At 36.4% G+C, this 61,486-nt stretch overlaps 4 protein-coding genes across 6 annotated transcripts; 2 read left to right on the top strand and 2 right to left on the bottom strand.

Moving 5' to 3' along the window:
- Positions 1–28,101: 28,101 nt before the first annotated feature.
- LOC103342437 (cytokinin dehydrogenase 1) lies at positions 28,102–30,781 on the top strand. Its single transcript, XM_008246065.3, has 5 exons — positions 28,102–28,849; positions 29,241–29,368; positions 29,464–29,724; positions 29,833–30,095; positions 30,179–30,781. Exons 1-5 carry the CDS (start codon positions 28,186–28,188, stop codon positions 30,498–30,500), a joined length of 1,638 nt encoding a protein of 545 aa, XP_008244287.2. The 5' UTR covers positions 28,102–28,185; the 3' UTR covers positions 30,501–30,781.
- Positions 30,782–30,826: 45 nt separating this feature from the next.
- On the bottom strand, positions 30,827–34,340 carry LOC103342438 (uncharacterized). The gene is made up of 3 exons (XM_008246066.3): positions 34,091–34,340; positions 33,229–33,340; positions 30,827–31,378 (listed from the first exon to the last, which is right to left on the bottom strand). The coding sequence occupies exons 2-3, from the start codon at positions 33,257–33,259 to the stop codon at positions 30,984–30,986; spliced, it is 426 nt and encodes a 141-aa protein (XP_008244288.1). The 5' UTR covers positions 33,260–33,340; positions 34,091–34,340; the 3' UTR covers positions 30,827–30,983.
- Positions 34,341–46,352: 12,012 nt separating this feature from the next.
- Positions 46,353–56,226, top strand: TPR15 (Heat shock protein DnaJ with tetratricopeptide repeat-containing protein). Of its 3 annotated transcripts, XR_016122694.1 has the most exons (12): positions 46,353–49,271; positions 49,403–49,642; positions 50,525–50,654; positions 51,205–51,357; positions 51,611–51,804; positions 51,916–51,985; positions 52,755–52,961; positions 53,719–53,954; positions 54,581–54,659; positions 54,762–54,902; positions 55,502–55,823; positions 55,933–56,071. XR_016122694.1 is itself a non-coding variant. In XM_089042829.1 (11 exons), the coding sequence occupies exons 1-11, from the start codon at positions 46,498–46,500 to the stop codon at positions 55,715–55,717; spliced, it is 4,440 nt and encodes a 1,479-aa protein (XP_088898955.1). In that variant the 5' UTR covers positions 46,353–46,497; the 3' UTR covers positions 55,718–56,226. The 3 variants fall into 3 exon arrangements, 1 of the variants encoding a protein (XP_088898955.1); XR_016122695.1 differs by having other exon boundaries at positions 53,723–53,954; positions 55,502–56,226; XM_089042829.1 differs by having other exon boundaries at positions 55,502–56,226.
- A 955-nt stretch (positions 56,227–57,181) lies between these two features.
- EIF3E (eukaryotic translation initiation factor 3E) lies at positions 57,182–60,942 on the bottom strand. The gene is made up of 8 exons (XM_089042341.1): positions 60,609–60,942; positions 60,340–60,494; positions 59,832–60,059; positions 59,581–59,702; positions 58,644–58,863; positions 58,382–58,524; positions 57,680–57,817; positions 57,182–57,527 (listed from the first exon to the last, which is right to left on the bottom strand). Exons 1-8 carry the CDS (start codon positions 60,814–60,816, stop codon positions 57,428–57,430), a joined length of 1,314 nt encoding a protein of 437 aa, XP_088898467.1. The 5' UTR covers positions 60,817–60,942; the 3' UTR covers positions 57,182–57,427.
- Positions 60,943–61,486: the final 544 nt, after the last annotated feature.

Here is a 61,486-nt window from a genome sequence, read left to right as displayed (position 1 = left end):
CTCTTGGGAAGGAATGAGGTATTCTAATTCCAAGAGAGCTAGCCCATCAGGAATTCATCTTTTTTATCCATTATATCTTCACACAAATTTTAAATTTTCAAATTTGTCATCCACTTTTTTTATTCGAAAAAGAGTTCAATTACCAAAAACAAAACAAAACAAAACAAAACAAACAAAAAACACGTGAGCACACAAGCCCGAAAAAGATCGAAATAAAAGGAAGATGAACACACCAGGGGAAGACCATTCTCCCAAATCTTGAACGGCAAGAGATTGTGACCCAAATTAGCAATACCACTAGCTATAAAGTTTGTTTCCATGTTCTGTAAACATGTTTGCAAGATACATCATCACAAAGAGAACAAAGTAGGAGGATGTCCTGGATCAAAAGCTTGATACTATAGGGGGGAGCTGCCATCTGATTAACACAATCAATGATAACCTTTGAATCTCCCCCAAGCATAATTTTATGCCAACCCTAAAAGCAAGTCCAACATTAAGGCCTTGCCCTGACAACAGGCCCCCCCAAGCCCAGTTTCCACCTCCAGACCAAACCCAGCCTAGGCAAGGCATGGGACCCACCAGCCAGCAAGCCCACGAGCAAATCTAGACTGGGCTCTTGCCCGAAGGCGCTAACATCAGCGTGATGTCAGCATTGACCCACCAGCCCACATAGCCCAATGGCTACAAGCCAAGTGGCTTCTCCTAGAGCCTTCGATCAAAAAATCTTACCCAATCCAATGGCTATCCAATTTTTGGCTTAAAAAAATTGAAAAAAAATCAAAAAATTCTGAAATTTTTTTCTATAAATACCTACCAATAGTATTCACTTTCTACACCAAATCTTCATACAAATTCATCTCCTTCCAATATTTTTCACTTTCCACACCAAATTTTCTATTACAAAATTCCATTTGTGCAAAAATACAAATGGCCTCTTTCATCGAAGCTGGAGGGCCATGGACAAACGTTCGAAGATATCAAAATCTTGGCGACGAGGTAAAAAAACAAAATAATTGCCGTTTTATTCAATTTAATGTCAATTATATATATATATTTTTTTTTTCTTGCATTTCTAATTTCATTTTTTTAATAGATTATTCAAGGCAAAACAAAAAAGACGAAAACCATTACACATGGCTCCTCAAGTGAACAATGCATGCAGTTTGTTCCAGTGGTGCGTTCCGTGTCGAAAATAATAGCACTATTAAGTCCTCCAAAGGAAAATACTCCCCCACGTCGTGATCCAGTAGAACCGCCTCCGCCAATGATTGAGTCGTCCTTGTACTCGATTATGTCGGACTATGAGGATCGAGAGTATTTCAATTGTATGATGAATGAGATGTGAATTTTATAATAAATATGGACACATGACAACCGAAAATCTTATATGAAAATTTAATTTGAAAATTTTATCCAAAAATGTTATCTAAATTTTTAGGTGAGAATTTTATAATAAATATTGACATGTGGCAACTGAAAATCTTATCTGAAAAGCTTATCAAAATTAATGATTTAAGTATAAAAAATAGAAAATAAATTAAAGTGAACAGTAATTATCCTTACCTTTACCTTTTGGGGTGGAACCAAAAAAAGTAAGGCTGCCACTATTCATGTGAATAATGACAAACCTTGCCTTGCATTTGCCTTGCACTTGCCCTTTGGGGTGGAGGTGCTCTTATGAACCGTATAAGCCAAACCATCCCTAAGAGCCAGGCATTCTGCAACAATAATGGAAGTTTGTCCAATTTTCTTTACACTAGCAAGCATCACATGCCCATCCAAGTTTCTAATAACAAACCCTGTAGTCGCAACCTCATTGCGAACTAAGCCGTCAAAGTTCAACTTCATCCAACCAGTGGGAGGGGGCTCCCTTTTAATGGAGGCAAGGAGTGATTGTTTTAAGTGGTGGTGAGAATTTTCCTTCTAGTAATTCACCCTAATATGACTTGCCACATTCAACACTCTAGCAGGGTGAGGGAAATATCTTGGAAAATCTTAAGGTTTCTAGCTTCCCAAATTTGCAAACAAAGAAGGAGAATTTTAGAGAGGTTGTCAAGGCCTTGTTGGTGGAAAGTGTTAGGAGTATTTTTTTAGCCAATGTAACATATCCGAAGGTGGGGGAGAGTTTGCTGGAAGAAGGGTCGTGGTGTGCCAAACACTTAAGGCAAACATGCATTCTAGGAAGAGGTGGTTAATGGTTTTAATCTAATTCAAGCACAAAGGGCATTCAGGGTTAAGATGAGGGAGGAATTTGTAGAGATGGCTTCTAACTTGTAATCTTTTACAGATCAACAACCAAGAAAAGAGTTTAACCTTAGAGGGCAAAGTAATCCCTCACATTTTCTTCAACAGGGTAGCTTGGGGGTGGGATAAATTATCCTGCACTTGAACATTGTAAGCACTTTTTATTGAAAACTTTCCATTGGGGTTAGGACCCCAGATTAATTGATCATTCAAAGAGGAGAAAGGAATCAAGATTGTAAGAATTTTTTCAATAATGTCTTCATCAAAAATTTCTTTCAACTTTCCTTTGTTCCAAAGATTGATTAATGATAAAATCTGAAACCAAGATATTAATATCAATATCACCTCTTTGGGTAAAAGGAATCAAGTCGATAAGTGAAGGTTTTTTCTTAAGAGTTAAGAAGCAATCTCTTCTAAGATATTTTTTAACAACAATTTGTGCCCACCAATTAGAGTGGTCAGTTAGATAGATCCAACCCAGCTTTAGCTAGAGCAGCATGATTGAAAAGAGAAGGAGATCTCACACCAAGAACCCCCATGTCTTTAGGAAGGCAAGCATCCTTCCGAGCCACAGTTGGAACCTTAGTGGAAGATCTCCAAAAAAAAAAATCGTTAGCAACTAATGTCCATTTCTTTACTAACTTCCTTAGGACATTTAAAGCAAGATAAGGTATGATTAGGGATTCCATAAACACTAGACTTGATCAAGGTCAGTCGACCAACCCTAGAAAAGGTTTGGGCTTTTCAAATAGGAGAGAAAAACAGCCCTACATTAGACGTAGAAGAAAGAGTTAGACGATTGAACCGTCTAATGTTTGCTATGGCCACTCCTATAGCAATTAGAAATATAATTAATATGTTGGATTCCTTTTCCAAATCCTGAGGACTTCATATCAATCTGCATAAATTTACTGTCTAGGAATGTTCCTACTAATGCGAGAACAAATTTGAGTACTTTGCTTCAAATTCAACCTAAAGCTACCATAGGGTGTTATTTAGGCATCAATAATATTGTTTTTTTGGAAAGACCTTCTCAATTAATGCTAAGCTTATGATTTTGTCACACCAGGTGTGGTAAAAACCAAATTGAATGGTACACCTCAAGGTCATTTTTTTCGCGTCCAGAGGCATTCGACCACAAGAGTCATTCTTACGTTTGAAATCATTGAATAACTTGTGCGCAATTAATGATAGGACCTGCCCCGAAATTCCTCGGAAAATAAGGACGGATCCCGTCGTGTTACTGACATCACCTCGATACTGGGCCCATTTACTAAAAACTGAGACTTTCTACCAAAATTTTAGCAGAGTCTCCCCTGTAAAATGCACAAACCCAACAGAATTCAACCTGCATAATATACATAATAATCCCAACCAGCAGCATGCTTTTAGCATTCAACATTGCACACTAAAATGGCCTCTAGCCTCACAAGTAAAACCTAACATGGGTAGTAACATAGCATCTAATAGATTTTATTTACACAACTAGTTGAGTAGGAAGAAATTACTCAAAGCCTAACTACTGATGTTCCCAATGCAGAGCCTCGAACACAGCTGGCAGCTCTCCTTGAGTAACTACTGTCTGGAGGGCGCAAAACATAAAACATGTGAGTGGAAAAAAAATAAAGTTTACATTTAAAACAACATAATAACCCCACCGTATAATAATAATGCTCAAGACATGCAAATTCATAACATATATATATATATATATATATACAGAGAGCTTCTATTGAGGGATCCCTCAAATAAGCTTATTTGAGGGACACCTCTTGTAGGCCCCACTCTGGATTGTATTTCACTAATCCAAACTGTCTATTTTGTACATACTCATTCAAAGATCATCTCTATAAAAAATTACTTGAATCCGATATCATTTGACCACTCATTTGAGTTATAGAAATTTTAGTACTTTCTTGAAGCATCGTGTTCATTGATTTTGTAAGACACAATTGAATGTCGAAACGGTTTCTGATTTGTCTAATTTTTTGTAAGGATGATCTATGAATGAAGACCTTAAAAATAGATGGTTTGGATCATTAGGAAAAAAATTGTAGGGTACCCTAAAGGGCGTCCCTCAAATAAAATTATTTGAGGGATCCCTCAATAGAAGGGGATTGTATATATATATATATATATATATATATATATATATATATATATACCAAACCATTAATCTCTGAAATCCTTTTAAAACCAAAATCACTCAATCCATAAACCTTAGCCCCAACAATTATACTGCTCTTACCATATCACCCCATATGCTTTAGCGACTTTACTCACCCATACATACACATATATATATATAACTATACATATACATAATACTTATCACACTACTTAGGTACCGGGGAAACAATCCAACTGGGGGATTGTTTGGCTAGCCCGCAGGATTTCCAGGTGCTATCTTGTGTCTAGGGATGAGCAGTCCAACCGGGGGACGAAACTCCATAGCTCACATGCCGGAACTTACAACGCCACCTGTAGCTCTAACACTAAGTCCTACGCGTGCAAACTACATCATCACACACCGGAACTACCAACGCCATGTGTGATGATCTCAAGCAATAAACATACACTTCCTATACGCCGGAAATACCAACGCCACATATGGGAAGTGTCTTACACGCCGGAGCTACCAACGCCACGTGTGAGACTAATAATCACTTGTTCTTCCCACATGCCGAAACTACCAACGCCACGTGTGGGAAGCCTAGTAACAAGGGGATGGTACTTACATAGTGTAATCATGCAACTTCTCTCAACAACCCATCATACTCACTTCCTTCCACAATCTCACCTCAACAACCTAAGTACCCCACACATTGACATTATAGCTAGAATTTCCCAAAATCCATATACACATACTCACGATACTCAAATATGTCCAAACCCAAAATATAGTGCCAAAGCTCATAAGAACATCAAATTCAACAACCGAATATATATTATATCCCATATACATTTAAAACATATGCATAAACCTTTCATCAATAAAACCATGCGTATGATTGAGAACAAAGTCCAGTCACAAATAGTCCCAAGCTGCTCGACCTTGAGAAGGTCCTGCTTGCTGTGTACGATCGATCGAAGCACCTACTTCATTAATATAAAATTACTTCGAAATGGAAATCTCAAATTAAATACCTAAATCCCCAAGTTCCCGGTGTGTGTACGTAGAACAAGATATCCTAAGGTCCGACTACGGGTTAGGAATTACATCTTACAGGTGTGGTCTGAAAGGGACGGTCAAAAACCACACTTCTAATTATTGAATCGAAACATCCGGGGCTCCGATTCACAATCTGTGAAATCCTACACGATCCTAGGAGTACCTAGATCAACATACTTTAATTTGGAAATGATCCAACGGTCAGAACCTATCGAACCCGGATAACGTACAATATGCGAAATCCGTTCGATAGTCAAACGACTTCCGAATTGAAATCTGAGCACACCTACACTAGTGATGCATATAGTTCAACGAAAATTAGAAAGGTGGTCAAGAACGTAGCACATGCAAAATATACTCCAAGCATGACAAGTCAAGCTCACGCCAAAGAAAACACTTAAGCAAATATCAAAGCAGCATGCAATTTATCCATGGAAAGCAAAATTCTCAAGCAATTCCAATGACAAGCAAATTTTCCCTAAAAAATGCAAAAAGATTCAAGCATTGTAGAGCATGCATTCTGTCAGTTTCTATTTCCACAAGATGGGAGAAAAGTCCATATTTAATCAAGCATGTGTTCACAAGAAAAACAAGCCTAGGCCAAGATATCAGTTTATATCTATTCCTACAGAGTTAAAAAGAAGGATTTGAGATTCCAGCAAACGAGCAGAGCTACTTACTAAGAGAGCAAGATGGAAGTCTAAATGCTCAAGTTATGAAGATGCGTTCAAAGCTTCCAACAGCAGGGAATACGACATAGGCTTCCGGCACCTTCCCTGCCTGTGCGAGACGTATACACCTACATAGAAAAACGCATCATGCAAAGTTCAGCTTTTTCACCAGCTCAAAAAAGGGGCACCACATGATAAAAAAAGGGAAGAAAAATGGAGAAGAGAAAAGGATGCAATCCATACCAACGATTTCTTTCACAAAGTTCGCACTCTTCCAGCAGCTTGCCAAAAAGAAAGAAATCAGAAAGGGGATAACCCTAAAAACTGACACAAACCCTTCCTTGCTGACGATTACTCTAACAAAATATGGATGGGTCAAAAGGAGTGAGTGCTTGGCTGCCAAAACAAAGAGCAAAACCCATAGGCATGAAGAACCTAACAATCCCCTCAATAAATTCAAGAAATTGCAACAGAAAAGTGCATACCTTGTTAATCCCCTCAAATGATAGCCTCATATGCACTAAGAAAGAAGGAATTGGGAATTTTGCAAGAAAAGTCTGCACATAAACAATCTCATCCAGCAATAGCAAGTAGTTTTCTTCATGTGAGGAATAACGGAGTCGGGTTTGGCTTGAGCTCCCTTCCAATGGCTGTAGACAGGCGGTTCTTCTTGATCTCACTCACTCTCTCTCGCTCTGAGTTCATTAGAGGAAGAAAAGGAAAAAGAAGATCAAGGTGATGGGGAAAGGGTTACTCTGGTGCGTGTAAGGAGGAATGAGAATAAGGAAGAAATAATAAATATAAAAGAAGAAGGAGGAAGTGGGTATCTGGGAAACCACAGAGGAGCTTATGAAATTGATTTTTGGGTCGGATTTAATTATTCGGCCCATTCTAGAACTTATCCACGGCCCTAATAATTAAGGGGGCTAATGTTGAGGCCCAAAAATTCAAGGTTGGGCCCAAATAAATTCTTGGCCCAGTGCGACACCTTATTAAGAAAAGACCCGGTTCAGAGCACGCTAAATTCGTCATGCACGCTTTCACGAGCTACGACCACGTGCCATGCCAAATAAATATGCAATTTATCACACTAAGAATTAAAATGAGCCTATAAAAGGCATTGGCTCTACAAGCCCGTGCTAATTATTCCGTCAAGCACTATGTCTCTCTTCAAAGCGACAAAATTCAAGCACGCCAAGCAACATGTAATGCCAAGCGAAAAATCATTATTATTACACCTAGCCACGCTACAAGCTTAAGTGGGCCCAAGCCACGCAAATGCTCGGGGCTTGCTTTAGTGGGTTGTGGTATGGATGGTAACGAGCTTTCATAAGGCCCATTGATAAGCCTAGAAATGGAAATTTTGGGCTGCTTGGGAGCCCCAAAACTCAAGCCCATTTCTTGAGCCCAAATATGTGGGTAAGCATAAAAGATAGGAAAAATCTCTAATAACCTAGAAAATTAGCCTGAATACCCTAGAAAATTAGCCCATCACTTAAGGAAATTAGCCCATGTTCTTAATGGGCTAACTCATCACTTTGGCAAGGCCCAAATAGCTTAGAAAATATCCAAAAATCTCCAGCACATGGTTTGAAATGAAACCACGATAGAAAACCATGAGATGTTTTTACGCTCAGGCTACTGGGAGACTCCACCACATGGCCAAAGACAAACCCAATGCAAGCCATCAGAAAAACCAAAGGATATTAGCGCACGTAGGAGAAAAGGCAGCCTTCAGACCAGCCAAAGTTACCTATCTCCTTCCTTTACTAGATCTTACCATGAAATAGGGGAGGAAATGAGGAGAGATAATAGCCAAAAATAAGAAATCACCACTGGAATGGCTGCGAGAAGACTTCTAAATTCCCCAAAATATGGTCTCTATATATTGGGCAGAGGAGAATTTAACAAAATGGGATGGATCGAAGGGAGAAGAGAAAAATGAAAGGGGAGACTTGGCAAAATTGGAGAGAACCCATTAGGGTTTCTTGGGAAGGAGGAGCTTCCAACGACTAGAAAAGGAGGTACCTCCTACCCATTAAACTCAACCAGAGCAGTCGAGCAAGCTTATTCTCTAACTGCTAACATCAAGCCCGAGTGCCTCACCTTCTATCTCCTTCTTCTTTATCCTAAGCAACACACATCTGGGGAGCAAGCTTTATCTCTCCTCCCTGAAGCCTCTGCAATTTTGAGCTCTATTCATCCATCTCCTCCCCTTTTCTCTTATGTTAAAACACTCTAGAGCTTGACAGATTTTTCGTCAAGGTGCCGGAAACTACTCAACACACCTATCATACCCCCATCTCTCTCCATCTTCAATAAACCCTCTTAGAATCCATTCCCCTTTGTCTTAAAACCGTTGTTTCTCATAGAAATTCATAGCCCTCTCTCTATTTATGCTAAACTCATGATGGTTTTGCTCCCATGCTACAAGCTTCTCATGCCAAGCTAAGAATCTACCTGTAAGCTGTTGTTATTTTTATTGGTGAAGGTAACTAAGGTGTTTCCTAAGGTTTCGCTACCCTTTTGAAGCATTCTTGGGGTCTGATCTTTGAACTCAGACTCAAGGGGCAGCTTCACATGTTTCTCTTTTTAGTAACCCAAGCCCATTCGTCATGCTGCTGGAACAAAAAGACCCCTACAAACATAAAATAAAGCTTGAAATAAGAAACTTTGCCAGGCACTGCCTCGGTTATTCCAGACTAGAGACTTCATGGATTGGTTGTTGGTTCAATGGTATTGTTGGGGTCAAAACCCCCAATGATCTCAACACTGGATTCCGACACTTCTTCCATTTCCACATGCTTTTCTCTCTCTTTTTAGGACTCTTAAAAGCAATAACAACATTAGAGGCATTAGAGGCTTGCTAGAATTCAAATGAGTTTGTGCAAGGGATCTAACCTGTTTCTCAACAAGTTGAAAACACAACTCATTGATGAATTTAATACTATTTTGGAGCAAGAATCTATGTTTTTGCAACAAAAAAAAGTCTAGACAGGCTTTAAGAGGGTGACAGAAATACAAGTTCTTTCATATGTCTACTCTAAGAGGAGAAGAAATAGGATTAAGCAGTTGAAAGATGATAAGAGGTGTTGGATAGAGGACGCTAATGGGTTTAAGATTTTGGCTGTTCAGTTATTTTTGGGGTTATTCACTGAAAGTTTTTCTCCTCCTATTAGTTTTTGCATTCCAAATATGTTTCCACATGTGGATTTCGATAGTTTAAATGCTACTCTGATTACTTTGGTGCCAAAGGTTGTTATAACCTTTAGTCTATGGTGCCGTTCAGGCCCATTAGTCTCTGTTGTACTTTGTATAAAGTGATTTATAAAGTGTTGGTGGCTAGGTTAAGACCTATTTTGCCTGACCTCATTAGCCCCAACTAAGTCAGGTTTGTACCTAGGAGGCATATCACCGATAATTTTTTATTGTCCACAAGATTATGCATAAATTCAAGATTTTGAAGGGTAGGAAAGGGTTTTTGGCTAGGAAAATAGAACTGTCCAAAGTTTATGACATGTTAAATGGGGTTTATTGAATTGGTGCTTGGTGAGATAGGGTTTTCTAGTAATATTATTAAGCTTATAATGAGTTGTGTCACAACTATGAGTTACTAAGTTTGTGTGAATGGTGAGTTGATTGTTCCCTTCAAACCAAATAATGGGATCTTCTTTCCCCGTATATTTTTGTTCTTTGTATTGAGAAGTTGTCTCATTTGATTGTTGATGTTGTTAATCACAAGAAATGAAAGCCTATGAAGTCTTCTCAAGCTGAGCTAGCAATTTTTCATTTATTTTTTTTTGTCAATGATCTGGTTCTTTTCTCTTAGGATAGCCCTAAGCAAGCTAGGGTGTTGAAGGCTTGCTAGATATGTTTTGTTGAGCTTCATGCCGAACTGTAAATTTGATGGATAAGGTTCACCAGAAGCTTGCTACTTGGAACATCAATCTCTTATATATAGCTGGAAGATCCACTCTTGTTCAAGTGGTGACTGTTGATGTCTCTATATATGCTATGCATACTATTAAATTGCCTACTAGTGTTTGCAATAGTCTTGATCGTTTAAATAGGAACTTTTTCTGATGAGATACTAAGAAAAAGAAAAATGTCTATATATGCCAATTGAATTTGGTGTGCAGGCCAAAGTGTAGCGGTGGTTTGGGGTTTAAACGAACTACTAAAATGAATAAAGCTATTTTGGATAAAATTGGGTGTAAGCTTTATCTAAGGGATCAAAGGTTGTTTGCTCAAATTTTTGAAGCTAAATACCATCAAGGTCAATTTATTTTGGATCCCTCCTTACGTTCTAGGCATGATTGCTCTTCAACTTGGAAGAGTGTTTTATATGGGACTGAGTTGCTAACTAAAGGTATGAGTTGGAGAATTGGGAAAAGGGATACAACTCATTTTTTGGAAGGATCCCTGGATTTATGATGAGACTTTAATGTAGCACTCTGGAGTTCTTGATATCAGAGATTTGGATTTTTTTTTCCCCTGAGATGGTTGGTAGGATGTGCCTAACCTTAGGAGTGTGGTTTCAGAGGAGATGGTTCAAAAAATCATATGCTACCCTGTGAGGTTTGGTAGTAGTGTGCATGATACTCATATGTGGAGATTAACTGCTGATGGTGTCTTTTCTGTGAAATCAGCTTATAATTTGTTGTTTCAAGAGTATAGGGAGGTTGAGCCTTATTGGAAAGTGTTGTGGAAAATGAAAATTTCCCCTATGCTGCAAATCTTTCTATGGCTTGTCTTTCAAGGTAAGGTGTTGTCAAATGATCAAAAATGGAAAAGATAGTTAACTAAGGATCCTTCTTGTGGTTTTTGTGGCTGTCTTCTGAAACACTCCTACATATCCTTATAGAGACTGTCCTCGAGCTAGAAAAGTGTGGCAAGCTGTATTGGAATCTGGTGCCAATCCTCACTTCTATTGTATTGATATCAAGCCTTGGCTTTTGAGTAATGTTAGTTCTAAAGCTAAGTGGTTTGATGGTTGTGACTGGAAAGTGGTGTTTGGTTTTACATGTTGGCTGATTTGGAAGTGGCGAAATCAACAAGTTTTTACTGGCTTGGAGGGTTTGCCTTTCAATTTTAAACAGTATTTTTTTTAGTTGTGAGGGAATGGATTTAGGCTTCAATTTCAATTTGTCACAAGTTGTATCATGTGCCAATTTATATTACTTGGTAACCTCCTGGTTTGGGACAATTCAAGCTGAATGTGGATGGCTCTCAGGGAGTGGCCTCTATGTGCATTGTGGCAAGGGGAGTGTTTCGTAACACCTTTGGTGATTGGATTGGTGGGTTCTCTGTGAATTTGGGGCAAGGTAAGATATTGGAGGCTGAGATTTGGGGTTGTTTTTTGGCTTTAAGCTTGCTAAGGATAAAGGTATTTCTCATCTCCTATTGGAAATGGATGTTGATGTGCCTGTGCATTGTCACCCTTTGACTTCTTTGGTCACTACCTGTTGTGATCTCATGAACCAATTTGACAGTTGTGCTCTTCGACATATCTATAGAGAACAAAATGATGTGGTTGATGGTTTAATAACTTGGAGCTATAGTTTGGACTTAGGTGTGTTCGATTTTGATTTTGCACCAGTTTGGTTGAGTTTGTGTCTTGTTTACAACATGTTTGGTGTAACGCGAGGCAGATTGGTGGTTGTGGAGTCTTTAGGTTTCTATTGTTGGGGCTTTGCCCTCCTCTTGATATTTAGTCATATATCCATTCTTAGCACTAATAATATAAATAAACTCTACACCATTTAATTTCTATAAACAAACCCAAAAAAAATCTAAAAAATAACAGCTCGCTGTACTGAATTTAATTTTGATTAGTTAATTACTTTGATGTCATATTTAATGTTTTGGGCTTTTTTTATAAGGTTTTGGGGTTGGGTTTATTTTAAGAAATCAATGCAGTTCTGTAATTTAAAAGAAGTTAAAAGCCTTTTTGTTATGTTGTAAATGGACTTTGGGTGTATTTCTAAAGTCCATTTCATATATGGTTTTTTTATTATAATTTATGCTCCTATATTGGGTAGAATAGTAAATCTCCCATAAATAAATAAATAAATTGAGGTGTATTTATAATGTAGGTGAGTATGTAAATTAGGTTTTACTTGAATATCTCCGGATAGAATTAACCACAATGTAATAAGTGATTCTTAGGTCCTAAACCCTTGGGCGATGTGAAATTGATGAGAGGGAATTTGCAGAAGGATAAGCTCTATGTGAAGACTCTACAGGCTATGCTCGAGCAGTGCCATAGAGCCCTTGAGTCGCTCGACACCACTAGGGGTGAAAAGGCTAATTCGGGATTATTAATAATAAAGGGTAAATTACTCAAATGGTCCTCAAACTTATACTCAATTTACATTTTGATCCCTCAATTAAATTATTCGTTCAAATGGTCCATCAACTCTATATTATTCGCTCCATTGGTCCTACTGTTACATTCTGTTAATATTTCTGTTAAATATGATGGCAAATTGGTCATTATTTACCCTAAAATTAGGTTAAATCTAACAGAAAATTAGACGGTAGGACCATTAGAGCAAATAATATAGAGTTGATGGACCATTTGAACGAATATTTTAGTTGAGGGACCAAAATGTAAATCAGGTATAAGTTTGAGGACCATTTGAGTAATTTACCCAACATTAAATAAAAATAGACTTTCAAAGCAGGATTGATATGACTTATCAATCCTAACTGTGCATAGCTTAAAGTAAAAGAACACACAGGTATTTATTTTACATGGTAAACCCCACTTCTGGGGAAAATCCACGGGACTCCTTAGTCCAAAACAAATCCACTATAGAATGAAGATTACAAGAAGTACTCACATACTTATCCCAGACGCGCAATCTAGATAAAGTTTACCGACTTCTTCGTAACTCAACTTTTGTCACAAGGTGATTTTAGACACACCTTATATTGAATGCAATACTGGTCGCGATTGCTTTAAGCTCGCTAGAGGATAAACGCCACAACAGTCTTGGTGCCCTCAACCGTATAAGTCATCAACGTGCATATGAATGCAATATGAATGATGAAAGGATTTGATAAATCACTAAGCAAACAAGGAACACTTGATGACTTATCTGAAAAATATGAACAACAGCTTTCTCTTAAAAATTCAATATGCTCAAAAATACCAATACGTTGAAAGCTCTAAGTTTGAAAAGAAAAAAACACACGTTTTATTCAAAGCAGCTGGTTTTCTCTAGAAACAAAGAAACCCAAAAGACCACTAATTCTATTCAACTTTGACTCTCAAACGTGATCCAATATGGTCTCTTAATCAAGACGCCAAAACAAAAGACACAATACTATTCAATTATGAATATTAATTTTGATTCAATATGCACTCTAAGTGATGGCACCAAACAACCACTTTTATGAAGAAATAATTATCTCGTAAAACAAGTTAATTAGAAGATGAGCACGGTGCACCTCACTATAGGAAACACTAATATTTTAACTTAAATTACAATGGCATTGAAATAACTTCAACTAGGAATCCTATGTCATGATTTAACTGAAATCAAGTTTCTCATATCAGTCAAGTCATGCCTCGAAAGTATGAGACTAAAAGTGTTGTGCCAAAACGTCCATTAAACAATCTTTCACGCACTAATTCCCAACCTATGCTAGAGTCTAGGAAATGTCAATACAATTTTCGTACTAACAAGGGATGCTAACGGAAACGATGATGAAGATTATGACGATGAGGTTGATGACGATAACAGTTAGCATGGTGTGATCGTTCATCTCTTCACTCTACCCTCCTCCTCCCACTCTCTAAGAGCAGCATCTATTTTCGACAGAGCCCTTGGCGGCTCTACTAGCCAAGGACAAGCTAAATGACTTTGGATTGATGGAGTCCTTCTAGGAGAGGGGAAAGGGAAGGGTTTTATTATTATTATTTTTTATATAAATTTTTTTAATTAAGTTTTTTTTTTTTCTAAATTTTTTTTAGCTATCAAAAGTCATATTTGCCCTTAAAAATAGCATGTGCTCCTCATCTGATTTAATTTGATAGAAAATGTTACGATAGACTGATTCGACGAATAATAAAGAGTAGAGGGACCATTTGAATGAATAATTTAGTTAAGGAACCAAAATGCAAATCATGTATAAATTTGAGGACCATTTAAGTTAAAAGCACAAATAACTTATAACGAATCAATATCATCTAAATAGAGGAAAAGAGAACGAAAAAAAATAACAAAGTAAAAAAGGAAAAACAAATTTTGGTGGATTATTTAATAAATGGATGGTTATTTATATAATATGGGATAAGTTTTGGGGTTGTATATATTATTATTCTATACACATGTCCACCAAATAAAACTCAACAAGGACGGACCCTTATACTAACTAACCTGGGCTATAGCCATATGGTTTTTTATTTTCCAACACACCAAAATCAATCCCCCTTCATGCATAACTCTGCACTGCACACATAACTTACATGAATCAATCTATATTGAGGACCTTATAATTTCTTAACCGTTGAATTCAATTAGTTAGTTGTTAGATTAAATTAGTTAGTTTAATTCAACGGTTAAGAGATAGGACCTTCACCATAGAATTCTCATAACGGCCATCACTTCACATACCTTAAGGTAAATTGAGCCCACCCTAATTTGAAATCATGGATCCATCATTGGTTGTGAAATAAGGATATGAAGTATTAAAAGCTCTGAGGCAATTGATTTTTTGTTTCAAAACACTGGAAAAACTTCCCCCACACACCATAGATAAGCATTCAAGACATCTAACAAACTTTTGTTTTTTAAATTCCTTGTGATAAGGTGATAAATAGAGAATAATACCACCATGGTAATATATATACCACCATGGCTGCAATTTGCAAACCCTGTTTTCACGTGGCAAACCCATCGGGAAGGGTCCAAGTTAAGACATGGGCTTTCGCCATGTGTAATTTCTTCTACTTTTCTTAGATCCTTTTAGATAGACCAAATATATATCCCTTGATTTCTTACCTTTCACGGTAGTGGCAAATCTTCTCCAATGGAAAAGAAAGTGGGTGGTGAAAACTTTCCGACCTGATTTGATTGGAAGAATGAATTAGCTGATCAGATGCCCATATCAACAATTTTAGTTGTGTTCTACTTTTGGACAAGTCTTTTCATGTTTCCACTTATAAAAGTATAGTTAGTGTCATCTCTTCGAGAAGAATGAAGCGGATTAAATTTTTTTGGGGGACCTTTCCTTTATTACAATAATGTAAAAGCACGACATTGAATACACAACGGAAAATCTAAAAACTGTCGTGGTTTTTAAAACGGGTGTTCTATAACCATGATGGTTAGGGTTCCAAATAAATTGATAAAAGTAACTTGCGTTGGTTTGATGTTAAGCGGCACGGCAATTGTTAATGTCAAAGAGGGAACCTTGTACGCTAAGAAAAAGAAGTCACTTCTCTCGCTTTCAAAATTTTCACAGCTTGCACAAAAACAGCTCGAAGTTTCAGAATTGCAGGTCATTTTTATAACTTTTTGGTCATTATAACATAATATACCATTGTCATCTTTTTTATGTTATGCGTGGTGATGATGTAACGCCGACTCAGCTCAGCTTGCTGGTCATTCTATCTACTAGAGAGAGTTGCTCATCTTGTGCATGAATCTGATTGACAATGAAAGCTAGCTCACCTCCAACTCCAAAGCTAGCTAGCTCATCAATGAGAACCAATGGGTAACCTAGAGAAAGAAGGCGATAATTTTGATTGTGACTTGGCGAAGTATCATTTTCAAAGGGAATGACAACAACTGATCGATGCCCTCGCACTTGAAACAGTACTTAATTATGGCAACATATTTGTGTGTATCAAGCATGCTGAAATGGTAGGTGAATGATAGAATATTTGCTCACTTTGTCTCTCAGAACTTCTGAGAAAAGAGAGGTCTACATATATATATATGATAATGGCTGTAACTTTCATGTCCTGGTTACCTCAATATGGGGTCATTGGATCTGCCCCAAACAAGTCTATTGCTAGGCAGGCATCACATGGATCAGCTGCTAATGCAACTGATGTGGCAAGACAATGACATGACAATAATAAATCTTTCTTGTGTGGAAATTGAAGACTATATGGTCATCCAATAAACCCTAGCTAGGATCTTTGATAGCTAGGGCATGCATGCTCCTAAATCTTTTTGCTTAAGATCTGGACTTTCTTTTTCTTTCCCCTTTTTCCCTAGTCCTCCTTAACTTCAAATTCATGGAGCATTAGAGTTTTGTTTGCACGAATCATCGGTCCCCAAAGTCTTCTCTCTCCAAGGTTGATGAATTTGGAGAGTCTTGAAGCAGAAAAAGAAATATAAAAAAACGAAAGCAAAAAAGAAAACCGCTCCAGTAGACAAACCTTAATGTAGAAGCACACGTAGGAAAGCTAAATGCTTCCCTTTGGTTGTTCCAAATTTTCGAACAGAACGGCAAAACAAGTCGTTCCCTATTGTGCACTAGAGATGATACCTAAACAGAAGAAACCAAAATTCCCTGACACCTTTGACTTTCTATTTCACATTTTAGTACGAAAAGTTATAGGTTTATTTTTTGGGTGAACAAAAAAGTTATAGTTGCAACTTGCAGCTTACAAGCACATGTATTATAGTCGTGCACTACTCTATGATCACATAGCATCTTATCCAAAGCAAGAGAAAACAAAGCTTTGTCCAACAACAACAACAACCAAAAAATAAAATAAAAAGGAGAGAAACTAGACTAGATATAGCTAACTCTTTTTGTATTTTTTTCCCTTATCAAATAACAACTGAATTAGATAACTTTCAACAAAACAACTAAGATATCAACAAGACATTCAAATCACCAAACCCAAAAGGGTAACAAAACTTACACACTAAAAAAACACAAATTAAAGTAGACACACCAACAACTACTAGCCAACATCACTACAATTAAACTTAATCAAAATTAAAGCCTACAAACCCAAAATCACCAAAACCCTAAAACAACTCATGAGTATGAATGAACCCTACTGCTACCACCATTGCATCTAGCCTTAAAGAAAATGCAAAACCTCTTACGAGTCTAGGAAAAACAAGATTTTTAGTGATCCAACTGCGCATAATAGCGAACAACTATGCCAATCGAACAAACATGGCAAAAACCATTCTGGTTTCAAATGCAAGGTCTAATTAAATTTAGAGAATATGAGAAGTTGTACAGAGGCAATTTTAGAAGAATGATTTGATTGAGGAATTAGCCCAAAAGAGGTGATAGGGAACTTCGAATTGAACATTGCTTAGAAGAATTTGTCACAAATGACTTATTATTCAAAATGCCCTAGTGGACTTATTTACTAACCCAAAAGGAAAAATAAAGAAGAGAGGAGAGGGGAGAATGAGAGAGGAGGCAAGGGGAGGGAAAGGTAATGACGCTTCTTCCCCCTCCCTCCTACGTTGAGTTTTTTTGTTTTGGTACTCAGAGATAGAGTGCAACTAGGGTTGTTTCTACAACGCTTTTTGTATTTTAATAATAGAGAAATTTACATAAACATCACTTAGAATATTACGGGTATGTGCATTTGTTACCCAATAATTTTTTGTAGGGAAAAGTCATTTTTGGTCCTTGTAGTTTGTTGGATTTCACACTTTGGTCCATGTAGTTTTAATTATAGAGATTTAACCTCTGCAATTTAATATTCATCGCAATTCAGGACAAGCCCAAATTTCCGTCCAATTCATCCAAAACTTTGTCTAAAATTCCCCTTCACGTGACAGACAAGTACATGTGTCATTGAGTTGTGATCAACATCAAACTACAGGAGTCAAATTGTCAGAATATAAAACGCATGAACCAAAGTAGAAAACTCGACAAACTACTGGGACCAAATACAACAATTTACCACCTCCATCTAATTCGATTCAAATTCTGTTAAATAACTATTATTCATTTTTACCTCTCTCACTAATTATCATTATCAAGTTAGAACTAACAGACAAAATGAAACATTGGGTAAAGTTATAAAACGATGATGATTGTCCCAGAAACATATCGTGTTGCCGCATTGGTTTTGGATCTATTATGGGTATTTCCGTACAGAATGACAATGGATGATGACATTCAGTAAACACAATCGAACTATAGGTATTATGGTTCCCTAATGATCATTAATATTATAATCTATAAAATTGCAATTTGATTAAAGTTTTCCTTCGATTATCATGTGTACAATAATATTAAAGAATCGATCTGATGGAATATATAGTGCAAGCAACATAGATTTGAATCAAAAGTTGGTGCAGTGGGTCTTGCATAAAAAGCAGGCCTGATGATTATGTTGGATTTTTTTTAAAAAAAATAAAAAAATAAGAACTGTCTCACTAATGGTATTTGGCATCATTGTTCCTCTTGGTAATAATGAATAAAATAATTACAAAAAGACACCAATAATATGGACCAAAATCAAATTTGGTTTCATCTGGTTGAGCACATAGTAGGATAAATGTAGACCTATTAGGAGTTGTGCATTTATCCGAACCTCGGAATCCCTAGCGAAGATATTATTTCAAGGATAAGAAATATTATTGAGCCTCAAAATAATAGCATCCACAGGTTTTATTTTGCAAATTACTGCTCTGTCTCTGAAAAGCTAATTGACAAATATATAGTTCCATTGGAAAGTTGTGGTGTTTAAAGTTTTTAATACGTTTGAAACAAAGATCCTTTCTCTTTTTCAACACATGACATCGAAAGAAAGCCCCTTGCTCAGGGATATGTAGACTACCTACTCAATTAGCCAAGGACGACTTTGCTTTCTAAGAATATATATTTTACAGAACACAATCACTGAATGGAGTCCATCACATAAAAAAAGCGAGAGAGAGAGAGAGAGAGAGAGAGAGAATAAATATGGAGAGTCCGTCAATACTTTATTAGCATTTCCATCACAATTACATTGCAGAAATCATTAGCTATGTCTATTCCTTCATTGAAAAACAATTTATTTTTCTTATATATAGGTGATGAATATTGGGAATAATTTATTTTTCTTATATTTTTCTTATGAAATACTATTCGGATTCGAACTTGAGTCCACTGTTATGCAAATTATTGTCATTTTTCACTGAATACACCCCCGTTGGCTATTGCTTCAATATTTTAAGTAATAGAAAAGCACATTAATTAGAATAATGAAGGGTTTTCACAAAAAGTTTTGAGAGACAAATAGACATGACAAAAGTGGAATGTAAATGAGAGGGGGAACATGATAACAATAATGAGGTTGGTTTCTACTCTTTAACATTTAGGACCATAGATACCTTTGTACTCGAGGCCACCCTACTCCCTACTTTTGCAGCATGATGATGCAGAGGACCAATTTAGATATGACGTTGTAGCTCCCCATTTTGCTGTTGCCTCAAGTGCCTGCACACTCAACCCATATGGTTCTATTCGTCAAGTAGGGTTTCAAAACCATTTGTTAATTTTCTTTTTAAACAATTCTTTTTCCATTATAGTATTAATAGAATACTTATTTGGGGACAAAGTGTCTAGTAATGTCATATATTTGTCAAATGCTCACTGGATAATTTTTCCCCAACAGTTTAGCCAATTAAAAAGGCACTTAGATATGCTCCTTGATATGGTTGTCTAGGGTTTATAATATTATTAAGGCTGGGCTAACATGTTTTTTGTTTTCAGCATGATTGGTCTCCTAGTTACTAGTTTAATACATGGGCGTGGAATGGCTTGGTTAATATTTTAGGTTTTAGATAGATTTCATGAGGTGAATCTCAAGACCACATCAATAGGTATTTGGAAATTTTTTGCTTCATTCCTCCTATTTGGCAGGCAAAGAAATGCAGCCCATAATCACCATATTGATAACAACCGACCTCACTTTATTGGCAAAGCAATAAAAGTATACTTCATGATGGAAAAGTTGAAAATGATATATTTTGAACTCGAATGCAAGAGGCTAGGGTTGAGGTTCAATACTTTTTGGTACGACTAGAAATATCGAGGAGATCACATTTTAATATTACTATTCATTCGCAATTTAATAACATAACATATTAAACAGTCTAAATTTTTTTTGGCATATGTATGCCAAAATTTTCCCGAATTTCAAGACTCTCATTCTAGCGCAAAAATGTTTATGTTTTTTTTTTCCTTTCCCTTCTATCTCCCTGTTTCTGAATTTGTGAGGCTTTTGTAGTTCCAATAGTACTATATTAGTCTTTAGCACGAGAAAGACTTCCATAAAACAGAAATAGCACTATTTTGCTATCATCAACCAATAACGTTATGACACGAATGATAACACTTCCATATGACATAGCATTATTGACCATGATATTAAAATAATACTATCCACGTTGCAACTAAGTTTTTCTCATTTAGCACATAAGGGAAAACAGATCCGTTATAATATCTCAAATTGATCTCTAGGTAAACCATAAAATTCCATTTAATGGCAACTATGTAGTCGGGAGCATGCATATATATATATATATATATAGATATATACATCTATTAATAATCAAACCTCTTTTATCCAAAGTAAGATTATGAGGTTTTAAGTAATAAAATCTGCTAATCCAAACGTTACAACTGATATATAGAAAATGGGAGGAAAGATAAGACCTGCTACAAACTGATAGACTTCTCAAAAAAGCTGCTAAAAACATATATATAGGCGTACAACTAAATAAACAACAAAAGGCAAAGTGAGCAATAATTCCATAATAAAATTTTCTTTTTCTTTATTTTTGGGTTGAAAAGTGGTGCATAAAGGGAGGTTAAAATTTGCCAACTGCTGTTACCTAACTTCGCTGGTGGGTGGGGGGAGAGGGTTGGGATCGATGCTGGAATCTAGGGCTAATAGAGTAGCCAGTAATTGGCCTAAAAACGAAAAAGATTTCTATTTTACCATGAGAAAAAAAACAATAGATGATTTGATATTGAAATTGACACTGTCAAAGCATGTCTAATTGGAACTGTTATTTTTCTTTTTTTTAGTGCTAATATAAACTTTTGGCAAATACACTGTGGTATGTACTTACTCATTGCATTTTCCTTCAAGAAAAATAGACTTCCCTCCTTCCGGAACTTTTACTTTCTTATCAATTGCAGTTTGACAAGTGCGTAGAAATTTTTTGTTTTATATATTTTAGATGAATTATTTTTTATGTGTCAAATCTTGATTTATAAAAAAGAGTAATGTCTTTTTAAAGAGAAAGAGACGAAGAATTTTCTTTCTTTGATGCCCGAGTGATAAGTTCTATATGTTTTTAGGGTTTAGGGTAATCCGACCAAAACAAAGAGTGATAAGTTCTATATGTTTTTTCATAATGTTGCCTGCAAACTAATAGGTCCCATATGGTTATTCTATTTTAAAATACAAAAGTTATTGACACCAAATGCTAATTCTTGTCCCCTGCTTGGCAAGAGAAAAGACATGCTATATTTGTTATAGGTCAAATTTGGATTAGGAAGCAAATTAAGGCACCAATCAAATGAGAACCAATTGGTTTGGGGACAAAAATCTTTTTCAAAAACGTAAATTTCTTTTGACTCTTCAAATGTTTGCTAATGGTTCTAAATATTGTTTGTTTTATTCTTCGGTGCATGCGCCACAGTTTCATATTAGCGTCGCTAATGCATAGCCACAATGGACATCAAGATTTATGAAGAGAGCTTTTCAAAGAATAGAGACCCTAAGCTCTTCGATTCAAACATTAGAAAACAAAGGTAACTACACTATAATGTAACTATACCACAATTGTGCTTTCGAAAGAAAAAAAAAACCATAATTGTGTTATTATCATGCGATCACCATTGCATTTAATATACATAATCATGAGCGTTTTCGAACAGTTAAATAACGTTTTGGCCTCAAACGGCTAGTTTCTGAACTTATTAAAAGGAAAAATGAAACTCTAACTATATATGTTGAAAGAACAGTTATTTTTATTACCTAAATTTAAATTTTCCTATGTATTTTCCCTAACATGTTTCTGATTTAAGAATAATTTCACATCTCACGAAGATGCTTGCAGATGACAAATTGCCACGCTATCCATACAATGGCAATATGACTACTTTTGAGTTTTGCAGATTGGGTCCTTTACCATGACAAGCAGTAAAATTATTGTATCATTGAACCGACTGTCTCTTTTCTTTCATTGACCAAAAAAAAAGGTTTCTTTTTCTTTCTGATATACGTGCACACGCACTATCGTGTAGCTGCAATCTTTTGGCCAAGGCCTGCAGAGCAAAATATTTATGCCTGAAGGGAATTAATAAGGGAAATAAGTCATAAAAGAACTCCAATGAATATACCATTTCAATTGGCAAAAAAACAAAAAAACAAAAAATAAATAAAAAAATGACCCATTTCAAGAATTCAAGTTGAAAACACAAAGTAGAAGAAAATATTTTTTTTGCCTGGAGAATTCTATGTCCCTCTTGCTTTCCTTTTTCATTTTGTTTTGGATATAAGTAATATTACATGAAGGAGAGATCGGATCTATTTTTTTAGGTCGAATGATGATATTTCATTACGAAACCTCACCCAAAACGAGGAGGACATAAATACAACAAGACATAGCAACCTAGTCAGGAAGCTCATAAGAACGAACTAATGTGTAATATCACATGGACATGGACAACAAGACTATCCCAAATGATGATACCACAAACACAGCAGAAAAACATAACCAAAACATATATGCCACCATAATCGGGTAACTCTCAAAACAGCCCAAAGCCTGAAGAACCAGAACCATGAAACATGAAGGAAAGAGGAGGTGCAAGCACCTGAGTTGTAGTTGTGTCGTAGCTCTACACTTCTTCCAAGATGTTCACAATAAATTGCTTTTGGAATTAGCCAATGTAACCAAGAGATGAAGCCAGATCGAGAGGGGAGAGAGACTGAGTGATAGCTAACATCAACCGAGAAACTGCATCACCACCAGATTCCAAATCACTGATACACCTAAAAGAAAACAGCTAAGGGACAACACTAAGAGGATTGGAATGGTGGAAATCTGGGGGAACTAGCAAGAATGGAGGAAGGGGCGGCGTTTGGCATGAGCAAAGTGAGCCACCACACAGGGCCCCACTTTGAAGGAGCCCCACATTAAATATTAATTACATTAATATGTTGTTGTAGCATAGTAATAATATTAATTTAATAATATTAATATTCACTTTTTATTTGTCTTTCAGTACAAAATAAAGAAAACTGACCCCATATAAATATTATTTTATTAATGTGAGTTTATTATTGGTATTGATTGCTTTGGCTTCTCCCTTGATTTTTCTATTCCTATTTAATACCAATTTTCATTTTGCTCAATTTAAGAGACCTCCAACATATAACTTCGTATGCAATTATTTTTCTATCGGCCTGTATCTTTAATTGTTTTTTCAAGCTTCAGCCTTCAACCATTGAACTCTCTCTCTCTCTCTCTCTCTCTCTCTCTCTCTCTCTCTCTCTCAAATTTTCAGATTTTCTTTTCCTATATTTTTAATATTATTGTTGTTTTCCTTGGTGATTGATAATTAGTAATTTGATGATCACAAGATTTTGATTATAGTTTGATTATTTTTTATAATTTTTCGTTGAAGACTCTATTTTAGGTGACTCTCTTGTTGTTTTGGCACAGAACCCTTAAAATCTCATAGCTGCCGCTGAATGGAGGCATGAAGCCCTAGATCCGAGCAAGAAAACTCAATCAAGTCACCAGCTCTCAAGAAGGAGAGAGCTTCAGACCCAACAAAATGGGTGAAGCCAAGTGCTCTAAGAGGAACCTTGAAAGGTACTCAATAGAGGGGAGAAGGGGAGGGCCCTCCCCTCGTGAGGTGAAACAGTGCTGAAAGACTCTCTCAAAAGCTAGGGTTTTAAGGGGGAATTGAAGCTAGGATCTTCGATGAAGGGGTAAATGCTCTTAACCACTTCAGCTACAAGCCTTATCTTTGTTGTCCCTTGTGTTTACAAATTGAGGACTAAACAATATATATATATATATATATATATGAAACCGAAGTTCCAACTTCCAACAAGCAATTATAGATATGTTTCATACTTATAACTTGCAATTGCAATTATCTATCTGTGTTTATCCTAACAAGCACCAAGTATAGGACTATTAATACCTAATTTTGCAAAGGTGGTTTTTGGGGGCAAGGATAACTTTATCTATTAGGTATGGTCTAGTCCTTAATTACACACCAAAAGCTCAGTATAAAATTATACTCTAATAGGCCGACATAAGTTCTTCTAAAAACATACTAAATTATACACGACTGACCCCAATAATTGGGACAATGTCACAAGTCGATCGCTATTGGTTTTGTTATCTATAATTTTTGAGTTCTGCTTCTGAGTACGTAACAAGCTCTCCATTGAGCATTATAAGACGTTTGCCCGACAAGAAAAGCAGATGAAAGTTAAAAATAAAAAAATAAAAAAACCGATCTTTACAGAAAGCAAAGAAAAAGAAAGAAAGAAATGACAAGAACTTTAGACAAGCTAGCTAGTCTCCCTTGAATTATTTACACTTTGAACAAATAGGTTTAAATACACAGCCAGAAGTAAGTGTTGTCTTAGACATTTATAATTTCACTAGATTAAACATAAAGAAAAATTAGAATGCAGCCTTGGGTTTTTACGAACTCTCTCTTTGCCATATCCTACTGAGTAGGAAGGTGGTGGTTTTGCAGCAACTTCTGCTGTCACTTATTTTTTTTTTTGGAAACTCTTGGCTTGGAAAAATTCCTCTTTCTGTATCTAGTATACTAGGGCTATGTGCGTGGGACTAGGGAGACATTCCCTTTCCTCACATCAGATGCTTTTCTTATATATCTTTTCACTTTCCCTAGTTTTTCCTATGAGAGCCAAGATTTTTTGATCGGATGATGAGCCAAGATTACCTCATGTGGGTCCATTTCAGATGGCTTGAGATGACTGAACTAAACATATCGCCTAATTTGTGGACCTCGCATTCTCTTCTTATTTGTGGTGCATGTGAGCTTAGCACTTTCAATTTTTAAAGCTTTTCTCCACTTTGTTGGAATATATTTTAAGTTCGACTCATATGAATACGATGATAATATATATTTATATTTTGTTTGATACTTGTGGCTAGTATCATTGTGGTGACATGACTTTATTGTGGATTGACGCATTGACCGATTGTATATCTTTGTAAATATTAATTCTAACGTTTGTAACACACACAAAATGTTTTAAGAGCCAATTGACCCTAAGGCATGCCCTCGATTGGCTTTTCTCACTTTCCTTTATTAAATTGTTGTTCAGTAAACCCAATTAGATGGGGAGATGATGGCTATTTTGATTCAAAACTTAGTCACAATTTCTTATCAAACCTCATAATCTTAGCAAAGATATAATAAATTTCATTACAAATTTGCACTTTAAAAGATATATGCAAGAAATTATTATTTAGAGCTAACTTGCAAAGCGAATAGGGCCCTCCATGACAATTGACTGTCCATATCGGTTGGCTTATATGTGCTCACATCGAATCTAGCTAGGGTTAGGGTTAATCTCTACCTCCTTGAGACCATAAGGTTACCTTTTTAAAATACCAAATGCTTCATTGATTTGTGATGCTGATGACTTTTTGTAGAACTCATCATTGAAACTAACCTAACAAACATGACCAATTCAAGAAATTGTACGCACCAAGTCAAGTATTCATATAGCACTATCTTTACTGTGTTCAAAGATTTTCAACAATAAATTATAAATTTCTAGATAAATAACGAATCAAACAATGCCCTTCAATTCTAGAGTCATATAATAATATTGAAGAAGAATATATATATATATATATATATATATATATATATACATTGGGGAATAACATTAGGGATGTCATAGTGCTGGGATCTATGACGCCAATCAGTTGTTAGTTGATGCCTTTTGTAGTGTCCCCTCCATTCAAACTGTCGTACTCGTCATCCCCAATGCCCACTTTCCATTCCTTCAGCACACACAGCCCAAAGCATCCCAGGCCCCTACATGCCACCAACATAATGATACTTGAATACTTCTATGACCAATAAATCTACATAGCTTTCCTGAGATAGTGCCATTAAAAATATTTTTTTTAAATGTAGAATCATTTGGAAAACAATTATTTCAAATGGCACATGGAATGGAACACAATTTGAGTCCACAAAGATCAACTAATTTTTCAGTGTGATCGTCAAACTATCACGTGATATTATCAATTCACTCCTATTATAACATATGTTATATTCTAAGTTCATAAAATATCAACAAAATTGTACACTAGATTCTCCGCAAGAACATTCTAGGTTCATACTCTCCGCAAGAACATTCTAGGTTCACACCTCCTGAGGATGAAATTAAGCCAGCTTCTTATACCTAGTGGCTTTAAATGGGTCTTGGTCCTCTTAAGAAATGAGAAGGTATTTTTTGCTAGGATGTTATGTTCCCATTAGATTTTCGTGAAACATGCATACATGACGTCTATTGGTCCTTGCAGTGCCAAAGTCAATGCCAACAGACAAGTTCTTCTTGACCCCTCGTGAAAATCACATGTAACAGGACCCACATGAGTCCATGTCATAGTCATGGCTACATGTGTTTCAAATGTGTCAAGCTCAAAGCCTAAAATCAAGACTGATAAGTACACATTTTACTCCCCTCTAAAAATTAATCATATTAACAATCAAACTAATATCAATTTGCATATATTATCAGTACATTATCATCAGTAATGGATGGAGAGGCCTAACATCTTATATAATTAATTGCACAACTTTTATGATTCGATGATAGATTCATGCACTCGACATTTCTCTTCACTTTATTGAGAGAGATTCTGGATAAAATTCGTATCCTGGAAATATCATCCACACATTTTTCTCACACACACATCGAGGTGATTAATTACAAACACACCCGTGGAGATGGTCCATCCCATGTATGTCTAATACAATTCTCTCTTAAAGTGTTAAAAACAAGATTTGGTTTGATTTGGTTTGATTTGGTTTGGTTTGGTTTGGTTTGAACTTTCTCACGAGATTATGAAAGAGAGGACACAATGGAGAAAACAGCCAAAACCACAATACATGCACTTTCTGAAAGATAAACGCTACAGTGGGACCCCACTTTCCATCCGAGTCCCCTGACACTAAGCTGAAGCAGCATGCAGCAAACTGTGTGGGGGCTTCCCGCGGATCGCTCTCCGATCAGGAAAAATTGATTCCTGTGGCATACGTGTCGCCTGACAAACTTGTATTCATTCATATGTATAAAACTGGTACATTTATGCAGTGATATGTACTCACAACGAGTTAATAATAATAATAATGACATTTAAGTCAAGGTATCCTCCATGGACCATGTCCTTTTATGGTGTTATTTGAAGTCCTGGTGTACAATTTCTACCTGAAGTGGTAATAGCCTCGTTGGTAAAAGTAACAGGTTTTGATCAGCGGTAGGGGTTTTCCTACAAGTTCATCCTTTTTTAGTAGAGTAAAGATTAATTGTAATGATTTAGTTTTCCCATTAAGCACGAATTTGTATTGAAGATGTGCTTACAACCGAAGGAAAGTACACAAAGATATGTGAAATTGGACAAGAAAAGAGGAAAGGTGTTTGGTACATGATATTAATCTACAATACCTAGGGTGTTGTCATATTTGATTTATATTTCCTCAACAGTGCGTTCATTATTGGTTGATTTTTGCATGTTTGACAATGTACCAGATATTGTAGATTGGTATGCCGAAAATCAGCCTATCACTTTCTCTTTCTTTGTGAAATTCATCTCCTCAAATTTGGAACCCAAAATGGGAAAAAGAAGATCGTAACACACACCAAATAAAAACTAGCAATAGTCTCTATAGTACAAAGTTATTGTTGAGTTTGTGTTTTGACCATGCCGCCTAAAACCTTCCCTTTAAATTCTCGTCTCTACCTCTCATTTTTCTTAGACTCCTCTACACCTCTCCTTTTGCTTTGCCTCACAAAAATCAGCAAGAGCACCTCTATCTCTTTCTCTCTCAGAAAATCCTCAAAACACTTGCTACATGGGTTCGCCTATGTACGGCTTCCACAACCAGAACAACATTCTCTACCTCAAACTTTTCTTCATCTTATTATTCATGGGCTGCATACCAGATAGAACAACCAACCTTCCTTCCAATCAACTCCTTGCCACACCAACAAGTTCACCTCACTCTCTTAATCTTACTTCAGCTTTGGAGACACTAAGCCTAGATGGTTACTTTACTTTTAAAAACAACCATCATGCAGCAAAGGACTTTGGCAACACATTTCAATCCCTCCCATTAGCAGTCCTGCATCCAAAATCAGTTTCTGATATCTCCTCCACGATAAAACTTATATTTGAACTGGGTTCTGCTTCAGAGCTTACAGTTGCTGCCAGAGGCCATGGCCACTCTCTTCAAGGTCAAGCTCAAACCCATGGAGGTCTGGTCATCAACATGGAGTCACTCAAGGCACAACAAATGCAGGTTCACATTGGAGAGCAGCCTTATGTGGATGTTTCAGGTGGTGAGCTGTGGATAAATATTCTGCATGAGACTCTTAAACATGGGTTGTCACCAAAATCTTGGACTGATTACCTTCACCTCACCGTCGGTGGGACTTTATCATACGCCGGGATCAGCGGTCAGGCTTTCCGGCACGGGCCACAAATCAATAACGTCTACCAGCTGGAGGTTGTCACAGGTATGTTCACACAGTACAGAGTTGTTTGAAATTGCAGAGCAACAACAAAAACACATAGCACTCATCATATCAGAAAAAGACAAGGGTATTCCTTTTTTTAAGTTTTAAAAAAAAAAAAAAATTCATACAAACAATATTGGGGGAGGGGGTTTTTCTCACACACACTGAGAAGGTGCCATGGAGATTCAAACCTGAGACTACTAATCTGCAAGTCAAGGCTCTTTTCACTGAGCTAGACCCGGATGGCCTTTGTTTTTTCTCTTGGCACTAAAACACTCCTTCATACCTCATAAAATATGTTGATTTTATATAATCTTACTCATTTGAAACAATTTCAATTAGCTATGCGACAAAAAGGCGCCAGTAATATAAATTCGAAGTTCTGTTGCAGGACAAGGAGAAGTAATAACCTGTTCAGAGAACAATAGTCCAGACCTTTTTTATGGTGTTCTTGGAGGGCTTGGACAGTTTGGCATCATCACACAGGCCAGAATTTCTCTTGAACCAGCACCAAAGATGGTAAAAAAATACACTCCATTTCAAAATAAGGTACATTACAATCCAAGTGTACATGTATTATAAATTTATAATACATAGTTTATTTATTTTGACAGGTGAAATGGATCAGAGTGTTATATTCAGACTTCTCATCATTTTCCAAGGACCAAGAGTTTCTCATATCATCTGAAAATTCATTTGACTATATTGAAGGATTTGTAATAATTAACAGAACAGGTCTTCTTAATAACTGGAGATCTTCCTTCAATCCTAAAGATCCAATGCAAGCCAGCAAATTCAATTCAGATGGAAGAACACTCTACTGCCTAGAAATGGCCAAATACTTCAACCCCAATGAAACTGATGTCATGGATCAGGTGAGACTTTCAAGGAAATGAAAAATATCCTCCTTATTTCTTCGATGACAGAAAATACAAATATTCATCACTTGGTAAAGTCCTCATTGCAAACCTTTGTGTATGCAGAGAACTGAAAGCTTACTGTTACTTTTGCATTACATCCCATCCACCCTCTTCCTGTCCGAAGTTTCCTATGTCGAATTCCTAGATAGAGTGCATTTGTCCGAGATAAAACTCCGAACGAAAGGATTATGGGAAGTTCCCCACCCGTGGATGAACCTTCTCATCCCTAAAAGCAAGATACATGACTTTGCTGATGAGATCTTTGGCAACATTCTCACAGATAATATCAATGGTCCTATCCTTATGTACCCTGTCAACAAAACCAAGTAACTACTCTACAATTTTATGACTTCTTTAAAAGTCTCAAATTTTCCATATTCTCAACCTTAATTCCTTTATTGTGTTACAGGTGGCACAACAACACATCTTTGGTTACCCCAGATGAAGATGTCTTCTACTTAGTGGCATTCCTATCCTCTGCAGTGCCATCTTCCACAGGAACAGATGGCCTAGATCAAATTTTAACACAAAACAGAAGAATTCTGGAGTATTGTGATAGAGCCCAGCTTGGTATCAAGCAATATCTACCCTATTACAGAACCCAACAAGAGTGGAAAGCTCATTTTGGCCCTCGATGGCAATCTTTCATACAGAGGAAGTCTTCTTATGACCCTTTGGCAATCCTTGCCCCGGGGCAGAGGATCTTCCAGAAGGCAATACCCATCTTATGACACTGGCAATTTAAAAGAGCCACACAGGAAGTGCCTCACATATCCAGAGCCAATAATCCCCGAAACTACAGTACAGTCATGGCAATTAAATTAACATGTCCTTGGATTTCCAGTTGCATAGTAAGCAAAATAGGGCCCCTTCGGATTGTCTGATAAATTGCGTTCAAACTTATAAGCATCAAATACAAACCCAGCGCATGTTGTAAATAGATTTAGTGACTGTATTCCAGTAAAGGGTGTCCTTAGCATATATTATGAAGCCCATTTTAGTTTCGTGGTTATTTTGACAAAGGGTCTCATGTCCCTTCCAAGAAAATATCAGAGAATTTACAAAATAAAAAGATGAAAACTTGAAATTGAAATACAGCCAAATTTATGTTACCATAGTCTGCATACATTGATCCTTTAGTACTACAAGCAAAAACTAGCAAAATCTTAAGTGCAACAAACTTACATATATGGTGGCTTGTAGCAACAACACAGTTATTTTGTTTCTCTAGCTGCTTTCCAGCCAAGACCTGGTCTGCAGATATCCCCCTGTGGTTCTTCATAGCCTCTAGCGTCACGTATTGCAGCTTCAAAGTCAGTCGAGTCACTTGCAACAGGAAGAAAACTACTCATATCATCTCTAGCACCGAAGCCTCCAGCCCGCATGACATCCTCAGCTGTTATTGATGCCTCCATGTTCACTTCAGCAAAGGCATCTATATCTGCAGAAGATGCATCATGTGCAATATTTTCTCCACGTTTCCAATCAGTCACATTAGCTCGCACTTTATTATCTGGGAAACTAGAGAACGGTTTCAACACATCTTTCCCATCAACCTTAGAGATATTGGACGCAGATACTTTGTTTCTTGTCTTCTGTTCATCCTTATCTGGTTAAAAACTCAAACCTCAATTTGGCAAATAAACTAGCATGTTCACAAATCTAGATACATAATAAAGATGTGGAATAGGAAAAAATTATATCAATCACACTATTTCCAATAACATAATATAACCGGCAGTGAGGTTAACATATGTTACTGATGACATAGTTTTGACGGGCAGTTCTAAAGACACTTATTGGAAAACTTTAAACATGGAGAAATGTCTCATAATCAAATTCTTTAACAACTAGTAGAATTAAAATACCATATATGGAATGAAATTCAATAAAGACGAAAACGATAACAGTTTAGTAACAATTCAGAAGTAGAGCAACGCCTAAACATATCATTTTCAATACTAGAATCAGTGAGTCAAAATATGAGAGAAACAGATGACAATGTAATAAGGGGAACTGGAACTGTCACTGTATGGACAAAATGGAAACAACTTGGCGGCACCCTATATGATATAAGCATACAAAATAGTTTAAAAAAGAAGTTTTACAACCATTACCGGTGCAAAGCTACTGTTTATATATGGAGCAAAATATTGTGCATTAAAGAAAAAGCAAAAGCAAAGCGTCCATAGAACGGAGATGAGAATGATAACATGGCAGATAAGAGTAGCTCTAATAACAATCAGTGTACTAGAGAAACAATCTACTAGTGATAAGAAAGAGAAACCAGTTTAGGTGGTATGGAAATGATCAACTTAGACCACCAAATGCACCTTTAATCAATGAAAGCCTAATTCAAGTGAAAACGGCCAACCAAAATTACTATGGACTATGGAAGAAGTAATAAAGAAAGATTTCAACCTAGATTTAATAGGAAATAATGCATATGATAGAACAACAACAAAATGGACGACAAGACTTCAACGCAGCCAACTTGATATGACTGAGAATCTAGGACGGATCTAAGGATGATGAAAATTTGAGTAATGTTTTAACTTCAGGTTTACTACATAATGCCATAACCTTATTTCAATTTTTTTTAGTAATTAGTTGCACGGATGTTATTTAAACTAGAACCAAAAGTTTAGGACAGCCATACTATCATTTCAGTTCCTCTAATGTTACTCCAGATATGAGAAGTTTGTCGAATTTCACAGATGTTAGCAACTTAAACAGACATGTGCACTTAATACTACTTCATTGTTATACTCTGCTTTATTTACCATAGATGAACATCTTCAGGATGCAATGCAAGAGTACTTCCAATTCTCAGTAGGGTCAAAAGCGTCAAAATTAAATATGCAATTGGCCAGTCTATATTTCAAGCAAATGAGTTGGAAGCCAATTTTACTTTTAATGGAATGTGTGTCTTTTTCTTGATGACATTGACCCTTTAAAGAGTAAATTTCACTTTTTTCAGCAAACAATTGAGTATCATCTTTGGTGATTGTCCTATCATACAGAAAGATTTCAACTCTGAACTTGTAATAGACCAAACAATTTCTACCTAATACATCCTTGAACGCTTGAGCAATAATGTAAGCACAAAGTAGGCCCTCTGAAGGGGATACACAACACTTAAGTGTGAAAATGACAGAATATATCGCAAGCCAGCATACCATCTTAGAGAGGAACATTAATTATCTACTAAACATAAATTCTTTGATTATGAAATCCATCTTTTCCTAACTCCTTGTCAATCACTATAAAAAGCTTTATCCAGATCAGGAGTCATCAACAAAAAGGTTGGCACACAGTTGTACACAAATCTAATTTTGAAATCAGTCATATTACACTGCAAGTTCAACAAACTAACCATAATTAGTTTTAATGCTTGCAAGAAAAATAAATAAAAGGTTTGAGGAAAGCTTGACATATATACGACAAGTAAGCAAGTACCGTGGAAAACTTCATCCTGCTTGGACTCCATGATGGATCAAATCCTGCAATTCTTCTTCTTTTGTAATTCTCAGTTCACTATAAGACGCTTTGAATTTTCTTCCAAACAAACCTAATAACAGACTGGTTACTGGAAGATTCTAATGCACAATATGCATTTACACTATGGAAATATAATGAGCCTCATTAAATGAGGTAATTTCTTATGCAAGAAGGCATTGCATAAGAGGATATTCCTCTTGAAGCAAATAAGTTCACCGTTGTGTAATCTAAGATAACAGTTTACTAACGGCTGGCATACATTGATGTCAACCATCAGAAGATGTAGGGAAAATAATTACACACATAGACATGGATATACAGAATATAATAGAAGTGTAATAGACAGAATCAATACCCATAAAGCATGATTTAGTATGTTTTTTACAGCAGGGAAAATTAGAAAGAAAAAAAAAAAAAAAGTGGTTTCATTTTTTTATATATAGGAAACAAGAGTTCTGCTGGGAAAAAAAAAACAGAAATATAACAGGGAGATGGGCAAGCAGTCCAGCAAGCCCACGCCAACTTAAAGCAGACAACAAACAGACCACATTCAGTACAGAACTCCTACCCAGTCAAAGGAACATTCTTCAAGAGCTTAGACAAAGATGCCCAAAAGGAGGCAATAATCTGTTCATGTAACCCTAAACAAAATTCAACTTTGGTTTATGGACTTCATGGGAGATGGACATCTTTCATTTCATGGGTCATGGCAATAATAATGTGACTGTTTTGGTCATATTTTTTCTTCTTTTTTCTCTTGTGTTCATGTCTATGTGTGTCTGTGACAATCAGTTTTAGGAAAAGTAACAGAGTTGCGTACCTGGAACCGATGGGAGAAAAACTCAAGAGAGAGAGAGAGAGAGAGAGAGAGAGGAGCCCTGTGTTTTTTGGGCCACCTTCTTCTTGTTCCAAAACTGAGAAGATGAGAGGGTTTATCGACTTATCGAGTGTCTGCTTGATTTTGATTTTAAAAGAAAAATTGCGGTTGGTGCGTCAGTCAGAACTAGGAGTTCGACGTGTCGTCTAACTTGCAAGACACGTTCTTCAGTCCTTGACAATCTTTATTTTGCATTTCTGCAATGCTGGTGGGAAATGATTGGTGGGGCACTTCCGGGAGAGATATTGGGAAAGTGCCGAGAACTAGTCTTTGCTCTATTGATATTTGTCTTTACTTGGTTTGAGGGGATCTCAGTTCCATTTACATGTACAGTATGATAATGACGATATATATTTGTGGTGTAGTCTTATTGGGGGTTTATTGGTCCATAATCCCCTCAAGCTCTTCATCTCCCAAGCACCTAAAACTTTTTCCGAACACATCAAAACGCAAAAATGCATATTTGGATCTCAAATATGAATCCAGCTAAGTTGAGAATTATATAATACTATGATATTATGTAAGGGTGGGCATTCAAACTGAAAAACCAAGTTAAATTGGACAAAAAAAATCTAAAATTGACTAAAAAATTATCCGAGTTCACCAAAAATTAGATCGATTTGGTCCAATTTTGGTTCTGATTCTTGTAGTGAAAAACATATTGAGTTGAACTAGACAAGGTGTGTATTTTTTTTAAGGGTAAACTACAGTAAACCCCCCAACCTAGGGTCATTTACGAGTTCATACCCGATTTTGGAGACATTTACGAGTACATACTCAACATCGCGGAAAACCTACAATTTGCCCCTCCGTTAGCCAAACCGTTAGTCTGTTAAATGCTGATGTGTTAAAAGTGGGACCCTTTTTTTTATGACGTGGACTAAAAATTAATTATAAAAAATTTAATTATTTTAAAAAATTAAACATATTAAATTAAATTTAAATTTAAAAATTAAAAAAGACAACCAAAAAAAAAAACCCAAAAAAACCCTACCCAGATTCTCTCTCTCTCTCTCTCCGATCTCCTCTCCTCCTAGCCCCCAGCCATCCAAAGCACCACCCAACCTTACTCAGGCCACCTATCCCAGCCTTAACACCTCTCTTGTTCCAGCCCAACCCATCACCTCCACCATGCCACAAATTTGATTGTTTTCCCCAAAACCTGATTTCCTCCATCACTATGCCAAGCTTTAGTTTGACCTCATCCTGACGATTGGTCTCTGTCAAAAGATTTTGGAGCATTCCAATCTCCAGATTTGTTATCCCATGTTGATTGTTCTTCAACATTCTCTTTCTTTGCCCCCCATCCTTTGCTCCAACCCAATCCATTGTTCCCAACAGATGCAAATTCGATTAGCGTTTTGAGTTTGCAAGATTGTTCATTGATTACAGATCGTGGATTGGGGTTTTTGGCAAATGGGTCTTCCTCAAAAACCATGAAAAGGTTGAATCTTGCAAAGTGTGATAGAATCATAGACTTCAGGGTCACGCTTTTGGAGAAAATGTGTTGTTGGACTTGTTTGTCGGGGACGAGACTGGGTTTGTGGGGTGGTGGGCTCGTGGATTGTAGTAAGGCCGGGTTTGCGAAGTGGTGGGGCTCGTGGATTGCGGTTTGGTGGAGGGGGGTTCATGAGTTGCAACGACACTGGGTTCGTGGATTGTAGGGTGGCTGGGGTTGCGACAAGGCTGGGTTCATGTGAATTGTGTTATATTTAGCAGATGAAATGGTGATGGTTTGTTGTAATTGATGTTTTAAGTTGGGTTCCAAATCTGGGTTTGCAAATATGAGGGCAGAAGAAATGGTGATGGGTTGTTGCTGCTGCCATTGTTGTGAGCTTGCTTGAGTAGAATGTTGGGTCTGGGAAGGGGTGGGCAGAGACTGAAAAAATGGGTGGGGCAGAGACGGTGAGAGGGCTAGGAAAGGGTGGGCAAGGTTGTGGTGGTGGTTGGCTGGGTTGGAGAAGAGAGATGATATTTCTTTTTTCTTTTTTTATTCATTTTTTAATGATTTTAATATGATTTAAAAATTATTTTTAACATGTACATAATTTTTTTTTTTTGGTCCACGTGGAAGTCCACGTCATCTAAAAATTTGGGTCCCACTTTTAACACGTCAAGCATTTAATAGATGACTAACAGTTGGGCTAACAAAGGAGGCAAATTGTAGGTTTTCTGCGGCGTTGAGTATGTACTCATAAATATCCCCAAAATCGGGTATGAACTCATAAATGACCCTATAGGTTGGGGGTTTACTGTAGTTTACCCTTTTTAAAACTTTTTAATAAAATATTTAAGCCCAATGCTAAATTTCTAAGTTCATAACTAATTTTTCCCCAAGCCCAACTTCAAATCACCTCTCCTGTCTAGGTCTAATAACCTCCCTTTGCATAAAATTGGGCCATTTGTGAATTTTTAAGCTAAATAAAAAATTAAAAAAATTTGTATATAAAATAATTTAAAAATTCTTGTCCAAAACCGAAAAATCGTAAAATGAACCAACTTATGAGCAAACTGGGCCAAACTGATTTTATATTGTTTTTTTTGTCAAAATCGAATCAAATCGTATAAAACCCTAAATCCATATGACAATGAGAGCGCCGATCGGTTCGGAACTATAGATGGCTCTTCTGTTAATCAAACTAAAGACTTTGGCAGACTTCGAATTGGTTAACCTAACATTCGGTTCAGATTGGTTCAGTAGGTCGGTAGTACCATAATAAAAACATACTAATAAAAATAAAAAATCTTACGTGAAAAGTCTAATGGGTTAGGGTGGAATTTGAGATAGGGTTTGGTATTTATAGCTCCCACTAAAAAGTCTCACACACTTCCACATTTAAAAAAATCTTTCGAAATTAGCAAGTTTTTGAATACCAAATGACTTTTTATTACTTTTTAAAGTCTTGATTGAATCTCACTAGATTTGGATACTCTCTTTTAAAAATCCTAATAGTCTTAATGCCCGCATGATATTGCTTATTTGGGGTAACAAGTGATTTTAAAAAAAATTTGGGAAGCCCAGCTTGTTTGGTAAACTATGAGAAAATCACATATTGTTAAAAATTGTTGTGAGATAAAACTACAAGGGAAAACAGTTAATGAGGTGCTTTCATTTTCTGATTATGCAGGAATTAGTTTCGAAGATGCGTTGGTTTTAATGAAATTTACAAACTTCTGAAAATATCCCAATCTATTTCACGCAATCTCTTCTCTTCATGTGTTTTCTCATTCACATCTCTTTGCTTCTTCACGCCATCTCTTTAACAAAGTTCTCATTCTCTTGAATCTCTTCTATTCTTCTTATTATCTTTTCTTGTTAAATCAATTGAAGCACACTCCTGAGAAGCCACAAGACTCAGGTCAGAGGCATATTTTCTTCTCAATTTCATTCTTCCCTCTTTCTCTTTAATTTCTAGGGTTTTAATTATAAATTTCATTCTTCACTGTCTCTTTCATTTATGGGGTTTTAACTTCAATAGTTGTTGATGTTATTGTTTGTTTGTTTTTTTTATAGATCAACTACAGTAAATTCCCCAACCTATAGTGGTTATTACAAACTCATACACAACCTTTGTTGATCCGTTTGACCAATACATGAACTATGTGAATCTTTTCATAAAACAACCTCCGTCACTAAGTCCGTCAGAACCTCATTAAGTGATGAGGTGGTGCTATCGACATGATTTTTTATATGACATGGAGCAATTTAAAAGGTCATCATGGCGGCTCAAAGTTGGAGGTTGCCACATCGGATTCGAGCCCAAATGCAGTTGCATGCATTGCCATCCCTAAAGACGATGAAGCCTAAATCCCCAAATTAAACCTAAATCTTCGATTTCTTTACAGAGTACAGTAAAAAGAACTCTTTTTCCCACTACCAAAAGCCTTCGATTCTTGTGGATCATAGAGGTAAAAGGAATCCAATCTTGAAAGTTTGAGTTGTTGTCAGTGATGGCTTGGTGTACCAGACCTTGAGGAAAAGTGAGACAAGAGTACAGTCAGTTTCAATTGGTGATATTGGATTTGTGCGTTGTATTTGTAAGTTTCGAATGGTAGGGCCTGGTTTTGGGTTGTGTTTGTCGGTGTTGTGCTCTATTGCTTTTGGCTTTGTTCATTTATGTTTTTCCCTTTTATGATTTGGGTTCCATTTGATACTGAAATGAGTGTTTTGCCACTATGTATAGTTAATGCAATGACTTATGTGGTCCTAATGAATACTATTGTATATATGTTGTCTAGTTGTATGTACATTTTGATATTTTCAGGTGATCCTGATATGTTTACAGTGACCATGTATCACGGGGGCAGATTTAGTGATAAGGTGATATTGCATATTTTGATTATGTTGATAAGGACAGATTGTCTATGGTTGAAATAGGTTATATGGTTGAGGAATTGGGTTATCTGGAAGGGATTATACTATATCATTATAAGTTATTTGGGTATTCAAACTCTCTCACCTTACTGCAGTATGATGAAGATGTAGTAGATATGAGTGCATTAGTTTCATAATGTAAGGAGATTGAGATATATCTAGAGCATTTAGACTGTGGCGTTGAAGACTTCCTTAAATGTAAAGAATCTCAATCCAATTTTACAGTTGAGACACTTAAAAAGTGGAAGCAAAACTGGAGTTGACACTAGGGTTGAAAGTGGCTGTGAGACTGGCATTGAGACTAGAAATATGACTGGAAATGAGGAGGCATTAGTAAAAGAGAGGAGAAGAATTGGGAAAGGAAAGGCAATTGTAATATAACCATCTAATTGGTCTGATTCCTCTGATGGTTATCCTTCTGGCGACTCTGGATTGGTAGATACTGGGTATGTAATGCATGAAAATGATGATATTGATCTAAATATCTTAGTTGGAGATGATTGGTAGGATGATATTTCATTTACAAATACACAAGGCCAAGTTGCACATGAATTTGCAAGTGAAGCCAGAACTGAAGCTACAAATGGGCATAAGGAAGCTACAAATGAGCATGAAGAATATACAAATGGGCCTGAACAAGGTGAGCCTGATCAAGGTGCAAATGGTCATCTTGAAGGTGGACCTGGGCCTAAGGAAGATGGAAATAGGACTAAGAATGATGTTATTAGGTCTGAACAAGGAAGAACTTGACATGAGGGGTTTTTTTTGCAATGATTTTAAGCCACTGGAAATATGGAAGAAGGTGATCATATTAATGCTAAGATGTGGGCTGCATCAAATAGGGAAGAAGGTGGTTCGACTAAGAGGTTCACATAATACAATCCTGAGACAAACAACCATGATCCACAGTTTGAGTTAGGTATGATGCTTTCTGATTGTCATTTGTTTAGAGAGGCAGGTAAAGCACACTGGTTGAAGCATGTGAATGATGTGTATTTTAAGATGAATGAGATATAGGTTTGCTGTAAGGAAGACCCATGCCCATGACATGTATACGTATATGCTGAGAGTTTTGTGGATAAAACCTTGGTTGTGAATATTTATAACCCCAACCATAATTGTAGTAGGGTTTGGAAGAATAAACAAGCCACCACCAAATGGATAACTGACACTTTCACTGATAAGATTCAATCCAATCCTCAAATTCCACCAAATTACTTTTAGATGCTGCTGCTAAGGAATGGGTTGTTGGTATTTCACACATGAGGTGCTATAGAGCCAAAAGAGTTGCTCTTCATTTGATAGAGGGGACTATGGCTTTACAATATAGCAAGTTATGAGACTATTGTGAAGAAGTGAAGAAAACTAATTCGGGAACCACTATGAAAATTAAATGTGATTTCAGTGGCAATGATGCAATATTTCAAAGACTTTATGTCTATTTAGGAGGGTGTACAAAGGGGTTCAAATAAGGTTGTAAACCTCTAATTAGGTTAGATGGTTGTTACTTGAAGGGAGTTTATGAGGGACAATTATTGACAGCCATTGGGCTAGAATCAAACAATGAGACTTAGGTTATTGCTTATACAATGGTGGAGATGGAGACAAAGGACTCTTGGACTTGGTTCCTTGAACTGCTAACTACTGATGTTGAAATTATTAACTCACATGAGTGGTCATTTATTTCTGATAGATAAAAAGGATTGCCTGGAGCATTTGAAGATATAATACCTAATGCTAAGCATCGTTTTTGTGCTAGGCATCTATTCAGCAACTACATAAACTGTACAAGGATAAAGCACTTAAGGACATATACTGGGGTTGTGCAAGAGCCATTGTAGTTGAGCAATATCGAAAGTGCATTGATCATCTAAAGACTCTTGATGTTAGGGCCTAGGAGTGGCTAGTGTCTAAGTCTCTACAACACTGGTCTAAATCACATTATAACTCAACTGTGAAATATGACATGCTAATCAACAACCTGTGTGAGTTATTCAACAACACAATTAAGTCTCTTAAGCATGAAGTTGTGGGCGAGGTCTGAGCATGAAGCTGTCAAGCTACCTTCATACAATAAATAGTTAAGAAGACCAAAGAAACGAGGCTGAGGAGAAAATAAACAAAGGGAGGAAGAAATGGCTTGGAAAATAGGGCATTGTTATGAGGTGTAGCCACTGTGGAGAAGAATGTCACTACAGTAGGACTCATCACAGGTATCTACCTCCAAAGTAAACGAAGAAAACTAGAGAAGCATCTAGCTCCAACGGGAAGACAAAAAGAAAAGCTGCAAGGGGTAGGAAGAAAATTAGAGAAGCTCCAAATGTAAGCCTCTAAACCCTAGTATGTTGTTTGATGTATACAATTGTGTGGTAAACATGGTAACTGTGCTTATACAATTGTTTGATGTATACATGAATCAAACCCCTCAGTTGAACAAATTGCAGTGAGGACAAAAAGCTCTAAATCAAAGAATTCAATGGAGGCACCCATCTAGGTTAGTAACAATAAATGCGGTATTCATTTAACTGCACATGTGGTGGTTCTAAGTATGAATTAGCATTAACTGCATCTTCTTGTTTTGTAGACCAACCACTGTGGAGAAAGATCAAGTCAACCCATAACTAAGGAAAGAAAAAGGAAATAATTGTGCAAGGAAAAGTGAAACGAAGCCACATCTTTACTTTTTTTTTTTTTTTTGGCTCATGTTGAACTGTACTTTACTTGCATTTTGAGATGGAAAGAGCTATATTCAACTATGAATTGGTATATTTTGAGATGTGAAGAGTTATGTTCAACTATGAATTGGTATATTTTGAGATGGGAAGAGTTATGTTCAACTTTGATTTGGTACATTTTGATATGGGAAAAGTTATGTTCAACTCTGATTTGGTATATTTTGAGATTTCAACTTTGATTTGGTATATTTTGAGATTTCAACTTTGATTTGGTATATTTTGAGATGGGAATGGTTATCCTTTTGAGATGCCAACTTATGTATTTTGACACATGAGTTTGGTTGTATTTACATATGGGAAGTTATGCATTTTCATATTGGAACTTAGGTACTTTGACACTTGCATTTTCACACTTGCATATTTTAAAACAATTTACTAAATGTAAAGGTTTACAACTTCATTTCAAAATGTAAAGGTTTACAACTTCATTTCAAAATGTAAAGGTTTACATTTTCAACTTCATTTCACACTTGCATTATCAACTCTACTTCTCTCATTTCAAAATGTACAAGTTTACAACTTCATTACAAACATGACATAAATTACATTTCATTACAATGTTATTATACAAACACCCTTTTGCAAAACAATAACTAAGATAAAGCCTAAAATTCTAGTTCTAGCCTAACATTTTTGTTAGGTACATGCTTTCTCAAGCCCCCACCAAACAACACCAATAAAGCACCAAAATTGTGACCCATGAACCCAGCAGCACTATCCGCATAACCCTCCCTCTTGTCGCCACTTTTCTTTGCAACTCCTCATGTTTTTTCACCTTTCTTAGCAACCCAAGAATAACAGTCCTTAAACTTTCACACATTCGGAGATCAATCCACTGAAAGAAGTTGCATCCTTGTCCTCTCTGTACATTACATCAAACTCACATCACTTTCTAACCAAGATCCATAACAACAACAAAAAAGAAGAAAGAAATTCAAAAAGAAAAAACTCAGATATTTTACCCCATGCTTCGCACATTCAAAGAAACGTCTCCTAGGGTTCGCATCAGTCTAGGAAGTGAACTCTTGAGCTCGCTTACCACAACAAACTTTGGCACCTTTATCTTCGTATGAAGTGGAAAAAAAAAATGGAGGTGATGAGATTAGGGATTCAACGATTTTGGGGCTCAGAGATCTTTTATTTTGTTTGAATGCTCAAGTCAAAAAGTGACCTTTTAAATTGGTCCACATCATCAAAAAAATCCACGTTGACAATGCTACCTCACCGCTTAATGAGGTTCCTAACGGACTGAGTGATGGAGGGTGTTTTATGAAAGAATTCAAAAAGTTCAGTAATTGGTCAAACAGGTCAACAAAGGTTGGGTATGAGTTTGTAATCACCCTTATAGGTTTGGGGTTTACTGTAGTTGATCCCTTTTTTTTTTTTTGGTTCCTGTTTTTGTTTCTTTGTTTCTTTGATAGAATATTTATTTTTAATGAAAGGATTAATGACCTAAATGGTCCCCCAACTATTGCTCTAGTATCATTTTGGTCCACCAACTAAAATTTTCATTTAAAACGTCCGTAAACTTTTTATTTTGTACTAAGATGGTCCATCTATCAAAGTTTGTGTATTATTCCGTGAAATCGACTGGTAAAATTGTCCATATAAATTATAATATTGCCTAAATAATTAAAAATTAGAAACCAATTATAAAACTTAGAAAAAACTTTGAAAATTGAAAATTTTGAATCTCACCACCAACTGTAGTCCACTCACCAGGGACATGGCTTCTTCTTCTTCTTCTTTTTTCTAAATTTTTTTTAATGTTGAGATTGACTTAAAAATTAATATAAAAAATTCTCAATTATTTAAATTAATTTAAAAAGTCATATAAATACAAAAATAAAATAACAAAAAGCTATAAAGAAAAAGAAAAACAACCCACCCCACCCAAATCTAGTCTTCCCCGACCATCCCCAAAATGCAACCCATCCCCTTTCCTTACCCAGCACAGATCCTCAATGACTTGATGGCCTCACAAAGAGGTTGAATTCCAAAGATTTTGATCCATTAGATCTCAACAAAAACCTTTTTCTCCCTCTGGACTTCTGTTGAGCAGCTGGTGGGAACTCAAAGTTGCATCACCAGCAAACAAGGACCTTCAAGCCCATTTCCATGGCTGCCATGGGGTCCGCCACTGCCTCCACCCCTCTATAATTCATATGACGTTGTATGCCCTTATCCAAGCAATTTCCCTTAACTGTCGGATCCAAGCAAAACCGGTCTCTCTGTTTCGGTGTTCTCGACTCAGCTTGCGGCTTCGATAGCTCCTTCTACGGCAAGTGTGAGGTTCAAGACCAAGGGGTTAGCTACGGTGGTTGCAAGTGCAACTTTCACCTCACCTGCCCCGGAATGCGCGACCACCAAGTTGTGAATTTGGAGGAATAGGTATGTGAGGAGTGTACAGGCAGTGGGGTTAGGAGCAAGCATTGGCCGCTTAGAGTTTTTGTTTTAAATTGGTCGAAAGGCAAGTCGACTGAACTTCGTCGTAAGGCAAGTCGACTGGAACCTCGTCGTCTAGGCGGTGGAGCATAAAGGATTTTTGGGAGGGAATGCATTCCTACGTTGGCTTGGTCGTTTTACAAGAGGATACTCACTTAAAATTACGATTTCGTCCCTCGATTTCACGGAATAATACACAGACTTTGACGAATGGACCATTTTGGTACAAAATAAAAAGTTTAAGGACGTTTGAAATGAAAATTTTAGTTTATAGACTAAAATGATACTGGAGCAATAGTTGGGGGACCATTTAGGTCATTAACCCTTAATGAAATATATTGGATTTAACTTGAAATATTAGTTTAGAGCATTTGGATACAAATATTTAATTTTCAACATAATACTTTATTTATTTTATAATTAAAATAATTTTTAGGGTGTGATGGAAACATATTTAATACACACAAAAACAAATATAATTGAAAGTGAAAATGCTTTCCCTTTTATCAAACACTTTAACAGAAAAGTCATTTCAACATAATGCCTTTTTTAGTCATTATACAAAACTCACAACACTTTCATTAAAAAAAAAAAAAATACCAAACACTTAGAAACTGATTATTGTACCAACAACTCTTTTAAAAAAATATTTACCAAACTCCAAAACTGCTTTCTCTCATAGCAAATTTGACAACGATTATTTTCACAGCATAGCAATGCCAAATTGGCCCTTAATACCCCCCTTCCCTTAGTTTTAAAGTTACAAATGAACATGAAAAATACATAATATTAAGAAAAGAGGCCTAATAATCTTCAACCCAAATATGATTACCATACATGTACACTATATATATTATGAAAAATACATACATATACACTATATATTGTCTAAAACTCTATTACCATATCAAGGACATGGAATGTTGTGTCGTGAGAGAGGTATGATAAGACAGGTTAATTGATCATATACAAAGTTGTAATTTATTAATGCGAGCGAGCTACCTGGGACCATATGTGATGTCTTTATATGAATCCAGAAGTAACTTTCGTATACAATGGAACACAAATAAGGGCACAAGATCACGCATTTGTTTGTGTTTATAATGTAACCATGCATTTTCTATAGTGTAATCATGCATTTGGCTTTCTTCTTTGTTTACCTCAGAAAATTTGAAACCATGATCAACGAATATATGTTGTTTATTATAGAAGATTCATGTGTTTCAGGATTTGGCAATGAGGACAAGACAAATGAGCAATTGAATTCATACCAATCATAGTTTTGTACTTACAAGTCAATAGGCCACTAGTAAGTTGACATGTATATATTAGCATATAAAAAATTAAATAATTATAAATATTGGATTGATACGTATTTTTGTTGAGTTAGAGATATTGTTACTCGTTAACAAAATCAAACATTTTGGTACAGATCGAATTAAAAATTAATTATTTAATCAAACCAAACCAACCTGTTAATACAGTAAGGTTGGTACATGGATAATTCAGATGAGATGCCCACCTCACATTCCGAATGTTCAAAGAAAATAGTATAATATTTTTTTGGGTCCTAGTATTTAGAGGTGGTTGCGGTTCGATAACCGCGAATTTTTACTCAAACCGCAAACCGACCGACTATTTGCGGTTTGGTGATTTTTGAAACCGCAAACCGACCGCGTTTTGCGGTTTAAAACCGCGAGTTCTCAAGCATTCACAAAAATATAAATTCACAACCTAAATAAATAAATACACAACCTCAATTTCTCAAACATATATAAATTCACAATCTCATCAACTTCTCAAGCATTCACAACCTAAGAAAATTAAAGTTACAATTCCAAGCATTTCAATTAAAGTTAAACTTCTCAAGCATTCCAATTCCAAATCCTTTAAAGTTATAAACCAAAAGGAAAATGCAAAGCAAAATGAATTAAAGTTACAACAAAAAAGAAAAATTCAATTCAAAGTTAATTAAAGTTACAAACTAAAAGGAAAATGCAATGCACCAATGTTACAAACTAAAGTTACAAACTCAAGTGTTGGTGGTGAGTGGATTTGAAGAACTCCGTTGTGTTGTTTGAGTACTAATGTTATTTACAAATAAAACAACATAGTGTAGTACATTTTATTATAAGAAGAAGCATAAATAACATTAGTATAAATAAAATAATTACTTACAAGTTGTCATATGTTCCATTTCCTTATAAAATTCAACTTCATCATCCGTGTGGCTATATTTTGCGGTTTGTAACCGCAAGTTTTGAAAATCAAATATCAGAACTGAACCGCAAATGCGGTTCGATTCTTAATACCGCAAATGCGGTTCGGTTTATCGCGATCATGCGGTTTCATTGTAGTAAATTGTCGGTTGGTTTTTGCGATTTTTCGGTTTTTCGGTTTAAAATGCCACCCCTACTAGTATTGGTTTCACAACAGCAATAGAAAGAAGCAAAAGTAAGGCGCGGACCAAAAGGAAAGTGACCACGTCACCAAATTTAAATTCCTTCCTCAAGAAGGCTACCATCCTTTTTTCTTTTCTTTTTAACTTCACTCTTATGAAGTCTGCGAAGCATAGAAGAAGAGCCAGAAAGAGAGAGAGAGCGAAACCCCGACCAAATAAAAACCCTCTTCTTCTCTTTGTCAACAAACATAAACAACTCTCACTCTATAACTTCTAAACCCAGCAAAACCCTAAATATCAAAAGCATTTATCAATATATATATTTATATATATTCACAGGAAACCAATCCCTAGCAATTCCAAAACCCTAAATTTTATTTCAGGCTTCGTCGGAATGTCGCCGGCGGCAGTGGATTTTCGCTCTCCGATCACCTCTATACCGACCAAATCCTCCTCTACTCCTGAAAACCCTAACCCTGTACCCGACGTGGCGTCCTCTCCCACCTTTAACCTCGGTGCTTCAAACGACAATGGAAGTCAGTGTCAGTTCGGTCCGAGTGTGCCGTCGCGATCGGGTCGGTCTCGGCCGAGGTTTGTGAAGATGAGGAAGCAGCATTCGAGATCAAGAACTGGGTCGGGTGAGAGTGGGCCGGGGGTCAACCCGTTTTGCTTGGTAAGTGATGGTACTAGTTCTTCCAATGGGTTTAATTTTTCTAATGGTGATTGTGGGGGTGTGGATTTTGTGTTTGGTGCTAGAAAGATTGGTGGTGATGAGAATTTGGATAATGGGGAGGGAGGGAGTGGTGGAATAGTGAGAAATTTGGAGAGTGGGGAGGGAGGGAGTAGTGAAATAATGAGAAATTCGAGTTGTAATGATAATTTGCATAATGGGGAGGGAGAGAGTTGTGATGAGAGGGGGCAGGTGAATACTGGGAATGGAAGAGAGTCTGATAAGCTGGAGAGTGTTTGTTATGAGTGTAGTGCAAAGCAGGATGGTCTGGGATCTAGTTTGTGTCGGGAAAAGAGAGAATTTTGTGAAAATGTTAGAGCGATCGTTTCTGAGGATAAGTGGAATGAAAGAACAGAGACTGAAACAGAATGTCAGAAGGGTGATAGCCGGGGTTTTGTGTTTAGTGCTAACAGCAGTGGTTTGAGTTCAGATTTGAAGTTGGATTCAAATCAAGAAATGAGAGTATGTGGTGGATATGTGGAGAAACCAAGCGCAGATAATAGTGGAAAAATGAAAATAGAGAGTGAAGTAGGGTATAATGTGGGTTCTGGGCTTGGATCTAGTCAAAGAGATTCAGCTCCGAAGTTGAATGCCGAAAATGGGGAGTCTGCAAGCTTTGTGTTTGCTACTGGCTCGGATGATTTTGGGTCTACTTCAAATACAGGAAACAGAGAACACAGTGAAAATGAGGGGACGCCAGGTTGTGATGGTATTGGCAGTACAGAAATTGGTAATGAAGCTGAGGAAAAGAAGTACAATGATATGGGTTTCGTGTTTGGTTCTAGTTTGAATGCCTTGAATTCAGGAAAGAAAAGCTCTAGTGGAAAACTGGAAAAGTTGGCTCCTGATGTTGTTGGTGGGAAGATGAAAGTAGAGAGTGAAACAGAGTTTGAGAAAATGGAAGCTGATCCTTTTAAATTTCATGCTGAGGAGCATTGCATCTCAAATAAAGATCATGATAAGGGCTTTTTTGTATTTGGAAGCAGCACTAAGAAAGGTTCCAGTTTGATTGAATGCAAGGTCACGAAGTGTCAAGATGAAATGAAACTGGGTAGTGAAAATTTAGGAGATTGCAAGACCAATTCAGAAAGTAATTCTTGTGGTCAGTGTTCAGGAGGTCCTTATGTTGCCTCAGAGAAAAATAATGGAGATAATGATGAAAGTAGTGACCAGAACCATATCTTATTTGGAAGTGATAGAAACACGGAGGATGCCACTATAGGAATTTCTGGTTCCAAAAAATTAACATCTCAGGCAGGAAGTGATGAGAGTGTTGAGGCAGGACAGTTTTCTCATTATCCAATTAATAATAATACACACCCAAATGTGGCTGCTGCACCATGTTCATCCTCATCAATTGGTCCTGGCATCAAAACCAATGGTTGTGTTTCTGAAGCAGCATCTGTGGGTGGAGTAAGAAAGAAAGATGAAAATAGTTCTACTGGCACTTCAGATGGTTTTGGAGTGTGCTTTGAGGACTTGAAAACGTCATTTTTGGATCCTTCCTGTCTTAGAGCAAATATTTTTCCTGAATTAAATAAAACTTCGGAGTTTGGTGTGAAGGGTAGGTCATTTAGGGACAAAAGATCAAGGAAACAAAGGGGAAAGTCGAAGCTGAGTAAGCAATGGCCAGTTCAAGGTCATGTGCCCAAGGAAAGTAGTTCCCAAGGAAACCCAGACCCTTCTGGATGTTACTCACCCATGGATTTTTCTCCCTATGAGGAAACAAGAGTTGCTGATCCACATTCAAGGGAAACTTCTGTGACATCTACGGACTCCAACCACCTAGTCAACGATAGTGCACCCTGTGCCTCGAATGCAACAGTTCCTGCTGATCCTAAAGGTGAAGATTTGGTTGCTGCAGGAAGTGGGTTGGATGACAGAGGTGATCAGATATGTAAACAGCCCATTGAGGAGAATACGAGGTATCATAGTGAGAAAATCTTTTTCCACGATTTTTTGTGGAAAGGTTCTGGTTCTGGAGCTGAACCTGAAACTCCCTGCTTTAGTTCCAAAAGTAAGCATGTGAGTAGTATCAGTGGTGCCGGTTTGGATTCAGAAGAAGCTAGAGTTGGCATTGGCTTAAATATAGAGAGACAAGAAAGTGATTGTAAAACACCATTTTTTGCTTCAGGTTTTGAAAATATGAAAGATAAATACTTCACATTTTTGGCATCGTCTTCTGCTCAAGGTAGCTCAATGATGGCAAAGCGCCAACAGCGTAGAAAGAAAAATAGGATGAAAGTTGGTCACAAGACGTTTGTTATAACTCCAAGTCCGAATGTTGAGTTTGGATCTTCTGACCTATTTACCCTCCACTCTAAGGAAACTTTATGTGCAGATGTAGTTGGTAAATCTGAAGCAAATGAGCAATTTAAGCAAGTGAATATCTCTTCTAGTGCTGCTACTCATGAAACCTGTGAGAAATGGCGGATCAGGTGCTCCTTGCATTATACTTTTACGACGAGTTTTTATCTTTTATGTTTTACAACAATTTTTATTTGTTATATATGTTTCATTGGAGATGATTCTTATGTTTCTCACACGTGTAAGGATTTGGTTCTGTCAGGGGAAACGAAGCTTATAAAAATGGAGATCTTTCAAAAGCTGAAGATTTTTACACACGGGGAATAATTTCTATACCTTCTAATGAACGATCAGGATGCTGCCTTAAGCCTCTTTTGCTATGCTATAGCAACCGTGCTGCAACAAGATTGGTTCTTGGAAGGATAAGGGAAGCTTTAGGGGACTGTGTGATGGCTACTGCATTAGATCCCAACTTTCTCAAAGTTCAAATGAGGGCTGCTAAGTGAGTATTCCATTTGTATGCCTACAAATTATGAATTTATTATATTCCATTTGAGCCCATATGAGCAGATTAGAGAGAGTTTTAGTGAAGCTTGGGTTGGAAAATGCCACCCTAATCAAATCTAGGTTGAGCTCGAATTTAGGGATTGAATAACCTGAGTTCAACCAGAGTTCACTCGAATTCAATACCTAGAATATCCAAACATAGAACCTGAGACTCGACCTGATTTGAACTCAATACCCAACCCAACCCAATAAAAATATTTAAAGCATTCATATATTATATCCCCATATCAACTAGTATCTTAAGCTATATGATATATTTAATGTTGTGGAACTTTTGTCAGATGTTGAATTGGTGTAACTAGTCTTGGATGATTTTACTCTTGATTTTGTTGATTTATGTTTACACAAATGTTTTTCAACGATTGGATTTGCTTTTATGAACTCGTGTTGTGTTAAACTCAACCTCACCATTTCGGCAACCCTGGCTAATAAGTTTACTGACGGATTGAGATGAGGTTGAGTTCATCGCAACCTTAGTGGGTTGTTCCCTGGTTTAAAACCAGAAAACACATCTCGGGTTGAGCTTGGTTAGCCTTTCAGCCCACTCGAGTTGCATTGGTGAATATTCTTTAACTGATATGGTGATTCTGTTTGTCATTTTATTTTATTTCTTTGAGGTAATTTGATTATTTTCCGAGCCATATGGAAATGGATTGTGGCTCGCTTACCCTCACTTAATAAATATTGTCCAAAGCTTATATTGTTGAAAAAGTTTCATGTATATCTATGCTGTATCATGTATGTGTTGTTGCTCTTGCAATGCATGGCTATTTTAATGTGTTGTATAATCTAAATATGCTTCTGTTTTTTATGTTAGTTGCCATCTTCTGCTCGGTGAAGTTGAAATTGCACGGCAGTACTTCAATAAGTGCTCAGAATCAGGAAGTGGTGTGTGTTTGGATCGAAGAGTTGTAATAGATTCTGCAGATGGCCTACAAAAAGTTCAGGTACTGCATTTATTTCTTGTCATATTTGTGATGGGGATGTAATAATGTTACTAATGCTGTTTATGCGAGCTGTATATCGATGAGTTAATATATTGATATACATAATTAATTTTTAAGGGAGTTTCACTAAAACACCCAAAATGGGAGCTGAAATTATAAAAAAACCCAACACCCAAAACACTTTATAAACACACCCAAAACCTATCATTACACACACTCAAAACCCATTTATAAACACACCCAAAAAATATACAATTGTTGACTTTGGGGTTGATTTTGGGTGTGTTTCTATGTTTAAATAGTGTTTGGGTTTTTTTATAAATACATGTCTAGGATTGGGTTTATTTATAAATTTGTATAATTTTTTTTATGCCAAAGGATAACAGTTAGTGTGCTTGACATGAATTATGTGGCTTTAATATACACTTAATCAATGTTTTAAGTATTCTTCTCAATAGGGAATCTTATTATTCTCAAGCATCCAGTTATTTATAATAAACAATTTGTCAAAATGATGTGACGGCTGTATATGTGATTTTTTTATTTGCAGAAAGTGGTCGAGTATACAAATCGTTCTGCCAAGCTGCTGGACCAGAGAACTACTGATGCGGCTCTTACTGCTTTAGAAATAATTTCTGAGGCCTTGTCAGTCAGTTTATACTCGGAAACATTGCTTGAAATGAAAGCAGAGGCTTTGTGTTTGGTCTGTGCTCTTTTGCCATATTACTCCACTCATTTATTTTAGTTAGTTTACTGAATCAATTAGAGTGTGGTGGTTGGTGCTTCTGTACATTTAACTGTTGGTCTCTTTCTGTTATCACTATGTTGGTTTCAAGCCCCCAAAGTGGTGGTTTCCCTCTTTATATGAGAGTTAAAAAATAATAATAAAGTGTTTGTTTCCTTGTACCCGAAGTTGTGGTCTAAATATTTTGTATATTTTTTGTTGCATTTTGCAGTTAAGGAGGTATGAAGAGGCGGTTCAGTTGTGTGAGCAGAGTTTGTTTTTTGCTGAAAGGAATTTCGCTCCACTGAACAGTGTTAGGTTGTGGAGGTGGTTCTTCATATCCAAGTCTTACTTTCATTTGGGTAGGCTTGAGGCAGCTCTTGATTTACTCGAGAAGCTAGATGAAGTGGAATCTACTAAAGACATGTAATACACAATGTTTTCTGCGCAGATTCAACTTCTGTGTTTTCCAGTTTAATCAGGGCAGTCCTTTTCTTAATGATATGGAAATTGCTGAATCTAATTTTAACTATGTAGGTATGCAAGTAAGACATTGGAATTAGCGGTTTCGTTAGCTGTCACCATACGCGAACTTTTAAGCCACAAGGTAAGTGCTCTGTCGCTTTAATTTCTTTGCAGTACGGTGGAGGATTAGTTGACATCTGCCTAGATGCCATCTAAGGCTATCATGCTTAGCGTATCATCTATAGTGTGTGTTGCGTCAGTTGTGAAGCATGCAATTTTAGCATATCCTGAATGGTTTTTAACTACAAAGAGAGATTGGTAGCGCATACTTCTACATCAAACCTTCTTTAGGATAGAGAGTTCTCATTCTGGAAGTTGGAAAGTATAAATCTTAGGGTCACTTACCTGAAAGGACCCTCCAGAAACAAAAAGTTCCTGGTTATTCAATGTTCTCTAATTACTGGTAATATGTATCTAATAAATAACATCATGGATACTAGGTTTTTTTCTTTGCTATAATATTAGAACGCAGTTTCCCCTGAATCCAAAGTAGGGAAGGAAAGAGATGCTTACAGTCAGAGAGGTCCCAGACTGCAGTGTTTTAAATTGCTGAGATAGTTCATCAACTGATTTATTCCTTTGTTTGGTTGAAGCCTATTCTTTGTGTGGGTTGGTGGGAGGTTGATAGTCATCTTTTACTGTAATGATTGTTATTTACAACTAGGCTGTTTTTCTTTATACTGGCATACTGTTCATAAGTGCTCTTGTTCTTTTGTCTAGGAGCTTATACTTCATCCAATTGTATGGGATTGGAACTTTAGTTAGCTATGCCTATAATTTCGAGCATTTGAGTTAATCTTGAAAGTTTCAAATGAACACAATGAACTAAATTCACAACTTTCCTAAAACAGAATGCAGGCAATGAAGCATTTAGATCAGGAAGATATGCAGAAGCATTGGAACATTATACTGTTGCTTTATCTAGCAATTTCGGATCTCGTCCATTTTCAGCCATCTGTTTGTGCAACCGTGGTGCAGCACACCAAGCTTTGGGTCAAATTACTGATGCCATTGCAGACTGCAGTCTTGCCATTGCTCTTGATGGAAATTATGCAAAGGTAATGCCATTAAAGTGCATTTCAAGCAGGATACCACATAAGCACGTGTGGTAAACTAATAATTAACTTGTTCTCTTTCCTTTAATGATGTGAACAAACCCTGTGAATTTCTCTTTTAGGGTCTTTGTCAGCTCTTAATGACAGGCCTTGTCACGAACACCCTTTTTCTTCCTGATTACTGAGTTGTAGATATCAAAATTTGACAAGATCAATAGACTCTAATAATTTCATTGGAAATCTTTCAGACGTTCACCTTTCTCATTATACTCATTTTGTTTATAAAAAAAAAAAAATTGCAGTTCTTTCTTCATTTTATATCTGTGACTACTTGAGCTTATGCTAAATTTGATGTATTCCGATTGATAATGTCAATGTTTAAGCTACAATGCATACAACTGAAGTCCTGGACTTCATAGAATGGTTTAAATAAGTTTGAGCTGCAATGCTGTAATAAATATTGTTCTATTTCTTTGATAATGAAGAGACAAGACAACTATACCATTTTGTTTTCTTAAAAAGAACAAAGTGTATTAGTTTGGTTTCCCTAATTTTGGCAAGAAATCAAGGTAGTCTGTTAAATGTTTCCTTGTTTTGTACATGGTCATCCTCGGCTCCTGTAATTGTAGTTTATGAAAACCATTGTGTCAATATTCATAGTTTCAGTTTCTAAATAATTGATTTCTTTAGCACTGACTTATTCTGAACTTGAAGTAGTTCCATCAGTTTTCTTGTTTCTGACTGCTTCTGCCCTCCACAGGCAGTTTCTAGAAGAGCTACCTTACATGAGACGATACGAGACTATGGACAGGCAGCTAGTGATCTCCAAAGACTTATATCCATTCTAGAAAACCAATCTAATGACAAAGCCAAAGAGTGTAGCTCAAAAGGTAGATCCAATGGCAGTGTAAAAGAATTACGGCATGCTCATCGACGAATGCCTTTGATAGAAGAAGAAGCTAAGAAAGGAATCTCTTTGGATTTTTATCTCATTTTGTAAGTTCTTATTATCTTAATGCCTTCATAGCTCAGTAATCGCCTTGCTCATATGTGATTCTAGGAGCCTAGATTTTTCATACTGAATCAGTAGAGTTAGTATTTGATAAAATATAGACTGGTGTCAACGAATTTAGAGTTTTAAGATTTACGTTAAGGGAATCTGATATTATTAGATAAAATTACAATATGAAATCTCTCATTAAGCTTAATAGTCAGAAAAAGGAAAAAGTTATAAATAGAAAACGGGGGACTTATGGGCAGTTTTGGAAACACCTTGGTATTATTAAGCTCTAAGAAATGATGGATATAAGAGCCAGTGTATTTACATGGTGTAGATGCAAGCTTAGAAATTCTTTGTTGTCATTTATTTTAAATTTATTTGATTATGATTGAGATTTAGGGGTTGATTACTTAGCTGTATTTGTACTTATTTAATGTTTTCATGATAGTTTTATATAATTATTATTATCAACATATCATTATTTTTCTGTTATTATTTTTATGTCACTGGTAGTTTGATGGTAAAATTTCTATAAAGGTCTAGTTGAGTTTTTTTATTTATGTTTATGCCTATTTTGCTGCAAATTCTGCAAAGAACTGATTATTGTAAATCTCAATGCCAGGGGAATTAAACCATCTGATGCAAGTCCTGATATCAAGAAGGCTTACCGGAAGGCAGCTCTCAAGCATCATCCAGACAAGGTTTTAAACTTTTATACCTCCGATTTTCGTTTAATCTTTGTTTGCTGTTCATTTTACTCTGACATCCTATTCTTTTGATTTTTCTTTTTTGGGCGGATTTAGGCTGGCCAATTCTTGGCCAGGAGTGAGAGTGGAGATGAAGGGCAACTCTGGAAAGAAATCTCTCAGGAGGTTCACAAGGATGCTGACAGGCTCTTTAAAATGATTGGAGAGGCATATGCAGTACTTTCAGACCCTGCTAAGGTTTTTTTCCCGCTTCATGTGTGCTACTTGATGTTTTACTTTAAAAGAATATTGGTACTAGGGTGTCGCTTATGCAACAGTAGTCCACGTGATTGATGCTCGAGTACTTTTGTGTCATTACACTTAGATTCGAACCATTTTATTTATGCAACATATTGATTCTACCAGCTCCTGCAATATATGTTATTTGCTTTTCATAGAGACATATTCTGGCCTTAATTTTTTTTTCTTTTTAATGTTCATTTTAAAAACTTCTTAGCCTATGTTGATACAGCAACTGCATTTTTTAAAATTGTGACCTTATACTTCGAGATTTCCTATTTTATGTCCTTTTTATGTTTTTTTGTCCTTTTGTCATGTTTGGTGGTCAAGTAAGATGATGATTCTTAAGTTGAATCTAAGGTTCGTACTTTTGACTATTAATTGAAGACCCATTCATTTTCAGTGACATGTCATGCTTTTTTTTTTACTGTTTGATAGTCCTTTTAGATGGCAGGATGGTTGGTAACATGTCCAGTTGGAAGTAGCAAATTTGTTATACTTGAACCATGCATTTTACTAAATCTAGATGACCATTTTTTTTTTCTTTCCTGCAACAGCGCTCACAATATGATCTTGAGGAGGAGATGAGAAAAGTAGAAATTGAAAGCAAGGAAAGCGGCATTTATAGAAAATCTTCAGATTTTCAGAGTCCTGGACGCAACAGTTATAGAAGACCTGATTTCCATAGCTCTCCATTTGAGAGAAGTTCTAATAGTCGGACCTACGGCAGGGAGAGTTGGAGAACATATGGAAATTCGTATTCTCGATGGTAAAAGGGAATTGGAAGATTTGAGTTTTTCGCACAAGTGCACGGCATGTTTTTAAATGGCCCTAGTTTCATAGGGGATCGATGGAAATGTGCTGGCTGCTAGGGCTCAGGTAATTATTCTCATAATGGATCCAGTCAAACGTAGCCGCAGTCTTTGATCTGAAAGCTAGCTTTGAATGGATATCAAGATGTTGAGCCTGGTATCTTGTATATCTACAGGAAAAGAAATGAGAGTTTTGGTCATAATACAACAGCAATGTTTATACGTTTACTACCTTCAAAATACAACGATCAACACCTCAGTCCTGCACCTCCAATGCTCGGCAAGTGCTAGCGATTATGGAAGAAGAGCTGGAATTCTTTGGTTTACATCCATTTTGATGGAAAACAAACAGCGAGGATAAATAATTGTAAAATTTTTACGTGTTTGTACTAATTGAATAAATGAGTGAGCCCATGTTATAGATACTTGGATGGTGCCTTATAAAAATATGTAGCCCCGTACTTCTCTCTTCTGCTTGTACTCAACTTTCTCCAATTATCTTTAAATTCATCTTTTAGAAACAAAGTGTGGAAAAATCAATGGAATCAATGTTTTACCCAAAAAATTTTAGAAATTTTTCTCTCATTCTAACAGACTTAGGAACATAAATATGTGGTAATTTCACTCTACAGGGATTAACATCAAAATCTTTTTTCTTTGTGTGATTAGTGGAATGGATCGGACCAAATCTTTATCATCTTTCACAGCTGCTGAGGTTAGAACTTCATCCAAATTTTTATTATTCAGAAGTTATTCACAAATATGATGTTACAACTTCATCCAAAGAGCTCATTAAGAACAAAACTAAGAAATGGGTTTTGGGAAATCCAATTTTCAGTGGTTCGATTAAAATGAGGGATAAAATTGCAATTTGTTAACTTAGGGCTCATTCGATAACTATTTCAATTTCAATTTTTTGTTTTCATTTTTTTTGTGCTAGAGTATAGAGGAAAAAGAGGGAGAATGAAAGTGAGAATAAGAGAGTGGAGATGGAATTGAGAGGGGAGAGGAGATGATGGGAGGGAGGTGTAACAAAAGTAAAAATAAAAAACAAAAAACTGAAATCTATTTCAAATTGTTCACTTTCAAGATTTTGTTCTCACTTCTGTTACTCATCCCTCTCATCCTCTCTTTCAATCTCATCCTCACTCCCATTCTCACTCTCATTTTCCTCTATACTCCAGAACAAAAAATGAAAACTAAAAACTAAAATTGAAATAATTATCAAACGGACTCGTAGCAACTATGCAACAAGTAGAATGCAAAACTTTGGAAAAATGGGATGACAAATTATAAGAGCGAGCTTCCTACAAATCCAATAACACCTCTTAATTAATTCTAAACGCATTCAACTAGATTATTCTGGGCATCTGAAAAAAGAGAAAATAAATGACTAAATGGTGCAAGAGTAAAATTTGGACTAAATGGTGCAAGAGTAAAATTTGAACTCATTATCCATAAGCTTCAAAGCCAAGCTCCAAAGGTACGACAAAAAATAATGCCTCCAAAAATAAATTACATTTTTATCCAACAAATCTCAACATGTTCCTGAGAAAAGCTTGCGAACTCCTTTGCAAAAATTTAAGATTTCTAGTCTTGCTAATTCAGGCCTCAGTTACAAGTCAACGAAATTTCAGAGAATATCTTGGATATCTAGGAACTGAACAAAATTTATCGAGCAACCTGTGACTGGGCATGTTCCAGAAGCTGACCAACCAACTTGTAAGTACGTCCGGATAATGCCTTAGTGTGGTCTATCAGTTGCTCATACCTGGAATCCAGTGAAACAATGAAATTTTTTTGTTAAAAAAAAGTTGAGAAAATTAAAACTGAAAAAAAGTGTGAAAGCATAAAGACAAAACTGAGTCATAAACGAAAACAAGCGGACTCTTATCAATTGGAGATCTATATCAATGAACTTACACATTCGGATGGTTAGGTTCCATTATAACAGTTCCAGACTGTGAGTCAATCTTGGCATCAAGCTTTGAGCTGCGAATTAGATTCACAATCCATCTCTCCGCTTCCTCATAATTCAAGTTTAACTTTTCTGCTAGCACTCTATCAAACAGCAATTCAATTAGATTTAGTATTTATAGAAAAGAGTGAAGAAGGTAAGTTAATTAAAAAAACCGATAATAATGGGTAATGGTACTAAAATACAGTCAATTATGTTTCTGAAAATATTTATGGATATGTAGTCAACCATGCATTATTCCTGCAATTTATATATGACCTCCAAATGCATGCACCACATACTAAAAAAATTATGCCTGAAATTTTTTATCTTAACACAAATCTCATCCAAACATACTCCTCTATCGCCCAAGCTCTGGACCAAAAACAAATAAGCATGTTAAGACTAGTCAATTGCACCCAAATATTTAAGAAAAATGACTTTTAGAAGTGCCTTGTACAGGGATGCACAATAGTGTCTTGAAAATCACAAGGAACAAGAATAAGAAAAGAACAATGCAAATGCTGACATATTTCTGCTCATAGACCACTTCCCATGGTGAAATACAGATTTTTATTACTGTTTTCCTTTCTTAGATAGAAAGTAAAATATTAAATGTCAAAACAAAGAGGTTGACACAGAAACAATCCCAAAAAAGAAGCAATTACCCCATGTCAATGCGCTGATGTATACGGCAGTAGGTCTCAAAGATAAATAGACGAGCATTTTCAAGGAACTCATCCCTCAATGGTACAGTTGAGAAATTGCCTTCTTCAACTCGTTTTCCAAGGAAGGGATCATTCAATATTACCTACATAGTCAAATCAAGTTTAATCCAGGGCCTAAACTGAAAAGATATACAACCAACTATTTTCAAGAGTAATTAAGGTACAGAAGAAGTCAAGCAATCCACTATGTTCAGGCACTTACTTCTTCACACTCCCTCATCTTTTTTTGTGCGCCATCAAAGTCATAATTAACATATACGCAGGTCAAAAACTCTGTTATTGGATCTTTATAAGAATTCTGCTCCTGCTGAATAACCTTTATAAAGTCCTTGAATTGAGGTCTCCTTCTCTTGTTGACAATGAATGCAGTCGCTAAGTAACGCACAAGATGGGGAGCATTGGTTTGAATGGCATTCAGATACCTGAAAAAACTCACAACAGTCCCATCAGGAAATACAAGTACAAAATGTCTAGTAACTCAGTCTTCACCAAAAATCAATATTTCAGAGGGAGAAGCATATCTTAAATAGCTTATAACTCAAAAATATCGGCACGCAGTATCAGACGATTTCTAAGCAAAATATTTGAACCCTAGTCATTTGTTGGCTAAGAATCACTATCTTAATGGCATCCTATCCACAAAAAGCTAGACTCCACCCAAACTTTTAATTAGACATAATTCATAACATTCATGCAAATGTCAATTATGCCACTCTAACAAGATTGCGATAAGCATCTTTCTTCTTTTCTTTTTCCAAATATGTGTAAAGCACATAATATAACGAGTCTTGTTCAGAAAAATAAGCTGACACTAGTAGAGGCAAGAGATTATCAATGTTAAGGATTGATAAAAGCAAAAGCAAAGTTGTCAAATTTATAGAAAAACCGCAGCACCAGCAACAAGAGTGTCAATAAAATGATGAAGATGACAAATATGTCAACTAGATACCAAGATAGATTAGTTTCCCAGAAAGAAGAAAAAACCAAGATAAATTAGAAATTCCTCAAACTTTCAGGAATGGGGAGTGATAAGAAAAGAGATACAATGTGGCGTGGGTTGTTTTATTAATAAATAAAACGAGATGTCATTGTACAGTAAAAGGAAAAAAAAATTAAAAATTGATTGGGAGAGGACATACTTGTCCTGATTAAACAAGTCAATGATCTGTGTTCTTCCATTATCGTGGTTGAAAAATATGAAGAGACTCCAATGCATTAGCCATATTCTATTTTGCACCTGATTCATAGGCGAACTGAAACTCTGCAACAAAAATCACCACCATTATACAAAAGCTCATTAAAATAACAAGGACATATAAATAAACAACTGCGTGTGTGTGAGCGTGTGAAAATGTAAATAAGGAAACCGTTGAATCAATTATTTCTAAACCTTTGAATCAATAATTTCCTTCAAGCGATTAAGCTCTTCAAGAGCAATGTCCCAGTTTTGCATCAATATCTCAGCTGCCAGCTTTCCCCACAATGCACTCAGACTCCTGTCACTGTTTGTGCATAAAGCCCTGTACTGATAGAGATAATCAGCGGCACCAGAGTAGTTACCACATTCAAACTGAAATTTCGCATACTGATACAATGCCTCTATCTGCTGTGGACCGATCTGTTCAAAAGAGTCATGCCAGGAGAGTTAAACTTATGCCAAAACAAAATAACTCCAAAAAACAAAAACAAAAACAATACCAAATCTCTTTGTTCAATAAAAGTAATGTTAATCATACAACAATTAGACCTTTTTCAATTAAATGAGTGGGCTTCTAAGATAACACCTTATAAACACATGCAGTATTGCACTGCATAGCATATGCAATTATTCTTTTAAATGCTTTACTTCTTTTCCTGGGTTTTAAAAAGTAAAAGGAAAAGAAGAAAACTTGGGCAACCTGGTAACGCTCATGGAGCATCTGGAGATTGTATTGCTTGTCAGCCCTCAGCTCCTGAACGGCAGCCGCGTTCTGCAAGAAATTCACAAGCGGGGCCGCCGACTCCTCCAGGGCCTTGAGGCGAGCCACCACCTCAACCCTCCTCTCCACCATATCTAAGCATACCCATAATCAAACAGAAAAATTGTCAAACACATAATGTGCACACACAACACCCAAAGCACATACACCTATAAAGACAAAAATATATACCATGTATATAATTTTACCTTGGGGGACGTCTTCGGTGTGGTAGAGGGACTTGTGGATGTCCATGGCGTAGTCCACCATGTTGGTCTTGTTAAGGAGCTCGATCTTGGACTTGAGGATCTGCTCATCTGGGTACATCTGTCGCTCTTGCAGGAACTCGAGAAGGGGAAACACCAGGTGCCTGTCTAGGTTAGGCGCGATGCGTGGAGTTAGGTCGTACTCCGCCATAGCCAGAGAGCTCCTGGGTTTTGCGGCAACAGCTGAGACAGAGAGAGAGAGATAAACCGACTGAGAGGGTTTTGGAACTGCGAGTTGAGAAAGAAGGTCGTTTTGCTTCTTCTAGGTTTAGGCGTTTCGCTGCTGTCCGGTTTTTTTTTTTCCCGGGTTAAGAGGCTGGCCGAAGCCCAAACAAACAAAAAATTCTAACACAGGCACAAGCCCAGAGTAAAAAGGTGGCCCAAGATAGCGAGAGGCGAGTATTTATTTATTTTTTAAAATCAATGAAGGAACTTGACATTAATTAAACACTAATCAGAATCTAGTGGGATATAGCTAAATTTGTTGAGCTCCTCCACCTCCATCCTTTTGGGCAGAGGTTTGAAATCCCTAAACACCCAATGAATATTTATGTAAACCCCCTCTTTCAATCGCTTGTATTAAAAAAAAACACTACTCAGAAACCCTTTATATGCGCTTTATGTAGATTAACAATAAAAGCATGTTTTGAACTACTCCTATAATGGCTAAAAACATGGGTTTTATGAAGACGGAAAAACTTTCCAAGTGCTTTTGAATAAATTTTTTGATGTGCCTTTAATAAAAGTGTGTCTGAAAAGGCATATGAGCAAAAGTACTTCTTATTTCTTATAGAAGTAGTCCCAAACGGGACCATAAACCC

This window comes from Prunus mume, linkage group LG8, assembly GCF_029339155.1.
Source record: "Prunus mume cultivar Tortuosa linkage group LG8, ASM2933915v1, whole genome shotgun sequence".
In the NCBI taxonomy this organism is placed as follows: Eukaryota; Viridiplantae; Streptophyta; class Magnoliopsida; order Rosales; family Rosaceae; genus Prunus; species Prunus mume.
Note: the sequence above shows the minus strand (reverse complement) of the source record. Positions and strands in the feature narration are given on the sequence as shown.

Excerpts from the sequence above, each read along its gene's own strand:
- LOC103342437 (XM_008246065.3), top strand. The coding sequence starts at position 28,186 with ATGGGTTCGCCTATGTACGGCTTCCACAACCAGAACAACATTCTCTAC. Across the intron at positions 29,369-29,463 it reads TTGAACCAGCACCAAAGATG|GTGAAATGGATCAGAGTGTT; the intron begins GTAAAAAAATAC and ends TTATTTTGACAG. Across the intron at positions 29,725-29,832 it reads AAACTGATGTCATGGATCAG|AGAACTGAAAGCTTACTGTT; the intron begins GTGAGACTTTCA and ends TTGTGTATGCAG.
- LOC103342438 (XM_008246066.3), bottom strand. The coding sequence starts at position 33,259 with ATGGAGTCCAAGCAGGATGAAGTTTTCCACG. Across the intron at positions 31,379-33,228 it reads GCAGGATGAAGTTTTCCACG|ATAAGGATGAACAGAAGACA; the intron begins GTACTTGCTTAC and ends GTTTTTAACCAG.
- TPR15 (XM_089042829.1), top strand. The coding sequence starts at position 46,498 with ATGTCGCCGGCGGCAGTGGATTTTCGCTCTCCGATCACCTCTATACCG. Across the intron at positions 51,358-51,610 it reads AAGCAGAGGCTTTGTGTTTG|TTAAGGAGGTATGAAGAGGC; the intron begins GTCTGTGCTCTT and ends TGCATTTTGCAG. Across the intron at positions 52,962-53,718 it reads TTGATGGAAATTATGCAAAG|GCAGTTTCTAGAAGAGCTAC; the intron begins GTAATGCCATTA and ends TGCCCTCCACAG.
- EIF3E (XM_089042341.1), bottom strand. The coding sequence starts at position 60,816 with ATGGCGGAGTACGACCTAACTCCACGCATCGCGCCTAACCTAGACAGG. Across the intron at positions 58,525-58,643 it reads AGATGAGGGAGTGTGAAGAA|GTAATATTGAATGATCCCTT; the intron begins GTAAGTGCCTGA and ends TTGACTATGTAG. Across the intron at positions 57,528-57,679 it reads GAACCTAACCATCCGAATGT|GTATGAGCAACTGATAGACC; the intron begins GTAAGTTCATTG and ends ACTGGATTCCAG.